The sequence below is a fragment of the Herpailurus yagouaroundi genome, unplaced genomic scaffold (genome assembly GCF_014898765.1).
Source record: "Herpailurus yagouaroundi ecotype Mexico unplaced genomic scaffold, PumYag 253, whole genome shotgun sequence".
NCBI classification, from domain to species: Eukaryota; Metazoa; Chordata; class Mammalia; order Carnivora; family Felidae; genus Herpailurus; species Herpailurus yagouaroundi.
The window spans coordinates 2,839,346-2,911,434 of record NW_024412470.1 but is presented as its reverse complement, the minus strand read 5'-3'; the positions used below and the strand labels follow the sequence as shown (position 1 = coordinate 2,911,434).

The 72,089-nt window shown below is 41.6% G+C and overlaps 1 long non-coding RNA gene across 1 annotated transcript; it reads left to right on the top strand.

Moving 5' to 3' along the window:
• Nucleotides 1-32,704: 32,704 nt before the first annotated feature.
• On the top strand, nt 32,705-40,974 carry LOC121020861 (uncharacterized). Its single transcript, XR_005786329.1, has 3 exons — nt 32,705-33,589; nt 35,083-35,195; nt 40,571-40,974. It is a non-coding gene; the product is annotated as an uncharacterized LOC121020861 (long non-coding RNA).
• The last annotated feature ends 31,115 nt before the right edge of the window (nt 40,975-72,089 follow it).

Here is a 72,089-nt window from a genome sequence, read left to right as displayed (position 1 = left end):
AACTTAAGATCCAATCCCTATTCTCGCAAAATGTGGGATGGACATCGGTGGTTTATGATTCACTGTAACTGGAAAGCCCAGCCATCCTGATTCACAGAGCCATATCCCTGGCATCAAGGGGGAAAAGCATAATTCCACAAAAGGAAGGGATTGTGTGGCTAACAGATACATCAAACACATACATGTACACCCCTTGAGCGGTAGAGTTGAATCTAATTTCAAATATAGCTGGATTGACTTGAAAGTACTCACAATGGCAGAGCAGTCTCTCCATGTCTTTGTTCTTCTTTCTGTTGCTGACTTTCTTCTTTCCCACTGCCTAAGAGCTTCTTCCATGGGGCCAAAAATGATTTCCCAAGTACCTCATTCTTCCGCATACCTGATTTAGCAACCCCAACAGAAAGAACAGTTCTCTCTCTCCATCTTATATTGATTCTAAGAAGGAACTTCGAACTTAATGTCTCAAGCACAGAAGCTCTGACCTAATCACTATGGATTGCCAGGGAGATGAAGCCCCATTACGTGATGATTTGGCCACATGCCCATCCCTGGCATCAAGTGGGAGAAGCATGGCTTCCCAAAAAGGGGGCAGGGGTGTGGATTTAAACACACACACACACACACACACACACACACACACACACGCACACACATGCACACACAAGCACACACACACACAGTGCACCTGGGTGATTCAGTCGGTGAAGCATCTGACTTCAGCTCAGGACATGATCTCAGTTTGTGGGTTTGAGCCCCGCATCGGGCTCTGTCCTGACAGCTCAGAGCCTGGAGCCTGCTTCAGATTTGTGTCTCCCTCACTGTCTGCCCCCCCCTTTCTTAAAAATAAGTAAACATTAAAAAATAATAAATAAACACACACACAGCATTTGTTCACTACAATTCGTCCTTTATATCTTTAAAATAATTATTATCCTCTCTCGGGTTTTTCTGGTAAGATTAAAAAGGAAATCAAACTGCTAGGAAGTATATTATTAATTTAAGGATCCTTTAGTATGAACTAGTGTATTAAATATTTTATCCTGGACAGGAGATGGGGAAACAGGACAGCACTGGGCACAGGTGACAGAAAACAATTAAGGCCAAGAATGGGAGCAGGAGGTGAGTAAGGCAGATTACAGTGGTGCCAAGGATAAACTTGACCTTTTTATGGTTTTGCCCCTAGCAAAGTTTCAACTAAGGGAAGTCAATTCAACCATCTTAGCAGTATAAGCAATGAGTGGCAAACTTTTTCTGCAGCAAAATAAACAAAAAGGTGTTGGGACGTGTAGATTAATAATCAAAAGGAAAAGGCCAAAACTGAATGGCTTAGGGGCTATGCATGTCCTGAACTTCTAAAATCCTATCCAGATGTGGAAACATCCCGATTCGTCAAAAACTGCATAACTAATTATTTTTTTACCTTCTCCTCAAGACTCCTTGAAAATCACCTTTAGAATCTAAGGGCAATTAATTTGTCCAGCAAATAAAGCATACAGTAGTGCCCGCTTTTAACTGGGTTCTCAAGGCCTCCTGCTTAGCAAGCAACTTACAAATGAATGGATGCCAAGTTTACAGGTGGTTCCTGGAATGATGGGCTCTCGGGGCAGCTTCTAAGCAGGCCTGCATTCAAGCTGCTCTTCCAAATTAGCTTTTATTTAAAAGCAAAAAACTACAAACCTTGAAGAAAAGATTCAGCAGCCTCTTCTAAACTCATAACCACAAAGTCAATAGAAGAGACACAGTGAAGGGAAAGAATAAGGAAACTACCTATGCCACTAGGGTGACTGCAACGGACGAGTGTGGGCAAATGTGGACAGTATACAGTAGAACACTGGACTTTGGAGGGAAGCAGGCCTAATTTAAACCTCACTTTCACTGAGTATTAGTTGTGCCCTCTTGAGCAATATACAGTAGTGCCCCCTTATCCGAGGGGGACACGTTCCAAGACCCCAGTGGATCCAAGAACTTAAGATATATGGTACCAAACCATATATACTATGTTTTTGCTTCTACATACATACCTATGCTAAGGTCTAATTTCTAAGTTGGGTACAGTAAGAAAGTAACACTAACTAATAATACAATAGAACAATTATAATAATATACTGTAATAAATGTTATCATAGATCTCAGCAACCTCAACATACAATTTTTCTTGTTCCCTTATGAAGTCAAGAACTTTCATCTTTCACTTAAAGGAAGCACTTTATGGACTTCTCTTTAGATCTTCAAATTGCCAGCGTGACTCCTTTTGCACTTTGGGGCCATAATTAAGTCAAATAAAGGGTACTTGAACACAAGCACTGTGATAGTGTGCTAATCAATCTGATAACTCCAAGACGCCTACTAAGGGGCTACTGGGTATAGGTAGTCTATATTACGAGGCTATGCTAGACAGAGGGATGATTCACATCCTGGAAGAGACAGAGTGGGATTGCGTAAGGTTTCATCACACTACTCAGAACAGCAAGCAATTTAAAACCAATGTATTGTTTATTTCTGGAATTTTCCATTTAATATATTTGGACCACAGTTGACCTCGAATAACTGAAACCATAGAGAAGGGGCAACTGCTGTACTTAATTTTTTCTCAGTCTTAATTGGTAAATGGGGCTAAAACCTTCCTCATAAGATTTGCAAGATAAGAAATTAAATTTGATAACATGTAAAACAGTTCCTGACATGCAGTAGATACTCATGAAAAGGACATGTACCATTACTGATAAAATTGTCCCCAAGGTCTCCCTGGGACTTTGGTGGGCTGTAGGGCAAGCCAGAAACTGGGGGGAAACCATCATCACATATAGTCCAACAAGCAGAGACCCAAAAAGCAGGTTTATAATTCCTTATTAATGAATGCCAGGCCCAAACCAGTTCGAGTAAATGGGCTTTTCTTGTGAATTTCATTCACCACCATCGCCTCCTCACAACCAGCAGCTTTTCTGTTGGCCTCTGTCTGTGCTTTAAGAAAGCCAACTTCAGTGTGTGTGTTGTACTGACAAGACTTATCTCCCTCCCCACAAAAGCATTATCTAGATATTATAAATAACAAACTACTTGCAGTCTAACAGAGTGGCAAGGAAGCATTTAAAACTAGTTACTGGTGCTATTTACGTTGAAGAGGACTTAAAACCTTATTTTTTTAATGCATTCAGAATTGTGGGCTTACAGCTCAGACAATCTTTCATTTCTGTTCCATAAGCCTATTGCCTAGGCCTAATATTTTCAGGGCAGGAAAAAAAACCCACAGAAAACAAACAAACAAACAAACAAACTCCCCCTCCCCCCCCACACACACACAAGCAGTCACCTACAATTAAGCAATCATCATCTTTTAATTTTGCCAACTCTGGGGTTCTAATCCATTTATCTCTGGGTTTTTTTTCCCACTACCCTCCAAAACCTTTCTTAAAAAGTATTTGATTGAATATGCGAAAGCTAACAGGGCCTCTGGCACCCACAGTTTCAATAGTGTAATTATGTGAGGTGTAGATGTTAACTAGATTAGTGAAGAAAGGTCATTAAACTTACTGGTTTCATCTCCTCAATGTTTTAGAATCCAAGAAAACAATGCATAGGCAAATCAGCTTCTCCCCACCCCCATCCCCAAGTACAAGGTCAGTTTGACACTCTGAATGGTTAAATCATCCTTGGCAAAGAGTCTGAACTTGGCAGAAGCTCCATAATGAGAAATCCAGATGACTGGTATCATTTGTAATGTGAGTGCCCAGAACTTAATCCAGCGCTAGTTTGTTTTTGTAAGGAATAGCAATGACTTAAAAGAAGTCATTAGGGATGTTTAAGATTTTAACTACTTGACACTAGCTGTGGTCTTCACCTTTGATGGCAGCTTTTTAGCATGAAATAAGCAGTGTATGCCTTCTCAAGTCAGTTCACTTCTAATCCTCAGCACAGAAAGGATTCCATCAGCTTCTTGCTCTCGTTGGGAAAACTGCAGAACTTTCCCTAAAGTGTAGGCTGACATTCATTGAGGAAAGCAGAAAAGCAAACAATTGAGGCTCACTCTACTCTTACCTCTTTGGATTTTCAACAACCACTGAAATGAAGCTGCAGAAATATTACCATTTTTCAAAAGACTAAACACCTGATTGAAATTTCAGTCTCCCAAGCAAGTTGTCTGCTGGGTCAATATACACGAAAATTAATATTGTCAGAGCTCTCCTAACCAGCCTTTATGTAATAACTCACTGTGTGACCCCGTTCCAGGGATAAAGCTTGAGCTTTTTTACAACATCCTATACTCATTTGCATCAACACTTGCCATTTGGGGGGAAAGGGGACAGTCAAACCAGCATTTTTTTTTCTGACATGATCATTATATGAAAATTGTCTGGTGAATTCAAAGAAAATAGTGCCCTGGGGTGCCTGGGTGGCTCAGTCCGTTAAGTATCCAACTCTTGATTTCAGCTCAGGTCGTGATCTCACTGGTCCTGAGTTTCAGCCCCATGTTGGGCCCTGCACTGATAGTGCAGAGTCGGCTTGGAATTCTCTCTCTCTCTCTCTCTCTCTCTCTCTCTGCCCCTCCCCTGCTTGCTTTCTCTCTCTCCCTCGAAAATAAATAAATATGGGGCACCTGAGTGGCTCAGGGTTAAGCGTCCAACTTCAGCTCAGGTCACGATCTCGCAGTCCGTGAGTTCAAGCCCCTCGGCGGGCTCTGGGATGATGGCTCAGATCCTGGAGCCTGTTTCCGATTCTGTGTCTCCCTCTCTCTCTGCCCCTCCCCCGTTCATGCTCTGTCTCTCTCTGTCTCAAAAATAAATAAAACGTTAAAAAAAATGTTAAAAAAATAAATAAATAAATAAACTTTAAAAAAATCTTATCAAAGAAAATGGTGCCCTCAATAATTTCAAGTGGACCCAATTTTCTTAAATGCCTTTTTAAAAAAAAATTTTTTAAGTAGGCTGCACACCCAATATGGGACTTGAACTCACCACCCTGAGATCGAGAGTTGCATGCTCTACCCACTGATCCAGTCATGCACCCCTCAAGTAGACCCAATTTTAATTAAATTTCTTCACTGTCTTTACTTTCCAAACTTTCTCAACAAGAAACAGAGAAATATAAAATTATACAAAGTGATAAATTTTGTAGCATATTAAGAATCTTTCATAAATAGAATATGACTTTGCTTTTTATTTTCTTTTGGGTACCAAACAGAGTTTCGAAAGACCAAGGAATCCTGGTCTTAATCTGGCCACTGTAAGGGAAGATCAAACTTTTCCTCTATCCTGTTGGATTCAGTCCCTGAGGCCTATGAATTAAACTCGCAAGAGACAGATGAACAGGAAAAAAGACATATCTTTCTTTATTAATGTTAATATTTGCACATGTCTTAACTTCACAGAAAAGATGGGAAAACCCACAGAAGTGATTAGACTTAGAAGTTTGCATACCATTCTAATAAAGGGGCAACAAGTGGAGAAGTGACCAGACAAAAGAAAGCAGGCCTGTGGGGTTCCAGCGGCAGTAAATTGTGAAAAGGTAAATGTATGGGGAGACTCATGAAAAATAAGAGTTCTTTTAGTGACATTTATTTGTGCAGATTCATTTCGGTGCTGACTTTCCATCTTCATGGCCATAAAACTCCTCTGGAAAGGGGATTCATGGCAGTTCTCACTTCTCATGAGTTTCTGCTTTTAGTCAGATAAGGGAAACTCCAAGAAGCCTTTTTTATAGATCAGATGCTCAGTTGCCTTTAGTTCAAAATAATCCATATGCCAAAGTGACACATTTCAGGGTGGCATATCTTGAGAGCCTTCACTGCTAATTCCCTCAGAGGTATTTGTTAGTCAAGCCATTTCTCTGGGACTCAGTTTCTGCACAAGTGAAGTAAAGTTTGCACTAGATTTCTAAATTTCGTTCACTCTCTGAGATCCCATGGTTCTTTTATTTCTGTACACTCATTGTGGGTTTCATTTGCGAAGGCTGCATACTTAAGTTACAAGCTATGTAACTTACAGTCACTTGTCTCAAAAAAAAAAAAGAAAAGAAAAGAGAAAGAAAAAAAGACATCTGACACCAAATAGCGTGGAATACTTTCCCTAAATTTACTTGTGTATTCAAGAATGTATTGGGCACATGATATTGATAAAGGCTGTGAGGTAGATAAGAAAAATGCAGTCAGTTTGGGAGAAGAGACAACTTCATATGTTTTTTCATGGCAGTGATTTAGGAAGGGTAAATAGAACACTGCCTGAAAACAAATGAAAAGATCCGAGGGTTTCTCAGGATCTAACATGTTGATTCTAGTTACCCTGATATGCTGCTTTGTCCCACTGTATGCTGACCTTCTGGGGAGGGTGGTGAGTTAAACTGAGTCACACTTTCTTTCCACACCCAAGAACCGCATCCTATGATCAATTCCTGCACAATACCTCAGCTAGTTTGATCTTGAACTACCTAATAATCGCAAATGGACCCAAGAGAGTCCCTTCAAAGAATGGGTCTGTGGTGACTCTCCAGTCTCTTGTAGGCAAGATTATGGGAGAGAAAATTGCAAGACTTAGCTTCAGGAGAGATATACAAATCTAAAAAGCAGAGACGTGGGTACTTGGTGGATTACTTTGGTTTTCCTAATCAGGGGCAATGAGTTTGTAAGATGAGGACCAGTATGATTCTTCAACCAAAATTTCAACTGAATCGAGGATGCTCTTTCATGAAAGAGCAAGGAAACTTATTTTCAAAGTCCTGGCAACCCATCAGAGAGGGAAAATTAGCTGTAATGTCCTGTTGTACAGGCATTCCCGGCTCTATTTATACTCCACAATGACAGAAAACGCATCTGTCTAGTGTTGGAAAGACACTAGAAAACTTAATTATCTGAATCCCCTCTCCGGTGGTTGAAGAAGGGCGTATCCTCCAATTACTACTCCCTGAACTCCAACCAAGACCTGGTCAGAAGGCAGTAGGTCTGTTCAGGGAGCCAACAGGAAGCTCTCCCCGACTTGAGCCAGTTGGATAGGGATGAAGCTTGCTTCAGCTGGAAGTCATTTGTACTTTTCCTCAGACTAATCAAAATCGGTGGCTTATGAGAGCACACCGAAGGTGATCTTACTCTGATCTGCTGTAGGTGCAGAAGCCCAGCTGCTCAAATATTTAAGGGAAGTACCTGGAGTTGTCTGCTTTGCTTTGATGGAGAACAGGGTCAAAAAAGAAAGAACTGCCCACAGAACGGAAAAATGAGAATTTGAGGTGTGGTACATTTACAAAAGGTCATCAGTGCTTTCCAAAATTCCACTAGGAAATGTGGGTAAGGATGGGTGGGGGCTCTAACCACATCCGAAAATTTCCTTTGGGCTACCTAGTCAAACAGGTCTCACCCAAGTTGTGTCTACACAGCAAATAAATTCAGAGGAAGGGGAAAAGAGCGGATTCATTCAGACAACAGTTATCCAAGCACAAACAGTAATGCTGGATCATGAAAAGTCTAGAAATTACCAGATATTCAAAATAAGTATTCATTTGACAAAACACATTTCTGAAAGGAGGGGGCCTGTTTTGCTAAATGTCTCTCAGGGAGGGGTATTCTTGCTAGTTTTTATAATTTTCCAGAAGTTGGAAGTTTGCTGACTAGGGATGATCCATCCCTGGAAATTCTCTCTCTAGTGGTTCTGTTTACCAGTCCAACACCCAAGAAATTCTATACTCTCTCATGCCAACTCAATACAATGTTTTTGCTACTTTAGTAATTTTTTTTTAATTACAGGGTTTCAGGGTTGTGCGAGGTATATGTGTTAGGTAAAATATACCTGCCGTCGATGAATTCGAGTTACTCACTAATCGTGAAGAATTCCGTAACAGGCACAGAGGACGACAGCGGTAAAAGAAGGTAGCCAGGAAAATTATCTGGAAGAAACGAAGCTTTGCCTCTGTTGTCTTTAAAACAAAGTGCTCCAAATATTCCTCCGCGCTGCTCATTGAAAAAGAAAAAATCAGTGTAAGCCAGTCTTTGTCAGGCTTTTGAGTATATTCAGTCAGGCCATGACAGACCCCCCTCTGACCTGTGCCTGTGCCTCCCGGGGTCTGTCCACTCACGCGTGTTCCAGGCCAGCTTGCGTCCCGGCAGAGAAGCCGGAGTCCCTCACGCAGCACAGCTTAAACAGTGCAGCGTCCACCTAAGAGTTCAGCAAGAAGGGATCGCCTTAGTCAACAGTCAGGACTGCTGCCGTGACTAGAAGGAACGAGAGGACAGGATGAGGAGCAAGGTGGAAGAGGAAGAGAGGGAGACACAGGAAAAGAAGAGGAGGAAGAGGGAGAGGAAGACGGTGGTGACAGGGGAAAAAGGAGGGAAGGAAGGAGGAGAAAGGACAAGAAAAATTATGGAGGAGGAGGACAGGGGAGAGAAGAGAGAGGAAGGGGCTAAAGGTGGAGGAAGAGAAAAAGTTGGACTGGCCGGGAGGGAAGAGGGAGAAGAATCCAGAATTAAACACACACACACACACACACACACACACACACACACACACAACTCTGGATGAAACCCTGCTTTGTCTTTATATGCTTGTTTGTTTTAACCTTGGTGATACACAAGCAGGAAAAAAAAGAAAAAGGGTATTCCTTCAGGGGAAAAAAAATAGAAAATAGTTTCTGTCTTCTGAAACGTGAGTGAATTTACCTTCAGGACAGCTAATTCTATTACTTTCTATGGGAAAGCTGGGCTACTTCGTGCACGGGGAAAACAGACACATTGGGGGCAAAACCCAAGTACCTGGAAGGGACCTGGATCCAGAAGTTTCAGCCCAGGAAGCCTGTTATCTTTTGTGATGCAAACTGACTGCTGTTTTGGTAGAGATTTCTTCCCAGATCCTGTTTGTTCTTAAGGAGAAACTCCTTCCTTCCCCATGTAACATACGAACATATAGATTACTTGCTGCCTATATTTTAAGTCCAGTTTTTGTGATCTTGGATGTGCTTGTGTTACTGTGTAGCAAATATTAAGTACCACTATGCTGTAGTTGTAGATTTGTGTTTATGGGGCCATGACGTTAGGGCCGCACCGGTAATCCTAATAATTCTAATACCGCTTTCTTCCCCGTAACATGAATGAGGGCTCATTTCCGGGATACTTTTGAGCCTGGTCTTACATGATGTCCTGCTTTTATTGGCCTATTCAGCTGTGGGTATGTAAAAGTTTAAAATGTCATGAAAATATATACGGGGTTTGTATTATTTTTTGGCTTTTGACCTTCTAATAACCGTCTCAGGCCTCATTACCCTGTTGTTTCGGAGAACACAGACAAGGATGCTAATGGGAAGCTTACACACACGTTAGTTCAGTTTTTTTCACAAGACCGGCCTCTTTGAGCAACGTTACGCTCAAAAGCATTTGGTTGAACTTTCAAGTCTCAACACATTGGTTTGTCTTGTCTGTGTGCCACTAAAAATGTATCAAAAACAAACGTGGTCCAAACAAGTGGTCCATTTTCCCCCATTCCTCTCAGAAGACCAATTTTTTTGTTACTGAATGTTTCATTTTTTTAAATTAACTACGCAGGCTTTTGCGACACATGGACCTGGTTGGCGTGTACTGGGGGCAAGAGCAGAGTCTGGTGGAAATGCTCTTGTGCAACGATACATAGTTGCGTGTGTTTATGTGTGAATGCCTGTTTACGTATACATGAAATGTATAAAACACTGAGGCACAAACTAATTCTTGGCCCCTATGATGTAGAGCAATTTTCCAGCTGAAAACTTTCCAATTCCTTGGTTTCATTTGTCTATTCCCTTCAAGCCAGAACTTACTCTCTGCAGGGGATCATAATTCATGATCTGTGATTTGTGTCTCAAGAATTCCTTGGGCACTTCACCGAAATAATTTTGTTTGACCTTGATACCACTCAAGGCTTAAAAGTGAAAATGGAGTTGAATTTATTAATTTTCAATGAATGAAATGCCAGAGAGCAACTTAGTTTGCTAAGGCAGGAGTTCTCTTTCCATGCATGGAGAAGTGAGAATCCCCTCTACCGGTCTCTTATTTGAACATATTCTTTTCCTTGAATAAATGGACCACAAGCTGGCTTCCCCAGTTAGCTGTACCTCACTGTGGGGTAACAGCCAGCAGTAAAATTTAGTGCACAAGTATATACTATTCCAGGAAAACCCACTCTTAACACTGCAGAAGTTAAGACCATTCTCAGAGGAAAGTATAAATTCTTAATTCCTACAACCCTGTGCCCTTTCCCTCTTCAGCAGACCTACAATTAAGGTATGGGGAAATTAGATGATAGATAGATAGATAGATAGATACAGAGATGTGGCATTTAGAGATATGGGCATATAGAGATATGAATATCTATATCAAGAATGGATTTATAAACCACTAATGATATATAAATATATATCTCCCACTCCTCCAGCATTCTACTGTCTTGAGTATGCTGTAAGGATGCCCCAAGACTTTTCCCTGCTTCTTTTTTCTTCTTCTTCTTTGTTTATTTATTTTGAGAAGGGGTGGGCAGAGAGAATAGGAGGGAATCCCAAGCAGGCTCCACACTATCAGCCTGGAGCTTGATGCGGGGCTCGAACCCACGAACTGTGAGATCATGACCTGAGCCGAAATCAAGAGTCAGACGCTCAACTGACTGAGCCACCCAGGCGCCCCCTTTTCTCTTCTTATTCTGCACATTTTCCTTGGGCATTCTCATGGCTCCAGCCACCACCTACAGGCTAATGGATCCCCAAATTTCTAAGTATTGTCCATATGTCTATAAATGACCTCATTACCTCCTTCCCTCTAGGAATGCCACTATCACCACCTCTCACAAACTCACTCAAGAATTTCTCAGGCTCTTCAAGGGAATCGTTTTGTCTGATCTTGAGGCTATTAAATATTGAAATATTATCACACAGCCTCTCATTAATATTATCATGAAAATAATGAAATATCATCACACAGCCTCTCATTAATATTATCAGCATTAGAAAACTCAGGACCATCCTAGGTCCTACCTCTACTTGCCGCTTACATCACATGTGTTTCCAAATCCTGTTGATTTAATGTCTCTCACATCTGGCTTCTTTTTTCATTGCACTTCTTACTCTCAGAATTAAGCCTTGATCGCCCACATGAAGAGTTACTCAGGGACTAGGGAGGCAGGATATTGTATGTGGTGCCGAAGTAGCTGAGTCAAGGTTTGAATCCTAACTTGGCTGCTTACTAACTGGGTAACTTAATCTATCTACACCTATACCTTCTTCTAGGGTTATTTTGAACATATTAGTTCAGTGCTGATGCTCTTGGGGTTTTGCCTTTTTTACACAGTGAGCCTTCAATAAATGATCACACCTTGGGGTTGTTGGAGGGGGGGTGGGCTAAATGGGTCGGGGGCATTAAGGAATCTACTCCTAAAACCATTGTTGAACTAGATGTAATTAACTTGGATGTAAATTTAAAAAATAAAATTAAAAAAAAAATAATAAATAAATGAGCGCTCCTTACTAGAAGGTTGCCCTATCTTGGGTACCCACCAGATACCAGGAATACCTCCTCTGTTATAACAACTCAAAAGGTCTCCAGACATTGCTAATATCCCCTAGGTGAACAAAAGTCACCCCCGGATAAGAACCACTGTCCTGACGACAAAGTCCAAACTGTTTTCTTGACTCACAAGGCTGTTCACAAGCTGAAGCAAGGTTCTCTCTTCTCTGCTTCCTGCCACCCCATCCCATGCTTCTATGCGCTAGTCGCATCCTGCCTTTCTGGCAAAGCCAGGTCCTTGCCCAGAGCTTTGCCTCCCCTTGAACACGGTGTCCCTCTGCTGTGATGCCCTCCTCCAACCTCCCCCCAACAACCTTTTCCTTTCCATCGTACATCCAGCTCCAATGTCCCCTCTTTCCTGGGTCACCTGATCACAGACCCTTTCACACGACAGTTACTGCTTTTATTTTATACTTTTTTTATCTTGCTTAGTACATTCTGTGTTTGTCCATCTGCCTACTCTACTTACCCTTAGTGTAAATTAACTTCTAGAAAACACATATCGTAATCTATTTATCTCTGTCCCTCCATAGTTGATAATATGGCATCTAACCCATCATAGGTATTTCGATAAGTATTTTCGAACAAATTGGACTGCCCTATGTTCCTCCTATTTACTGAGCCCCCTCTAAGTGGTAAGTAGTATATACTTTAAATTTCCCTTTACCTACTCAAATATTCTCATCTTAATTGTCATTTGGTTAGACCCTTTTGTGACAGTCAAACTAACAACCTAATCCACTCTTGGGCAGTATGTGTTAATGACATGGGGCATTCCCCATCCCAGAAGCCGGTTGCCAGGGCAAGGGACTGTGGGTAAGCACACAAACTCCACAGGCAGCTTTCCTGGGTTCAGATCAGTCTTGGTTTTGTTTTGTCTTAATTGGTAAAACGAGGGTGTTGATGGTATTAACTTCAGAGTGTGATTTTGAAATTAAATGAGGTAATGAATCTAAAGCACAAATAAATATTGCATAAAAATTGGCTCTGATTGCTAGATTTATACGTCTATGTAAGAACCTATTGAAATAACGCCTTTATTGCTGTGCTAAGACACGTAGGGAAGTCTGGTGACAGGCAGGGATTTTAGAATGTATAAAATCATGCCATGTAAGCAATCTCATGTTTTAGTCCTTAGGGCAATCATATGTCTACCATATAACAAATGCCAAAAAAAAAAAAAAGATGTCTTCTTCCTCCCACAACTTCTTCATTGATCTTTAAAGTAAATTATATTAATTTAAATTAAAATCAAATTATACATAATTTAATATTATTTAAATTTAAATTATAATAAATTTAAATATTAATTTAAATTAAATTATATATAAAATATATGTGTGCCCAAGTATGTGTATATAGGTGTTGTTTTTTAAGGACTACCCTTACTCAAACATGCTATACACATCTTTCCCTTCACCTAAATGTTAGGAAGAAATTGGCCTCTGGCAGTAGTTACTAGGCAAGTTCAAGTGCCAGTCATCCCAGTGTGGAGAGCTGTGCTCCCTATGTGTTCTGCAAGAGGAGTGGGTGTCTGTATCGACTCAGCTCTACAAGCAACTCATTCGACGTGAACCTACAAACTCTGAGGGGAATATGGAGGTAGGGTATATACGGGTAGAAAAGTGTCAGACTGACTTATACGTGTCCTATTTCTACCATGTCTGGCCTTCTTCAAGGAGGAAAAAGTCCTATTAACAGACATATTTGGTGTACAACTTATTCCAATGCACAGCCTCTTCTGAATCTATTGTGTATTGTCCCTGAAAGTATTGTCCCCTGCAACGTCTTCACTCCATACATGTCCTTTATCTCATCCATCTTGGGAGCCCTTGAGTCTTTGCATAGACAACCAAAAAAGTAGTTTGGATGGGCTTCAGTACATCTAGAACCTTCAGCGGTCTCAGTGGCTGCATTAGAAAATCACGTGATCGATACCAGTAAATGACATCATTTGACAGCTGTCAGAAGCACAACGGTCCAAGCGGGATTGCTGAACCGGGATTCTCCACTGTGAGCCTGATTCGGTTTATAAATATCTGTATCACCATGTGCATGTTACTTCTCTTCTCTGGACCAACCTCATCATTTTTCAAGTGGGAATAATAACATACGGGGAGGTTGTTTTAACAGTCAAACAAGATACCGTATGTAAAGACTCTTGCTGTTTTAAAGGTTTACATATTAGCGTTGAATGTTAAAATATTGAAGCTTAAATGTCAAAAATTTTATACGACCTTATTTTCATACTGCAGAAGTTTCGAGACCATGACCTCACTTCTTGACATAGCACATTTGCCATATGTAGAGTGCCTCTGTGGGACAGAGACTATGCCACCCTCTGGAGTCACAAAGAAGAAAGACACACATTGCCTGGAGGAGCTTAGAGTTGGTAAAAGACGTGCACAACAGTGCATTGGGCTGTAGTAGGAACTATAATACAGACCATGTAGAACGAGCAACAGAAACACCAAAGAAGGAGGACTGAGCGCCCCGAGTTAAGCCATCCTCAGCAGTACATGTTAACGTGTGTGCTTAGAACTCCAGAAAGCCAAGTTTTATCAACTTGTATGCTGTCTTCATGGAGCTGGATGAGAATATACAGACGTGGAGGTCAGTGTTGTGGTGGGAAGCATTCAGAAGCTACTAATGGCCAATATTGATCGCAGCAGGGTTCATAGAGCAGCTTTTTAAAAACATTTACCCCTCTAAAATCAAATTGGGTAAGTTTATCTAGACTTCAAAGATTTCAGGTTTTACATTTATTTACCGAACATTTACTATGTTCCAGGCACGGAACTGGATGTTTTTACTGCATTATCACATTTAAAAGCTAAATAAAGATGGAGGTAGCTTTAATTTAATCCCATTATAAGCTTCTGCTCTCCATCATGAGGCCATTGCTATATCCTGGCTCACAGCCCATACTCACACTACTTTGCTGGAATTCTGTTGAAGAAGAAATCTGTTCTAACCAAAATATTCTAAATAATTTAGCTGCCAGCCTGGGAATAAAAATAATATCTCTTTGGTAATGGATTTTTTTTTTAAGGAACTGGCCTTGAATACCTACATAATATCACTTTTCTTAATAAACATTTACATGCTCTTCAAAGTTTTCTGGTAATTTGTTCAGCAAATGTGTAAATAAAGGAAGGGGATTTGTTGATGTATCGCTAGCTTGGGGTGGCCGCAACAAAGCATCACAAACTGGGTGGCTTAACAGCAGACATTTATTGTCTCACAGGCTGGAAGTCAGAGATCAAAGCGACCGCAGGGCTGGTTCCTTCTGAGGACTGTGAGAGAGAATCTGTCTCCTGCCTCTCTCTAGCCTTTGGGTGGTTTGCTGGCAGTCTTTGGTTTTCCTTGGCTTATAAAATCATTGCCCTAGCCCCTGCCTTCATCTTCAGATGGCGTTCTACGTGTGTACGTGTCTGTCTACATATTTCCATTTTTTAAAATAAAGACACCCACCATATTGGATTCCAATCCACCCTAACGATTTCATCTTCCCTGGATTACCTCTGTACAAAACAAACCCTACTTCCAAATGAGGCCACATTCTGAGCTACTGGGAATTAGGACTTTGGCATATAAATTTTAGAGGGACACAATTGAACATGTGAGAGGTGGTAAAACACCTCTCTAAATACTGATCCTGGAGAGGATTATACAATTAATTCACGATAGAGGTATATTAAAGAGCTAGAGGGTGCTTCATAGAAAGATCTGAGGTATTACTGATTGCAAACTCCCTGAAGGAAACGTAAATCATTGCTAACAACTTCTTGAACTTCAATTTACTGATTTCATGAAGGTTAGTGATAATCATTCAACGACTTTTGCATTTCACCACTGATTACTAACAGCAAGAGGTAGTCAGTGGTAGGAACAGTATCTGTGCGGTCACAGCGGTTGTGCGGGGGGGGGGGGGCAAACACACATGCATGTGCATGCGTATGTGACAAAATAAACTTTGAAAGTGCTTTCAACCCTTCAAACTTTGAAAGTTAACTTTTTAAAGAATACATATTACCTTCAAATGAGGCTTTGCCAGATGGGTCAACCCAGTATTTATTTTTCATTAACACCTTTCTTGTATGATTTTGAGGAAGTCTTTTGCAAATGTATTATGTGCCCCAAATAAGATTTAACTAGCATTTATAAATGTATTTCACTGTCATTTCACATTTATTATCTTATTTGATGCTAGAACTAGGAGGGCCATAGAGTACTGAAATCTCTACTTAACTGAAGAAAAAAGAAGGCCCAAGGAAAATGAATAACATATCTACCATCACACAGAATCTGTTGAGGAAGAAACTAGGTTGAGAAGCCAGGTTTCTTGCCACTTAAAGCAAACAAAATACAGCCAAAAACTTCCCGGGAGATACAAATGTACCCAAACACATGTTTTGTCACATTGTGAAACCGCACAATTCGTAACGCTAAAGTTGTTGAGTTACCCATTTGGTTTTACCTTTACCTCTTCCTTACTCTGATCTGGGTAATCAGGAGTTAGAAGCAACCTGACCAGAAATGGTGCCAAAGATGCTGATGAAAGGAATTTCTCCTACAGCAGCATGAATTGGTTTCACAATAATGCAGCTCCATGAGATTTAGTGGATTTTGCTTTCTTACGGATTAAAAAGCCTTTCTTATATGAAGCTAATTCCCAGGATATAAATAACCCATCAGAGATCAGGTTGTAAATGTCCATAGCCAAAGTCAGGGGTTGTAACCACCCGAGAAGAAGGAACTCTAGAAATCGGGTGGCATTTGTGGAACGGAAGTCACGAATCTATGATCTATGCCTCTCTTGGCCATAAGTGACGTGAGCGTTTCGTTCATAGTCATGCGGTCTCAATGAGTGAAGCGCTCTCCACAGACTTTGCAAGTGCATGTTCTGCACCCAATCCTAACCTCTCTTCTGGGTTCTTATTCGCCTACTGGACATTATACTCACTGAACCATCTTGTCATTTTGTTCACGGGCTGTATCAAAAGCTAAATTCACAATCTTCCATCAAAACCAACTTCAACTCGTAACCGCATTTCTGGCAGGTGTTCTTGGCACACCCTGGCTCAGAAATCCAGTCATTTTTAAACTGCCCTCAAGCCACCCCCAAGTACTAAAAATTATTTCTTTAAGTGTTTCTTTCTTTCCACTGCTCTGGACAGGACCTTAGTTTAGGCTTTAGTGCTTAATTCCTACAAGAGAATAATGACCTCCTACCTGCCTCCCATGTGGGTTTGGGCCTATAGAAATAAGTCTTGGCTTGCTTAGGACCCATCCAAAAATGTACCTCCTCCAACCCCTATAAACTCATCCCCATGAAGAGCAGGACACATTCAGTTCTCTGTGACTCATTAAGCCCACAGATCTGCTTTCTCTTACATGGAAAGATGGGGTGGCCGTCTCATCAGGCACCTTTTCCGTCAGCCTCCGCCAGCTCCCTTAGAAGTTGTTGATCCTGTCATGAGCTTTTCAGATGGTTAGAGCGCATGAGTCTTAACCGACGTCACAGAATAGCCACCTTCTGCCTGTTTCCAAATAACATCACCTCAAATTGTTAACAAAATCTCAACTCCTCAAAACTATATTGACAGACTATTTTGTTATTCTAGACTATGGTGGTTTAAAACAAAAGATTTCTCTGGCTATTTCTACTTATGCAATCAATACCTTTTTGTAGAGACTTGGAAAATAAAGAAAAACAAAGAGAAAGGTTTTTTAAATCATCCTACTATAACCACTTAAAACACTATGAAATTGTTCTCTTTCCCCCACCAGTACATTTTAATTTTTTTACGTTACTTCATCTTCATTCTTGTCCAATGTCATTAAACTATCTATACAGTCTTCAAGTATATAAAATGTATTGTAACTTAATCAATTACTTCAATTATTAGATATCTGGTTTGTTTATAAAATTTTGCCATTGGTTAAAAAATCCTTGATGGATATCCTTATGAATTTTGTGCACACTTCTGAGAATACCTACTCATCACAACCTCACTAGCACAGAAAGTGACATCTACTTCTCAAATATCTTAACAGGTATTCAACTACCAAAGTGGATGCTTTCATATTAATGAAAGACTGTATTTCTTTTCTGCATTGTAAGATTATATAAATTGCCCTTTTGATATGGCTGTTACTTCTTTCTTACTGAGGTATAAAGGCTCCTTACAGATTAAAGATGTTATATTGTGATGGAATTTTAAGCTTCAAAATGCTCATGGGATTTAGCAATCAGAAGTCATTTATGACTCTACAAAAGTAATCTCAGTGGAGAGGCTGATATGGGATCCACTTTGCCAAAATTGAAATATGAAGGAAAATAAGGAATTAGAAATCTGGTATTGAAGTAAAGAGAGAAAAGAAAGAGAATATTATGTAGAGACAGAAACAGGATGTAATGTAAGGAATTGTTTGTGTATGTTTGTTAGTTTGCATTACTGGGTATGGGAAGAAGATAGAATGATCAAATCATGAAATGAGATTCCAAAAGAATAAGAAGTATATGAGATTGAGAATCCAGATAGAGAAAAACAGATTTGGGAAGGATGAGAGAGACTCTTTCTCAAGAGTTAAAGGTGCCTGAAAATGCAGACATCTGGAACTGTGGAAAGACCAATGAAGGAGACCAGTTTACCATTTTCATCTCTAGGATATTTGTCTCCTTTTCGCTAGCGGAGACACTGATAAAAAAGAAAAATGACATGAGAAATGGCAAAACAATGTCTTCACTTGAGCAGCATAAAATCACTTTTCCTCCAGAGAGATGGATAGAAGATTTGTTTTTATAAATTCTTTCAAAGTCATAAGGGCTTTGACTCTAAGGTAGAGACTCAAAATTAGTTGAAAGAGGCATTAGAAATATGCCTAAGGAGGTAATCAGAGAAAAGACAAAGCTGATTAAAATAGGACTTTTAAAGAGAGGCTTTTTAAATTATTATTTTGAAAGAGGATAGAGGGTAGAAAGGTGTACCTACATCTCCTCCTTAGCATTTTCTACAGAAAAAGCAATTAAAACCACAAGGTGTAAAACTTCATTTTCCAATAGGGTGACAGAATCTACCAAAAAAAAAAAAAAAATACCTAAGAGAAAACAATTTCACCGAGTCCCAGACAGGGGAAAAAAATGTAGTTCTTCAAGTAACATAGCAGCGCTATGAATCCATGTTCTATCACTGCTATAACAAATCATCACAAACTTGGTGACTTCAAACAACTGAAGCTCATTATCTTACAGTTCTAGAGGTCAGGAGTCCAACACAGGTCTCACTGGACTGAACTCAAAGTGTTGGTGAGGTGGTGTTCTTTCTGGAGGCTCTGTAGAGGAATCCATTGCCTTGCGTTTTCCAAAAGCCAGGGCCACCTGCATTCCTTGACTTGTGGCCCCCTCCCTCTTCAAGGGGAGCAATATAGCATCTTCAACTCTCTTACTCTCCTGTCTCTCTCACTTATACCCTCATGAGTATATTGGGCCCACCTAAATAATCCAAAATAATCTCCCTGTCTCAAGATCCTTCAGTTATTCATACCTACCAAGTCCTTGTGCCATGTAGCACATTCACAGGTTCTGGGGATTAGGACGTCGACATCTTCGGAGAGCCATTATTCACCTACCACAGTAGACTATGTAGTGTCATTGGTAACTAAAATGCTCTTTGAAATCCTCATTTGGTGATAAGCCAAAGCTAGGCAAGGATCTCCTTCTCTGGTTTAAGAACACACACAAAAGTAAAATGGTATTTGATGTATAATTTACATGCTGAACTTTCTTTATCCACAGGGCCTGTATGCTGAGCTAGGGAACAGCAAAGACAGGGGAGCACTTTGCAGCAGGATTGAGTTTGAAACCCTTGAAGAAAGGATTTAAGGAGGCCCTGAATTCAAAATTGTGTCCAGCCCTGAAGTTTGAAACTGCTAAACCAAATTTGTCTCATCATCAGCCCTGACTCAGTATGAGGTTTCAGTGTTTCTGCCTTGTTTCTAGATCACTTCCTTATGATTACTTTTAGATTACTTTTACCTCTTCTCAACTTACCTTTGATGTTTACCATCTTGCCCCATTCACTTTCCCCCATCTTGAACTTGCGCTTTTGTGTAGGGGACTGATATGGTCCTTCTTACCTCAGTCCCCTAGTTGAGTTTTCCCCAGGCCTTAGAAAGTTGTCCATCTCTGACCTTCTCTGGGTACTGAGCTAGTGAAGCTCTTCCCTAAAGTTTGCCCATCTGCCCACCGTTCCTTCCAAGTTTACCACGGCCTCTAAGAGAGGTAATTAGAAAGTCCTGGAGTTCTAAGTTTTAGTTGAAAATTGATTCACATTTTCCTAATGATAGTAATCAGTTTAGGAGAATTCCAGATACAAAATCAACTTCAACTAATCATTTGACAAAAGGCCCAGGGGAATGCTTTTATCACTATTCAAAAAAAAAAAAAAGTTTATTTATTTTGAGAGAGAGAGAGAGAAAGTGCGAGTTGGGGGAAGGGGTTGGAAAGGGAGAGAGAGAGAATCCCAGGCAGGGTCCACATTGCCAGCAAGTATTTTGTGAGTTCAAAATAAAAGTAAATTCCTTTTGGGAATAATAATCAAGATAGATACGTGGATATTTCTAGCAAGTGTTCCTAGAAGGAAACTAAGACTATCCATCACTAGGCTAAGGACTCAGATTAGCAGCCATGTTCTATTTGGTTTACGTTGCCAACTGCTCCCACTGGTAGGTGTTGGTTAAATATGAAGAAAGGAAAGAGGAAAGCCTGAAGGGCGAAAATCTTGAGGACATGGGGCATACTTCTATTCAAGGAATAGGATTATCACTTTGGGATGGGGTTAGGGATGGGGACATGGTTATAGACCTCGAAGGAAGTGATGGATATGTGTTCATGGGGAAGAATGTCCAGTTGGAGAGAAAAGGCCAAAATTACAAAGGCAAAAATTAAAGAATCTCAAGGAGCTTGTTGTGAGATCAGCTTTGCTGGAACAAAGAAACAGTCCAAAGCTCCAGGAGGTGCCAACTCTTGAGAAACGATGGATCCTGTGCTGGGGGGTTTAGGCTGACCCCCTATAGGTCCTGATCTGCAGGCTGGTACATTGAAAACACAGAGAGAGAGAGAGAGAGAGAGAGAGAGAGAGAGACCAAGTGTAATGAACTTCAGTCCCAGGAGTGTCGGTGCCATTGTTTGGAGGAAGGGAAGTTTGTGTGTGTCAGGAAGAGGAGACGATTTGTTACCTCATGGGCTTCGAGGTGCATCATGGTATGCATCATGATAGAGATCAGAGTCTGAGCGGTGTCCCCTTTGCACAAAGGACTGGTCCCTTATCTGAGATCCATCCACACGACCACATGGCCTGTCCTGCCAGATGGAGGACATTTTTCACATAATGCACTTGGCAGCGAAAGCAAATCTATTTTAAGCTGACTGTTCATTTTTCATGATGTGCATTACAAAAGCCCTGGTATAGCCCAATTCATTTATAAGTGGACTTAAAACACTTTAAAATACAATGAAGCTATTTGGCTAAATGCGGACTCCCGGGAGTTGGGTTCCTGTAAGGGGGAGTGAGATTTAGTCTCTCTGTACCTATCTTAAAAATGTATAAAACAGGCAGGATTCAGGTTGAAGTATAACAGACTTAGTGGGGTCCTAACCCACGGAATGGAAAGACCACACAACAGAAGGATTGGAACTTATTAGTGGGGATGGATGAACCACTCTGTGGTTTAGGCTGAAACGCCTGGGATTGCTTTTCAAATGTTTTAAATTTGATAATATATATACATATATAGACACACACACATATATTAAAAAAGCAAATGCGTTTGCCAAAATCTTTCCCCTGTCTTCATTCTTCAGCCCATATGGATTTTAAATGTTTGTAATCCATGCATCTCTGATGTGTTCGCACAAGGCCCTTGGAGGACTGGCTCATAAAAGATTGCCCCCTGAGGAAATTTCTGTACAAACCTTTTCTCTAAGAGTTGCCATGTTTTGCTCAAGCCTGGACCCTAACCCTTTGCCCCACTTTTCTCTGAGCAAGCAAAAAAGTGTGGACGTTCAATCCATAATTCACTCCTAATTCTCTAAGCTGTGTGACTCTTTAGATTTCTCTTTTTCTCACTCAAGAAGAGGGGTGGGCCAGGAGAGTGGGGACCTGAAGGCTCTCTGGTCCCCTGGCTCCAATCTGGATGCTGATGCGCCCATCCAGTTGGCCTTCAGTGACTTCCAGCTTTGCTGACTGGCTTTTAACTTGCTCCTAATGCAAAAGTTCCTTCTTTTGTTTGATTTTTTCTTTTTTCTTTTTTTTAATGTTTATTTATTTTGGAGAGAGAGACAGACAGAGAGACAGAGTGTGAACAGGGGAGGGACAGAAGGAGGGGAAGATACAGAATCCGAAGCAGGACCCAGGTTCTGAGCTGTCAGCACAGAGCCCGATGCAGGGCTTGAACTCACAAACCGCGAGATCATGACCTGAGCCGAAGTCAGACACTTAATTGACTGAGCCATCCAGGTACCCCAAAACTTCCTTCTTTTGAATGTAGGAAATTAATTTCTGAAGGAACCAGAATAAGTAAGGTAGGTTCTAGTTAAGGGCAGCACTTAGCTCTGGCAAATGGGAGGGTCAGTAAAAAGAAAAAAGGCTAACCAGCAGCCCTCAAAGTTTCTGGAAACTTACCCTTCGAACCCCTCCCTTTCCACTCAGCATGCTTGGAGTGTGAACACCAATGAAGAAATGCCAAAGGAAGAAGGTGGGAAATAAAAATGAGCCCTTCAAGGTCCTTTACCCGGCTTTACCAAAGAACCCTACAGAGAAACACAGAATTGAGAACTCCCACTGCCATGCATGCCTCTAAGTGACAGCAAGTGCAATGCAGGAAGTTAGGATATCAGATAGGTTTGGGTTCAAATCCATTTATTTCTTCCCTGCTAGCCAAAAGACTTAGGATTTTAGCTAAGGATGCTTAAAAAAAAAAAAGAAACAAAACAACAACAACAAAAAACGTGAGATGAAAGATTGACACACAGAAGCCGGCTGCAGTTGAAGAGGTTGATCTAACATCTCCCTGGGGGAAGCAGTGGACGCCACGGAAGCATCCTAAGGCTGCGGGGCTGGGACTGGTCGCGACACATGTTCCTCCAGGCTTCCTCGCCAGCCTAGCGGAACCAGGCTGCCATATTTATTTAGGGCAGACTTGAAGTTCAAAGAGCAGCATGCAAGAGAGGAAAAGGCAGAAGCGGGAGCAGGTGACTCTGGCATTTCTCCACCAGGGCAGAGAAAACAGTGGGTGAGGGCTGGCGTAACCAATATGACACATGAGTCCTCCTTGGCCAAGGGTCCTTCCTTCCCTGCCGTCTTCTCCAGTTGCCCTCAGCAGCGTGGGAGACTGGAGCCTGGGGAGAGGGGGAGGAGAGGATCCATCAGGAAGACGGAGAGCAGATGCCTTGTCCCCCGGCCCCCCGGCCCCCGCCCCGGCCCCCCCCCCCGGCTCGGCAAGGCAATGGTTTCATCTGCCTTTCGTGGATTCAGTGGACTATAAAACGGCAAGAAAGCACATGGAAGGACCCAGAGAAGTGGTTTTGAATCTGTGCCGGAGAGTGGCCTCTATGCATTCCTCTCTGTAGGCTCAGGAAAGAGGGATGAGGCAGGGCAGGGGCCAGAAGGAAAGTTCTTGGAGGGTCTTGCCCCCCCACCACCGCCCACACACACAACCTTGTTGAAACCAAAGAAGTTCTGCTTTTATCAGTTTTAGGGTTCTACTAAGGTTGTATGTGAAGAAAGGCAGCTGCTAATAATGACAATAATGTTTTAGCTCTGGGACTTGTGTCGGGGTCCCTGGCAAGGGTAAGTGAGGAGGGGGCTCACACCCACTGGGGCCCCTGGCGGGGAGTGACTGCTTCTGGAAGGCCACAGCCAGCCTGCAGCAGCGGCAGGAGGCGGGGCCCAGCCGAGCCTGAGAGGCGGCGGCACAGACAGCAAGGGCAGTGGAAAGATTTCTGTCTGTCTGCAAAGAGTTGAGGGTGAGCCTCCCAGAGGGCAAGGGAAAGAACCCAATTACTCACCACCCTCCGCTCCTGTGACTGATTTCTGCCTTCATTTTTGATATTTAATTGATTATAAACTAACCAGAAATCCCAAAGGAGCCCCCAGCCTCCGCTGAGGTAGCCGTTCAGCTAGGGCACAGTCAGAATCTGAGGATTTTGTGGCTGAAATGTATAGCGAATGACCCGGGTCTGGCCGTCTGTGTGACACACAACAGCATACATTGCATGACTCATGGAAGTCAGGGATGGAAAAGACCTATTAGGTCATTTTTTCCATCTTGCAGCCATTGCAGGTTTACTCTCTGCCAAGGTGGGATTATATTCAAATATTTGGTCCAGTCTCGTTTAAACCAATTCAAGTAATAGGGCTCCCACAAGCTCCCCTGGGATCTTAATTCCACAGGATCATTGATCTCAATCTTCGGAAAATGTTCCTGATGTTCACTTTAAATTTTCCTTTGCTCAATTTCATCCCATTAATCCTGCTTATTACCCCTCAGGCCACCCTAAATAATATCCCTTGTTCTTTCATGTTGACATTCCTCCAGCACTGGTAGGGAGGAGACCGGGGAATACAAAAATGTCTTCTTGGCTTGGCTTACAGTCCTAACTATAAAATGAAGAATAGAAATGTTCTGAATAATAGCTTAAGATATTGAGGCGACTGTGTGTATCAGATGAGAAAGGGTTTTCCAGATTGCCCAGGAATAGTTGAGACAATCAATGGCAGGTGTTTCTGAGTTACAACTTTACATTCTGAATATTCTGAGTCAGAGAGTAGCAAAGATGAAATGTCACATAATCCGCCATACTGCCACCTAACATGGATAATGGGCTATGTCCTCATAGCCTTTGGGGGAGATAATTCTATATAATCCTCTGATTATTTTTCCCCAGAGGGCAGGGATCACTTCAAATAGCCATAAACCACATTAGTTAAACTCTCAATGAGTAATGTCCCTTTCCAGGGCACAAGGCAGAGCAGACTTGGGGGCCAGTAAAGGCAGCCACCACCAGACCGTGAGGCCCCCAGAGTGGGAGCCAGAGCAGGCTATCCCGCATACTCCTCCAAGTGTTTTCCAGGTTCTGGGGTGCTTACTAAAATTCAAATTGTTGGGGGTCCCTCTTGGACCGAGTGTGATTCAGAATTGGTGGCCAAAGCCGAGAAACCGACATTTTTAATAAGCTTCATAACATTTGAAAAGCTGAGACCGTGGGGTGACTCTAATCCATCACCATTTGGGAACACCTTGGACTAGAGTCCAAAGAGAAGGGTTTGGCTGGGAATAGGACCGATCAGGAGCCAGAGACGAAGTAGGCTCAAGACCGAGAGCAGGAAAAGGCCAGTGAGCAGTCGTTGGTGGGTGCAAAGGTACAGCGTCCATAGCCTGCACTTACTGGTTGTCAGAGCACAGTGCGTGGATGTGCAGGTAGAGTAAATAGGTAAAAGGTCTGGCTGGACGTTGGTCCATGCGAGCAAGGGCTGAGCTCAGATTGGCAACTTTTTAACTTGTTCCTTGCCAGCTGCACACATTACTCATGTAAGGGAAACCTGACGGCGAAGAGAAGGAGGAAGGAGAAAAATGCCAGATTTCAAATTTGTCAGCCTGCACACACACGTGTGATGTCAAGGAGTCTCACGCCTGACTCTGGCCTCTGGTTTCCCGTGAAGTAGTTTTAGCACACAAACTAGTGTTTCAGCCAAGAACGTGGACGTGAGTGTTCACCTGTTTATTTTGATACAAATAAAAAGTGGAAAGAAACCAAATGTCCAAGAAGTAAGTGGAGACCACAAATTACGGTGTATTCCGACAATGGAATTCTACTCCGCGTGGAAAAGAGATGGATTATTGATACCTGCCACGACAGAGACGAAGCTCAAAAATACTATGCTGTGAAAAAGTCAGACATAAAAGAGTACATGCTCTAGGATTCCACTTATACAAAGTTCTAGAAGAGGAAAATCTAATCTTAAATTAGGATCTAAATAGGATTGATGGCTGCTTCGGGACAGGGACCCTCGTTGTTAACAGAGAATACGCAAGAGGAAACTTTGTGAAGACACGAAAATACTCAATATCCTGATTGGGTTGGCGGTTACACTCGGGTGTAAGCGTCAATACGCATCAAACTGTTCAGTTTAGAGGGCTGCATTTAATTCTACCTAAATTCTACCCGAATAAAGATGATTAAAAAGAAAAACCCAATTACATTTCAGATTTTTTTCCCTAAGCTAAATTTGCCTTCTGTCAAAAATGTGTCTTTTTTTAATTCTCCCCTAGCCTGCTAATGACCAAGACCTTATTAATAATTCAACAAATATTTCTTCAGCATCTATATTCCAGGTTCTATTCTAGGCACTGGATCAATTTACTGAGCAAAACCTTCCTACCTGGTGCAGCTTACAATTAATTCCCAGGAAAGAGAAGATTCCAGAGTAGCCAGTCCCAGAAGATAGTATGTCTTTTCATTACAAGCTTATGATTTCGTTTTTTTGCAGATATCTTTATGTGGCATGATGTCGTGAGGCTCCTCTGTGTGAAAGGTATAGATTTATCACAATAAGATACTGATTATAAACAATTGTGATGGAAGCTCAAGAGGAATTCTTTTTTTATTTTAAATTTTTTTAACGTTTCTTATTGAGAGACAGAGAGACACAGAGCGTGAGCAGGGGAGGGGTAGAGGGAGGGGGAGACACAGAATTGGAAGCAGGCTCCAGACTCTGAGCTGTCAGCACTGAGCCCGATGCGGGGCTTGAACTCACGAACCGTGAGCCAAAGTAGGTCACCCAAACAACTGAGCCACCCAGGCACCCTTCGAGAGGAGTTCTTAACATCTCATTTTCCCAGTGTGACTGAGCCAGACTGATTTAAAATGGAAGTGATCCCGCCACCTTTCTCTGTGATCTTGTACAAGCCCCCAGCTCCTCACTCCCGGAGACACTCTAGGTGCTCAAAGAGATGATATTGTTCTGTAATAAATCTCCCTCTATTCAAGTAGGGTGTTGTGACAATTGAGAAAGGGGTTTCTGATCCTTCTAGTAACCTTCACATCCTCGAAGTGTCCACAGTTTGAATGGCACAAGTCTTGTTTGCTGTTCCCAGTCAGAGCTTCGGTGTTCCTGGTGCCAAAGGGACCCTCTCCGTTCTCACGAACACCCTTGTGCCCAATGCCAGACTGCAGCTCTCCCTTGCTTTTCAGCTTAGTCGTCCACCCTAGGCCCTCTGCCCAGAGTCCCTTCCCACTGCCTTATGTCTTCCCTGGAAAACACACCCTCTAGTTAATACACTTAGCAAAAGCTGTCTTCTATGCCCCTTGTTGGACGTGTCTGGATGTCTTTTGTTCCTTGACCAGGTCCTGGGGGGGGGGGGCGGGGCGGGAGGAGGGGTACTCTGTGTCAGGTCTAACCACCTAGACATTTACCTCGGAAGTGTCTACTTGTAGAGCCATGTAGCTGTGAGTATCTCTCGGAGGTATGTATCTTTTTAGGCTGAACTGGGAAAGGCTCCTGCAAAACAAGGATTCCTGGGGAGCCTGGGTGGCTCAGTACGTTAAGCATTGGACTATTGATTTGGGCTCCGTCATGATCTCACGGTTCCGGAGATCAAGCCCTCTGTCTGGCTCTGCACTGTTAGTGCAGAGATATCTCTCTCTTTCTTATTATCTCTCTCTCTCTCTCTCTCTCTCTCTCAGCTGTGCTGACAGCTCAGAGCCTGGAACCTGCTTCAGATTCTGTGTCTCTCTCTCTCCCTGCCCCTTCCCCACTCACATTCCGTCTCTCTCTGTCTCTCAAAAATGAATAAATGTTTAAAAACATTAAAAACAAAACAAAATAAATAAATAAATAAACAAATAAATAAATAAATAAATAAACATTAAAAACAAAACAAAACAGGGATGCCTGGGTGGCTCAGTTGGTTAAGCATCCAACTTTGGCTCAGGTCATGATCTCACGGTTTGTGGGTTCGAGCCCCACATACGGCTCTGTGCTGACAGCTCAGAGCCTGGAGCCTGCTTTGGATTCTATGTCTCTGTCTCTCTGCCCCTCCCTCATTTGCATTTTCTGTCTCTCTCTCTCTCTCCTCTCTATCTTTCACTCTCTCTCTCAAAAATAAACATTTAAAAAATTTTTTTCAAACAAACAAACCAACAAGCAAACAAAAAACACAAAGAAGTGTTCCTATCTCTCAGAGCCTTTCCAATACATGGTTATAGGACAGGATGGGATAAAAACAAAGAGGGGCGCCTGGGTGGCGCAGTCGGTTAAGCGTCTGACTTTAGCCAGGTCACGATCTCGCGGTCCGTGAGTTCGAGCCCCGCGTCAGGCTCTGGGCTGATGGCTCAGAACCTGGAGCCTGTTTCCGATTCTGTGTCTCCCTCTCTCTCTGCCCCTCCCCCGTTCATGCTCTGTCTCTCTCTGTCCCAAAAATAAATAAACGTTGAAAAAAAAAATTTAAAAACAAAGGTGTGATGCTTACTGGAAATAAACAATGTCCAAGAAGGAAAAAAAAATATCAAGACGTATTGTTGGATTTTTGTCTTTTCTCTTATTCCCCGTCCTTCCACACACACACACACACACACACACACACACACACAACACAAACAAGATACAGAGTAGAGCAAATAGAGTAGAGTTAATGCACCATCTTGAACAGAACAAAAGAAACCATTTTTAAAATACAATTTGGTAACACAAGTTCGTCAGAGTCAGTGTTTATTTTTAGGCAGTGTTATGTTCCAGGAATTAGACTAGGTGCTTTCCCACACATCATCTTGTAACAATCCATTGAGGTAGGCATGACCTTCCTCGTCATAAAGATGAGGAAACTGAGACTCACAGAGAGTAAAAGACTTGCCCAGAGTCACCTAATTCAGTAAAGGATGCAACCAGACCCGAGAGTCTGCCCTTCTCTCTGACTCTTAGAGAGAAAAGATGGTTATGGTCTTTTAGGGAACAAAAGCATTTTATATTTAATAGCACATTAGTTTTTAGCCTCTGCTTACAGAATACCAAAACCCAGCGTGTGCGTTTGTTGAAGAGGAAACACCAAATCTAGCACGCTGAGGAGGTAGGGCTCTCAAGGTAGGGGTATCATTTATCACAAGTGGAGTTATCAATCCCTTGTGAGTATGCCCTCCACCTCCCCTCTGCTTCAGTTACTTGGCTCAAGCCCCACCCTCTGACAAATAGTAGTTAGAAACCTTCCTTGAGTAGGTCATCTGTGCCCCAAAGGGCTAAATCTTCATTGAAACTTCTCACTGGTGGTCGGAACGTGGGAGACGGGGGTATACAGGCGAAACACGGTTCAACTTTCAGTCGTGACTTCTTCAGTGAGGGTGGGGACTCATGGGTGCTTGGATTGACTTCCCAGACCCAGAGGAACACCAGGACCTGTGTAGAGAAGCCCCTTCCCACCAGAAAAGTTTCTCATCAACCTAGAGACGGCCTGTGCCTAGGGAGGTAGTGCTTAAAGCACACCAGTGATTTCATAATGTTTTTATTTCTCTGGGAACACAACCTACTAATAATATGTCAGTTATTGTTTTGTTTGGTTTTGTCCGTCAGACATTTGAATTTCAATCATATTTTTTAGGAACGACTTGTTTCAAGCCCTTTATGGCTGTCTCCATAAAGAATGCTTAGTAGTAATTGATCCATCATAGATGTATTCCTGAAGACTTTTCTGGAAATCAGATTCGGAGGAATCAGAATCATAACGCTTAAACATTAAAGGGGTATACTATGAAGGGAACCATCAGTTACTGTACTAATCAAACAAAAACTTTTCTTCAAGGAAGAAAGTTGTATCACACCTAATTCATCTCATTTGCTCATACAAATTTCTTTTAGATCCTAAACCACCTTAACGTGAGGATGTCACAGATGATGAGTTGGTACCAAAGCGAAACCTATACTAAAATTCCTTTGGGGGGCCTTGGTCACGGCCCGTTGTGAAGAAATAGCATGGCTGACTCTGCTTTGGCTAACAACACAGAGACAGAAAACATGCCCGAGACCGGAGCTGAACATTCATTCACATGGGATAGGAGAAGGTACAAGTGTTGAACACATATACTAAGACCTGCCAACATTTTTCACTTACAAGTTTCTGAAAGGATGGGATTTCATCCTGGACTGGCTAAAGAGGAAAAGGCTAAGCCAAATTTTTTTCTCTGATGTAAATATGTGGCTTCCAGGAATTCCAACAGGAGCCGCCCCTATGACTCCAAGGTCAAAATCCACAACTCAGGGGATTTCTGTTCACGCAAAGCCAGCTGAGAGAGGGTGTTTTCTAGGGGGCCAAGTCCACTTCCTGGAAGCTGTTAAGTTTTGGAAGTAAATACACCTACAGACAATATTGGGGATACTGAGACTCTCAAGAAGACAAGTCAAGCTTCCCAATGTCAATTTTCAGTCAATTATATCATTTGAAATGGATCCAAAAGGTGCATTTTCTCCTCACCACTTTCTGCTAAAACATCTAAAGATTCCAGAAGGTTCAAGAATTTCGGCCATGAATGAAGATTATTCCAGCCTCCGTCTTCTCTGGACTGTAACCTGAAAGACAATTCCTTGTCCCATGCCCCAACTGCCTACATCTTACATATGCCTGCAGGATGTTGATTTCACTCTGATTAGTTAAGCAAATATGGCGGTTACCTATTCAGTTTGACGCTATCATCTACAAATGGCTTGCATTAAGATCCAAATCAGCCATCTGAAATCTGAAACATGCTCTCCTATAGAGCCTTTTCTTGTATGCCAGATCCAGCCAAAAATGACAAAAAAAGGTAACTGTGAGTGCTATTTCTGCTCAGATTTTCCTCTTCTCTGGAAAATTCAGAGAATTGGAGGCACCACCCCTTATTGACCCAATGCAGAAAATTGTGACTGTCAGTGATGGAGTGAACTTACTGACTGTCTGACTTGGGATTAAAACATTAATGTGTGGTGGGCAAGATAGGTCCAAATTTAATAGCTGCAATTTGTGAAAAGAAAGAGCCATCGGGGAGGGGAAAGGCAGAGGTCTAGGCATCTGAGCAGCGTTTGAACTTTTTCCTTTAACACAGATCTCTGCTTTTCTAAAAACCCAACTCTCTCAAATTAGTTGGGTCATTGTTCCTCGGGAGTTTTATTTCTCTACAGGGAGAATTTCCAACACACAGCATTACTTCTTTTCATCCCTAATTGTGATGCCTCCTGCTAATTGAGAGCTGGGCCTTGTGGTTTCCAGAACACTAATTTGTGATGGTAAAACCTTTACCCATCATAAATTATTTCATTGTTCAACAAGGATGTAAAATAATTAATTGGCTCTTTGGCAGATAAGTTCAGCATTTGCAGGATCTGTTTTATAAGAAATTTTATTGATGAAAATGTGTCTAAAGCTTTAGCAATGCACTTGGCTTTAGCATTTGGCAGCAAAGAGACAAAATCTTAAAGCCAAAAACCTCCCTAGGGCATGAAGCAAAGTACAACTTTGCATCTATATTCCTGCTGTAGGTCATTGGGGGTCTCCTTTTACAGACAATTGGCAAAAGACTTCAGTGGCTGTTTTATGATCCGTTTTGATTTTGTATATGAGCAAATCTCACATTTCGGCCATGAGACATACCCATGTTTTACCGCATTGCCTTTAAACGATTTTTCAAGAAGTTGCATTAACTCTTAAAATTGACAAGAATAAATAGAGGCACCGTAAATTTTTAAAGTTGAAGTCATAGGCATCACACGCTAACTTACTTATTGTTAGGCTGTTGGGAATGGGGAGGGGGGTGTTTGGGTTATGTTTTTTTAAGACACAGAAATGTCTAAAATTCATCATCAGCGAATATGCTTGGCTGTCCTGACATTATGATTTTTAGGAAACTAAATGGGGTCTATATGACACCGATGCAATCAGCTCAGTCCAACAAATGTCTCAGAAGAAAATCCCTGAAACTGATTGTTTAGTGATGAATGGACGAAAGAACCAGCCTGATATTTAAGTTGATACCAGATGAATGGCTTCCTCATTTGTAAGCCTATCTGTATCTTGTACAGAGCTGGTTCAAAGGCACCATGGAAATGCTAGTTGACTGAATTTGTGCTTTCAATAAGCACTCCATTCTATTTCAAATGGAACATCAAGAGAGGCAAAAGTGATACAGACAGTAGTTGCTCCTTGAATGGGGGCCATTTGCTGTACCAACGTGTGTTTATAATAAACACTTCCAGATTAACATGTCTGTTCCCACATTCAACTGTACTCTTCAAAATTAGCCTAATTGGGGGGGAAAATGCTGGGGAAAAGTAACACATTCAAAAACTGCAAACAAGGAGGTTACACATTTGTGTGAATAATTTCCATTGTATTGTAACTAAGACCAGAAGAACAACCAAGAAAAATGGACTATCAAGCATAGTGTTGACATCTCTTTCTTGCTAACACAACAGAATTCTGAACACATTTCCATATAATCTCTTCTTTTCAAGAATTCATTATTTGGCTCCACAAAGTTTTCTTGAGACCAAAGCAATTTACTTAGACATTTTGAAAAGTGGTGACTCTTTTTAAAATTCTAAAGAAGTAAAACTCCACAAGGAAAAGTACCAGGGTGGGGTCAGGGAGCTGAGGTAGTCCTCTGGGAGGGGCAAAGGGAGCCCAGTGCTACCCTGGATGTAGCCTCCTCACGGCCCCGCTGGTGCTCAGGGCCCTCAGGTTGGACAGGGGCCCAGGGAGCACCTTGAGGTCCTGCAAGTGGGGAACTGCTGGTGTTCCAGGAGACAAGTCTCCTGTCTTCCATCTCCTTGGTGCTGGCTCCTGGGGTATTGTGGGCATAGTTGTGAGCAGTCATGTTCCTTGGTGGGGCTCTGAGCTGTAAATGGTGACCACAACCTCCAGAAGAAGCAGCAGGAGGAAGAGGAGGAGGAGAAAGAGGAAGAGAAAGACAATGGGGGGAAAAAGCTTTCAATGAATTACATGAGATGGCCTTCTCCAGAGAAACAGAACCAACAGGAGATGGCGGGGGGGGGGGCGGGGGGGGGGGGAGGAGGAGAGAGAGAGAGATGGAGAAATGGTATATATACACATGTCTGTCATCTATCTATCTGTCATCTATCTATCTATTATCTATCTATCTATCTATCCATCTATCTATCCATCTATCCATCTATCCATCTATCCATAAATAGATACTTATGTCAAGGAAAAGGATTTATTTTAAGGAATTGGCTTACGTGTTTATGCGGGCTGGGAAATCCAAAATCCACAAGGGCAGACAGAAAGCTGGAAATGTAGGCAAGATTTTGTCTTACAGTGTTGAGGCAGAATTTTTTTTTTCCTCACGGAAACCTGCCTTTGCTGTTACAGCCTCCATCTGATTGGATGAGGCCAACTCCATTATAGAGCACACTCTCTTTTGTTTAAGGTCAACTGACTGTAAATGTTCATCATATCTACAAAATACCTCCACAGCAACATCTAGACTGGCGTTTGACCAAACAGCTGAGCACCATCGCCTAGCCCGACCATCACAGAAGTCTCGCGTGGGCTTTATACAGGAACCCAGTGAGGAGGAAAGAATGTGAACAGAACACGGGAAATCTCCTGCCCTTCTTTTACCACCCTTCTTTTACCACCAAAGGGTGACAAGACCCAGAGAAGTTAGTCACCTCTACAGTAACCTTTCCAGACACCCTGGTTTGGGACATCAAAGGGAATGGATCTGAGTTATAATTATGGTTTCGCTCCAGCAAACACACCACCAAGTAGTGTGGGTTCAGGAAATCACTCTTATTTTCATCATTCTCAAAGAAAGGGGCTCTTTCTGGACTTGGTGGCACCGAGAGAATTCTCTGAGGAGCATTGACTGCTTCTGCCCAAGGCTTCCCCTGCTGCATCGGAGGGACAGGAACAGCAGTGCCATGGCTGTGCTGGGACCCACACACATTAATCATCTTAAGTGGAGCCAGTCATCTTTGTCACATCATTGGTCAATCAACTTCAAAATATCAGAATGAGGTGTTGGGTAGAGTTGATCCTATTTGGGTGAGTAAACTGACTTGACTTGTTCATTTAGGAAAAAAGTTTGAAATGTGCTCAGTCTTAGTCATGGGCTGCTTAAGTGTTTTTCTTTCAAACTACTCCTCACAGAGGACAACCTCTTTCCAAAAATGCAGGAGACAAGTGGGCACAGTGACACCAGTCCCCGAATAAATTGCTGCACTGCTTTTTCTGTGAGTAAAATATTATAAATTCAAATGACCTCTTCAGAGCATTTAAGGTACAGGAAGTGAGTCATAGAAAGAACCCCCTACGGTCTCTGAATTCTGGCAAAAAAAAAAAAAAAACCAAAATGAAACAAAACAAAACAAAACAGCCTTAATTAGTGAGAAGGTAAATTTGAAAAATCTGAGTTAATATTATTTTGAAAAGAAATACCATTTATGACTTTAAAGTTCTTTCAAGTATAATAACTTCAAAGTATTTTTTAATCCAGCTCTTTTGTGAATGTGTTTTTTTTTTATTATGTGAGAATAAGATGAAAACATGCTCATGGAGAGGAAAGCTGTTATGGCAAAGCAATATATTATAATTAAGTACTTCATGTTCTGTTAATGTTTGCTGGTTATCAGAAGGATGAATAGGAAATTTCTACGAAAGCAAATATAAACATTTTAAACGGATGTTTGTTGTGTTGTGTTGTATTCTCTTTCCTCTGTGTCTGTTAGATTATACTTCATAATTTAAAATTAAGTTAACATTTGAAATTTGTTTTCTTCATGAGGAAAATAGTTCAGTATTCCAGAGCTCTGGGAATTTATCCTCAACGGGTACTTGATAGACTTTTTTAATTTAATGGGATAGAACCCATCCTGTAAACATCTCCTATCAGTGTGGGTTCTCCAGGACCAATAGAATGTGTGTATATGTAGAGAAAGGAATGTATCGTAAGGAATTCGCTCACGTGGTTATGGAGGCCGACAAGTCCCAAGTTTTGTAATTGATAAGCTGGAGACTCAGGAAAGCCATGGTTTAAGTTTTAGTCCAAGTGCAGGAAAAAGCTGCTGTCCCAACTCCCAAGAGGCTCAGACAGAGAGAGCGAATATTCTTGTACTCCAACTTCTGTTCTAGTCAGGCCTCCCATGGACTGGATAGGGTTCATCGGCCTCAGGGAGAGTAACCTGATTTCTTCAGTTTATCAATTCAAATGTAATCTCATCCAGAAACACCCGCATAGACACTCCAGAACAGTGTTTAATGAAACTTCTGAGGACCGGATAGTCCAGTCAAGTTGACACATAAAATTAGCCAGCACATCCCCCCAACCACCAGCGCACGCACACACACACACACACACACACACACACACACACAACCTGGCTAGAGATCTACTAAGAGGGCAAGTTGGAGGCTATGCTGGAGGCAAGTGGCCCTGCCCTATGGGGATCTTTCCTAAGAGGAGATGACTTACCAGAAAACAGGGGGGAAGATGAGGCCTTTGCTTCCTGCACAGTTTATATCCTCACTTGTACCCACAGACCCAGACGCGAGCAGGCCCTCTGATGACAATGTCACTGAGTCCTGTGGAGCTGGCGAGGAAGGATTTCTGCCCTCAGAACGGCAGCAAGCATATTCTAACCAAGCCTCAGAGGTGAGCACTACTCCAAGCCCCCAGACCTGACCAAATCTGGGGAATCCACATACTCCGGGAGGAATGTGTGGTGGGCAAAAGGACCCGTAGTTGGTCCATACAAACTGGAGAACCTGAACTGCATAAGCCCTGGGTTCTAACAGAGGTCAAAGGAGAGAAAAATAAAGAAGATTATTGTTAGACTTCCCAGCACTTTGGCAAGAGGCAGGCACCTTGAAGGATTTGTTTCAACTTAGAAAAAAATGGGTAGACATTTCAACACCTTGAATATTACGTTTCATTTCATGCTTCTTACAATTTTAATGTGTTTGCAAATAGTTGCTCTCTCCCACAATAAACTGGTTGCTAGGACAACCCTTTTCCCCTCTACTATTAACCTACCTACAGGCTTTATTTGAACTCTGCGTCCCATTCATTTTGTCTGTTCCAGATCCCAACACAAGATACAGAATTATATTTAGTTGTCTTGTCTCCTTAGTCTCCTTGGGGCTGGGTCTCTCCCCTAGGCTTTCCTTGTCTTTTATGATCTTGACACTTCTGAAAACTTGTTGTATAGAACGTCCCTCAGTTTCAGTTTGATATTTTCTCATGGTCAGAGTGACGTGATGCATTTTTGACAAAAATACCACACAGGTAATGTTTTGTGCTCTTCAGTGCATGCTATCTGGGGGTACATCACGTCCACATATCTTTTTTTTAATGTGTATGTTTGAGAGAGAAAGAGAGAGTTGGGGAGGGGCAGAGAGAGAGAGGGGAGAGCGAGAATCTCAAACAGATGCCACACTGTCAGCACAGAGCCCGACACAGGTCTTGAACTCACAAACCATGAGATCATGACCTGAGCCAAAGTCAAGAGTTGGACACTCAACCGAGCCACCCAAGCTCCCCTACGGGATGTTCACTTATCTTACTGGTCATGTTAAGCTTGATCGTTTGGTTGAGAAGGTGTCGGCCAGGTTTCTCAACTACACAGTCGCTACTTTTTCCTTTGTAATGAATAAATGTCTTGGGGAAGATATTGTGAACCTGTCCCTCCCGAAACATCTGCCCATTGATTCTAGGATTGGCTGATGGCTGTCGCCTGCAACAATTATTACTGCAGTGTTTACCTAACGGTGATTTCTATTTCCCTCATTTCTTCTGCATTTACTAATTGCAAGTTTTCTGTAGGAAGTCTTCTGTAAGGGATCTTTTCCCCATGCGTTTATTGATTCAGGTAGTTTATATCAGTATGGGTTTGTGGGTATTTATTTTACTTCGGGGGGGGGGCTACAATTTAATACTATTTATTTTGTTGCTCAGATATTGGTCTAGCTTTGGCCAATGGGATCGCCTTCAGTTAGCCCCTGTGTCTTTTTGACATGATCTCTCTCTCTCTTTTTTTTTTCTTTTCTTTCTTTCTTTCTTTCTTTCTTCCTTCCTTTTTTTTTTTTTTTTTTTTTTTTTTTTTTTTTAACACTTGCTTCCAATTCAGGCTTCATAGGATAATCCAAGCTCATCTCACATTTTCCTGTCCCAAACCTGGAACCAACCACTTCTCCAAGGAATCCTGGTTTCTTCTGTTGAGAGATGACATTTAGGAACTAAGAACTGGACACGCGTATTATCTTTTTAATGGAAAGTTACTCCTCAGCCTTTAAATATCATCTTGAGATATGAACCCCTAAAGCTGGTACCACACAGCTGATGCCATCTAGAACATTCACTACTATTTTGTAAAATGCCCCTTCTTCTCCCACTGCGTATTGTCCATTCATTCAATCAAAACTCTATGCCCCGGATACTGTTTGGGGCCCTGGGTAATAAAACAGTGAAAGAGATCGGTTCAGTCCCTGCCCTGTGAGGTTTACAGACAAGTAGAGGAGTTAGACTTTATAGAAGAAATTACAAAGCAATATGCTAAGTACTGAAATTGAAACAGCGTGAGGTATTTCAGATCACACGGAAGAAACACAGAAACACGGAAGATGTGGGGGGGGAGGGGGGCGGAGTTGAGCATGGGGCGGTAAAGGAAAGCTTCTCAGAATAAATCCTACCGAGGCCAGAAGTATGAAAAGGGCTTAGTGTCAGAGAGAGGGCACTGGGGTAGGAAGCAGAGAAAGAGAAAACATTTTAGACATGGGTAAAAGCCTGCACAAAACAGAACATATCTCAGCCTGAAAATTAAGGGAAGTGGCGAACAGAGAGTGTGGAGTATCGAAGGGATACAGCTAGAGGGCAAAGCAGGAGCCAAATCAAGGCGGGCTTTGTTAAACAGATTTAAGGGTCTGCATTTATTCTAATAGCCACTGAAAGCCACAGAAACCTTTTTAGCAGGAAAGTGGCATGATCAGATTTATACCGTAGACACATCACTCAGGCTAACCTGTGAAGCATGGATTTGAGAGGCACACGGCCAGCAACTGTTTTAGCAATTAGGTGACATGATGTAACTGAGAGAAGGGAGAGAAGTGAATGAATTCTAGTGATATTTAGGAGGTAAAGTCAGCAGAACAAGATGATTTATTGAACGGGGGAGATGAGAAGGAAGCAGAATTCACGGGAGACCACAGTCTAATTGTGTTGTTGAATGTCCCTCAATTTGCCTTTGTCTGGTTGTTTCCCCTTGGTTGGTTTCAAGTTATGCATTTTCGGCAGGAGTATGACATAAGAGATCTCTCTCCTTCTTCAGGAGGCACATGATTTCAATGGTCCCATTTTTAGCAATGTTAACTCTGCTCACCTAGTTAAGGCGGTGTTTGCCAAATCTCTCCGGTCTGAAGGTATCTTTTATAACATTCTCACTAATAAATAACCTGTGGGAAGATGCTCTGAGACTAAGTACCTGACTACCCAACAAACTTTCACTCAACAGCTTTAGTAGCCATTGATGATTGTTGCCAAAATCAGTTATTCTTGCCAGGCTTGCAAAACGGTGATTTTCGAATTCTCTCCTTTCCTCTTTATTAGTTATCCTACAGTTAATAGAATACAGATAAATGAACAAAAAAGTAAATAAAGCTTACTCTTCACTTTCTTTATTTGTATTTTTCAGTATCACCATGGATGCCTGATTATCTTATTCAATGTATTATAGTTCACTATTGTGGGCAATTTGGACGCCCGAATTTTTCCTGATTTAATTGGTGGAAGCCCCTTTAGGCTGGCTTCAGTGACCTTTTCATCTTTCTCACACAAAAAGATGCTTCAGACCAATGTTTACTTTCTTTGCTCCAGGCCTGGGACCGGCTATCCGACCCCCCTCCCCCACTAATTCCTGTTTCTTTTCAAAAAGAAACAAATTTACAAACCCAGATCCGAGCACTAGGTGTGCTTAGTCATTGTTGATTGCGAGATGACCAATTTCTTAGAAAAATTACTTTTGAGACTCTACTGGGGTCTAGGGAAAAGATGCACACTTCCAGAGAGAATTTGCATTGGTTTTTGTGAAGGGTCTAGAGACATTACCAATCAATAAGATTTCAGATCAAATTCACGGTGGGAGTATTTGGGGGCCACCCAACTAGTTGGAGTCAGGGCCTGTCTCTTCCCGTGATCCCTTTGTTTAGCTGTCTCCTGAAGGAGGCCTAAAGGAGACCAGCCCTTAGGCCTCGCTAATTGCTGTCTAATCACTCTGTTTGAGTAAGGGAAGCTTTGCTGCCAGTCTTTGAGATTTCATCTGAGCCCACGAAGGCTCTGCTCTGCTGTCTCCCTCCCTGATTGTCTGATGAACTAACTGACCTATGGTTTTGCACACGGCTCTTCATTAAGAGTGCCTAGAGTCTTGAACTTTCCAACACTGTTTTAAATAAAATGCCCCCGGGGCGCCTGGGTGGCGCAGTCGGTTAAGCGTCCGACTTCAGCCAGGTCACGATCTCGCGGTCCGGGAGTTCGAGCCCCGCGTCGGGCTCTGGGCTGATGGCTCAGAGCCTGGAGCATGTTTCTGATTCTGTGTCTCCCTCTCTCTCTGCCCCTCCCCCGTTCATGCTCTGTCTCTCTCTGTCCCAAAAAAATAAATAAACGTTAAAAAATAAATAAATAAATAAATAAATAAATAAAATGCCCCCAATTCCTTTGGGGAAAAGCTTCAGAGATCTCTGTACACTGCCTCTTTTGGCGAAATTTCTGAGCCATTGTTCTGGGCACTGGGTCGAAAGCTAGCCTCTGGTCTTGATAACCCTCTCCCCTGCCATGGACCCTGGCAATTCCAAGTGAGCTTGGCGGAGGGTTGTTGGGGCCCCAGTGTTCCCCATGTGCCACGTCTGAGTTACAGACTCAATCCAGTGAGAGGGGCTGGGTGGAGGAAGACAGCTCCCGACCTAAATTCCTGGTATATTTACCGCAAATTTCACACCTTCACCTCGGGTTGAAGCCAATGAGAAATGCTAGCAACTTGCTACTCTTCTTGGTAAGGTGCCATGCTTCTTGGTTGAGCACTGAGTGGAGTGGGAGTCATGTATTTTTGGCTCCTCTGCCCGGAGTGAAGCCTCCAGCAAGGTGAGCTGGGAAAGGAGAGAGAGAAGGTCAGGGCTCAACCACCAGACTCTCAACGTTCTTACTGAGATTAGATTTTCTTGAATAAATATTTCCTCATTTGCCCTATGTTTTTAGGCCAATTGCCAGAGACTTTAAATGGTTGGGTTTTTTTTTTTAATACGTGTCATTTTCTCCAGTTACACTTATTTCACTGGAGAGTGGGTCCGCAGGGCTCAGGCTGCTGTCCCAGCATCAGAACTCCCACTTTTCCTTTTAATTTTATACTGTTTGTTTGACATAGAATAGCCATACATTTTTATAGAGTCAGATCTATTCATGTTTTCTTGCCTTATTTGTTTTACTTCTTTTATGCTTGGAAATTCATCTTCACCCCGAAACTTGACATTAATAGTCACCTATTTTTATGTTTTCCTAATTTGACACCTAATTGTTAGTACATCAGAATTTATCTGAATATAAGATGCACGATTGCTATCAAAATTAACTTTTCTCCAAATAGAAAATATCCTAACACCGCTTGTTGACTATTCTGTTAGTCTTTCAATTTTTTTTCATTACCCTTTGTCATTTATTGAATTGTTACATAAAATGTTGGTCCATCTATATTTTTACAGACATCTCATTGCCTGAATACTTTTATTGTTATATTTTAAAATCTAAAGCCTTCATTATCGTGAATGTTCAACATTACCTTAGCTGTTTTCATGAATTTATTCTGCCACGTGAACTTAAGACTTATTTTGCTAACTCACAAAACTCTAATACAAGTTCGATCAGAATGAATAATCTGTTAATCAATTTGGAAAAGCCAACACTTTTGCTATATTAAGTTATTCCATATGAGACATGGAAACCAAAAACCTGCTTTTTGCTCCCTTTCCTGCTTCTATTGTCTCTAGGACCTGCACCGCAGCCCTACACATGCTTTAATGTATGTCCTCCTTTAAGGGACGAGGAGTTAATGATTTGTCTGGAGCCTTCCAGCACAACAGATAACATCTGAGGAATGACCAGGCAAAGCCATCAAGTGCATATTCCAGACCACTGGTGCTAGACATCTTGACGCCAAGATCCCCTGGGTCCGGGGAATAAGTGACTTATGATGGACACCTGGACCCTGTCCTTATTCTGACCAGTTCCTGGATGCCCAAGAGGACACGTGTATCAGGCCACAAACATCAATAAAAACCCGAGACCCCAAGCAAAAACAAGACTCCATTCTTTCCTTTCGGAGTCTCCCAGACACTGTGTCTGTCTGTCCCTGCACTGTCTCTATACCTTCAATAAACTCCTCTTTAACTTCTTGATGGCTCACCTTTGATTTCCATCCTGCACACAGCCAAGGACCCTCTTGGCTAGTCCTGTAGGACCTCTGTGGGACCTCAGACCTGGCCTGCTGGTATCCATAGAGGAGTGTAATATGCTTTTTCATTAATTTTTACCATCCCTTAAAGCTCTCAGAAAATTTGAAATTTTCTTCCTAAAAGTCCAGTATATGTATTGTTCAGGTTACTCTTAAGGGCTTTTTTTTTTTCATTGCTTTGTTTTGTTTTGTTTTTGACAGCACACATGACTAAGATTTTTCCAGTATGTTACATAATTATGTCTGTTATACAGGATACTACCAATATTTGTGACTGTATCACATCTGTCCACCTTATGAACTCTAATGAATTTAACAGCTTTCAATTTAATTATCTGGGGACATTAAGCAGCGAATTCAGATTATCAACAAATGAGGATTATTTTCTATCTTCCCCACTGCCTCCATCTTCAAGGACAAAGTATAGTTCCTTACCATCTCATTTGCAATGTTGAGTGCAGAATTGAGGTACTTTGCAGACAAATGGTATCCATTTATTTAAAATAGCCAAGAAATATTGAGTGGTTTTATTGTTCGAACTACACAGGCAGGCGACGTCTAGGGCCCCCAGCAATACTGCCTTCATGTGCAGATATAGACCCCAGAATGTCACAGAGCAAGTGCTTCAGGCATGGCTCCCTTCATGCAAATGAAGAAGGCAGATGGAAATCATTGTGATGAAAATCTAATTTTTCAAGAGCTTTGGTGTGCATTATCCACATTGTCCAAGCATTTGCCACAAAAATTTAAGGTCAAGCTGGCCTTCCCAAGACCCTTCCTGCTGCCAAAAACCCTGTGCATGTGCTCAGGGTATAGAACTCAATTTAATATCAGCCAGAGTCAAATGTAATTAGAAAGACAGACTAACTGGAAACAAAATATCGACTGTATTCCAGGATCAAGTATACCTATTTTAAATATCTAGTATTATAGAGCGATGGGCCTAATTCCAGGGTTAGTATAGTGCAATGACAATGTCTGTGCCTGACTAGTCCGGGAAACCAGGGTCAGAACTCCAGCTTTCTTTCACTAGCTGTGTGACCTCGGACGCTATACCCACGTTAGTAAAGGTTGGGTTTGATTCTAGCCCAAAATATCTATGGCATAAACTTAGCTTTATTTCTCTCTCCTCTAAAAGTCTGGACTTAGTTATTAAGGGAATAATATAGAGGCTCAGCCTCGCAGTGACCTCACAGATTGCACTGACGTTCCCAACCTGTGGGCGTGGCCCTCCTCTTCATGGTTCAAGATGGCACCTAGGGTCTCAGTCATCATATCTGCATTTCCAGTAGGGAAATAGGGAAACTTGGAGGACTCCATAAAAGTCTGCTTTTTGCTTCTTTTCCTGCGTCTATTCTCACTAGGACCTACAACCCCCTTTCACACATGCCTCATAATGCAACTATTGTAAGGGACAGGAGTCAATGATTTCATTAGAATAGATAACACTCAGAAGGACCAAGTGAGAGTGACCAGATGAAGCCATCATACACGTATTCCAGACTCCCAGCACTAGACATCTAGACGCCAACATCGCCTAGCTCCAAGAAATAAACCTGGACCCTCACCTTTGTTCTGACTGGTTCTGAATGCCTGAGAGGACCATACGGTCCTCAATAAAAACCCGGAACCTGAGCAAAGATGACGCTTTCTCTCCTTTCCTTCCTGAGTCTCTCAGGCACTCTGTCTGCACCTGCACTCACTCTATACCTTTAATAAACTCTGCTTTCACCTCCTGCTGGCTCCTGTTTGATTTCCATCCTGCGCTTGGCCTGGGACTCTCTTGGCTGGTCCTGAGGGATCCCTCCTGGGTCCTCAGACCTGGCCTGCCTGTATCAGGAGGATAGGCAGCACAAACAATAAAAAAAAAAAAAAAACAACAAAACAAAGAAAAAAGACAGGGTGAACATGACTATCTTTTAAGAAAGATTCCCTGAAGCAGCCACACAACACTTTTCATTTATAGCCCATGGACAGGAATGTAAGTACAAGACATCCCTCACCTGCAAGGGACATTGGGAAGAGTTGTCTCTATGTCAGGTGGCCAACTAAAACTCAGATTCCACTTGGAAATAAGGAATCTGTGGATATTTGTAGACAACTATTTGTGTTTGCCATTATATTTCACTCTTAGCTGTTTTAATTTCCTTGCCTGTAAAACGAGCATAGTAATAATAATCTCATAGACTTTGTAAGGATTCATGTAACAGAGGTCATAAGTGTAAGATGCTTAACCTAATATCCTACATAGGCAGCATTTGATAAATTTGGCTATAATTGCAAAAAAAACGCATCAGTAGTACATTCTTTATTGGTCTCTGCTACAAATACCATGTTTCCTATAATAGGTATAAGTTATCTGAGGAAGCACTGTGAATATCAAAACTTGACAGCCACGAGTCTTGGCCTGTGTGGCCCAAATGCAAAACTGCGTCGAGTAAGCAAGTTAAAATCTAGGCAAGTAGAGCCGTTGGCCTTTGTCACACAGATCTGACAAGTGAGTGGCAACCCGGATCCAGAACTCCGAGCCTCCTAACTCATATTCCAAACCTCTTTGTCATGGATCCGGTCCCTTGCCTTTCACTGTGGCAGACACTTGACTGCTGGCCACAGAACTGGAACACGGTGACGTATAAAATTTCCCCATTGAAACACTAAGTGCAACAAGGGGACAGAGCAATTGTGCACGTACAGTAAGCAACTTTAAGTGGTTGATTAAAACAGTTCCAACCATTACATTAAAACCTAAGAAGAGGCAGTAATTGACTTGAACAGGTCTGAGTTGTAAACTCTGTTGCTATCTCTCTAGGTTATATATTCAATCCCCACCTTATTTTAATACAGACTATAAGAATAAAGCCAGTGTCAAATGTGTGCGTATCCATTTGCCGATCGTACTGGAGGGGAAAAAATGTTCTGTTGTCCGAGAGAAAAAGGTTTTCAGATATAACCATTTTTATTGAACCGAAAGCATATGAGTAAGGCCTTGGAATTTGAGGTTCTGTAAGAAACGCAACCCTTGTGGGGAGAATCACAAGGCTAAATTCTCCTGAAAGAGGACCAAACTTCCTTTGCCATGCGGGCCACAGTTTGAATGAGAGTGTCAAGTTCTGATCTGATAGCAACTACTCACCCCTGGGACCCCTCCAGCAGGGAGGGTCAAGGGCTCTCAGAGCAGCCAGATAGGCTAAGTTCCCGGGGATGTTCAGGAGGGGCAGCATGAGGAAGGAGCCACCGAGAGAAAAGATCCTGCATCCTGATGATCCTAAGACTGAGGATGTGTTTACACATCTTCTGTCAGGTGGAAACTGCGTCCTAGTTTTTACCGTCTCGTTCTTTTTACCCACCTAGATCTCTCTTCCTCCCTCTGGCCGAATTGCATTTGAGATGCAATTTGATTTGCATTTTCTCTAGATTTTGTTGTCAAATGCAATCATAATAATAGTAGTAGCCGCAGTAGCTACCTTTTACTGAACGCTATTCTATTCCGGATATTCAGAGAGGTACTTTTTGTACATTAACGTATTCATTTAATCCTCAGAAGAACTCTATGCGATCAACCTTGTTATGATGTCCATTTAACAGATATGCAAAGCGAGGCACAGAAGAATAGATGAATTGTCTAATGTCAAACAGCAGGTCGGTGGCAGGATGGGGATTTAAATCTGGTTGATTCTAGATGATCTTAGCCACTACCTTGCGTTAACTTCCATATATCACTTATTTTTTTCTCCATTATACCAACTAAATATACTGTTCTCTTATCATAATGATTTTCACTTGCTGGTATTTTGCTCTGGTGTTAACAGCATATGTTCTTCCCGGTGCTGATGATCTCTTCATGATTTTTGATTCCAGGGAAAAGACTATAGGAGAACCTAGTGTTAGTACATTGTTTTGCACATAGCAGATATTCAAAGTATTTGGTTGAATACTTTGAAGCATCTGAAACACAGCATTTTCCCTTTGACTTTTCTGCCTAAGGAGTAATAGAATAGAAATCTGCCTCATTTGGGGCACCTGGGTGGCTCAGACGGTTAAGCATCCAACTCTTGGTTTCGGCTGAGGTCATGATCTCGTGGTTGGTGAGTTCCAGCCCCGCGTTGGGCTCTGCACTGACCGTGTGGAGCCTGCTTGGGATCTTTTCTCTTTTACTCGCTCTCTGCCCCTTCCCCACTTGCATGCTTTCTCTCTCTCTCTCAAAATAAATAAAGCAACTTTAACAAAATGACTGGAAAGAAAAAAGAAATCTGTGTCATTCATATGAGGACATTTGGGGAATTTTCTTTGGTTGACCTGCACTGCTTAGATTTCAGTGGCCCTAGAACTAATCTTCACATTTAACAGCTAATGCTTTGGTTACTTCTCTTTTTTCTCCAGATATCTTCAAGTGATGAAACAGTTTCTATCCAGGAAATCAGTTCTTTGTTAATTTTGCACCTCTGTTTACATACATATACATATAAAACTTATTTCTAAACGACGAATTGATCTGGTCAGATAGTAGCTTTAAAACATTAAGGATAAAGTGACTATAGAAGTGTATATTTTATTCCATTGTTTGTTATAAGACCAAAAAGAGATTTCACAGATGTATGTTTTGCCAGAATGTTGCCCCCGAGTATTCATGGATTCAGTGTCAAAAACCCAGCTCCCTTATTCCCTTCAGCTCAGGCCCAGAGGAAATAATCCAAAGTGATGTCAATTGGCTGTGAGCCAACGTGTGACCGAAGCCCATGCACACTCAGAGATGACCCAGACTTAGATCCATATGAGTCTCCTGTGATCTCTTGACTATGACCCTGTCCTGCCCTGTCAGCAGTGGTCAGCCCCTCGGGTCTGTCCTTGGTGCCGTTCGTCTCCTCTTTCGCGGAGCACTGCCCACAGGAACGTTCTTACTTCACCATCTGGGACTGCTGTCCACAAATGCTTCTGTATATATAGTAAGTGATCACAAGCAAAGGCACGGGTTTCAGTCCCATAGGCAGCCGAGCAGTGCTGACAAAACCTTAACGCTGCATTTCGTGGAGCTAACGCAAAAGAATATTTTTATCTGTTGCCTCCTTGTAGCCTTACAGGTGCCAAGTGCTGGACATCTGAAGACTTGCAGAGACTCCACAGCAAGCAAAGAAGGAAATCCAACTGTTGTAGAAGCACAGGACACAGCCTGCCTTGAACAGAGTTTTCCAAATCACAGAGCTCCAGAGAGACTTGCATGAGCCGCACGGCAAAAAGCCTAAGACACAGAAGCACACTAAACTAAATTAGCTCTGCTTTCGGTAACACCCCTTTCGATTAAAAATCATTACATACAATGGAAGTAGATGTTGCCTTAAAAAAAATGATCAGGTATAGCATGTAAGCTATTCAAAATTATTTCCATGTCCATGGTGCGCAATAAATGAAAGTGCTAAGTAAATAAATGTTTGGTGATGATGATTTTCTAGCAAACACGTATTTGTCCCACATAAACAGAAAACACGCATGTAAAGAATGGTTCCGGGGCGCCTGGGTGGCTCGATCCATTGAGTGTCTGACTCTTGTTTTCCGCTCAGGTCATGGTCTCGCAGTCATGAGACGACACTGGCCGTGGAGCCTGCTTAAGATTCTCCCTCTCCTGCTCCCTCTGCCCCTCTCCTGCTCACATGTGTGCACAGACGTGCCCATGCTCTGTCTCTCTCTCTCTCTCTCTCTCTCTCTCTCTCTCTGAAAAAAATAAAAAGAGAATTGTTCCATAATGCATTTAAAAATCCTTCCTGTGTCTTTAGCTCCAAGCATCAGTTCCTTGGCACCAATTAAAACTGGCCCAGAAAGCCATACCAACACAAGACCATTTTTCTCATGGAAGGGTGATCACCTTGATGGCTCTATCCCTGAAAACTAGTTATTTTTTTCAAATCAATAGAATTCCTGACGGAAAAACAAACATTTGCTCACGTTCTAAAGTTAGTCACCTAACCTGAGTGCTCTGTAACTACCCCTTGTACCAGCATGTGGTTTCCAGTGAAGGTTTTCAAAGCCATGTCTGAAGATACAGCATGGTCCACTGGGAAAGAAGAAACATAAATCAGACGCAAAGATGGAGGAAAGCAGCAAAAATAAAATCAAGTGGAGTAGAAAAGCGAAAACCAAAAGCAGAAAATCACAATGCTGTTGAATGGTTAGACTACATGTAAAATAAACGTAGTTTCTGGTTTACTCAAATAGTGATGACATACTTTTTCTTTTAGTGTTTATTTATTTATTTTGGGAGAGAGAGTGAGCAGGGGAGGGGCAGAGAGAGGCGGGGAGAGAGAATCCCAAGCAGGCTCCGCACTGCCAGTGCCGAGTCCAACGTGGGGCTCGATCCCACGACCCTGGGATCATGACCTGAGCCGAAATCAAGAGTTGGATGTTTAACCCACTAAGCCACCCAGGCGCCCCGTGATGACATACTTTTTAAAAATCTCCCTATTTTAAGAGAAAGCAACCACAGGGAGGAAAAATAGGCAAGATGACTCACTGAAAAGGAGGATGTAGTAAACAGAAGATAAAGAAAATGGGACAGTGAAATAGGTAGTTGATCAGAGTTGTAGTCAGGGCAGCAAAGCTCCATGAAAAGAGCTTTCCAATGGATACTGAAGCTTCCTGAGGAAACGGAAAGCCCCATACAACACCCACAAACTGTAGAGTAGATGAGACAAAGAGGGAAAAAGGAAAAGGCAAGGAAACAAATGCAGACTGTGGAGACAATGAATAACTTCCTGACTGAAAAGGCATATATAAGCATCAGTGAATTGGCTGATCTGTTAGGTGGTCAGTCAGCGAGGCACTGACCTGGCCGGGTCTAAGTGCAGAGCCGTCACCTGCTTCCCGTATGGTCAGCCGCTGGCAGTCAAGGCTAAACCCGCACTTGGGGAGAGGGCTTGTCGTTAATTATTGTATTTCTTTTATCTGCCCCGTTCACATTTAGGTATTAGTTTGTGCATTCTGTGCGACTACGCTTTTCTTTTTTTTTAAGCATTTTCGTTTGCAGGCAGTAAGAGATTTACTGTTGGCTGTATAACAATAAGCAGGCAAACCGAAAACAAGACAAAAGCAGATTTAGAGATGTCACGGGCACCGCAGTCCAACTGCAGTGGGTTTAAGAGAGAGTGGGGAAAGAGCAGTTGGAAACCATAGCATGGAGACATGTTTTGAGGAGTTTGCCTTGAACTGAGGAGAGGCCCGGGACTAAAGGAGATGAGGTTTTTATTTCTTAAGATGGAAGAAAAAGCATGTTCTCTGCTGCTGCACTGGTTTCTCCCCCTAAAGAGGGGGAAACGCTACAGGAAAGGAGGAGAAATGCTACGTCAGTGGCCTCAAGCAGGTCAGGGGGATAGAGGCCTAGGGAGGGATAGTGGGTATATGTGAGGATAGGAGCCTGCCAAAGGTCTCTTCTGATTATTCTTGTTTTCCCCCATGAAACAGTAAGTGAGGCGCAAGAGTGAGGAGTAGGGAAGGGGCACTGGCGATCTGAAGACAGAGAAGGCACAAAATTGTTATCGAGAAGAGTGCAAGAGGCAAAATAGAGCAGGGAAGTATAGTACGACTGCCAAATGGCGTTCCAGTTCGACCGAAGATTAACAGATTTAGCGTGAGCTGCGCCATTTTACTCAGGCCTACCTAACGGCGTTGTCAGTGCAAGTGTGCAAGAGGCAGAGCATTGTAATGAGCCAGACTTGAGGTTTTTACTGAGTGTGATGAAGAGAGAGTGGGGCGAGGAAGCTGGTCATGTATGCAAGAAAGTGATTGGCCTCAACTTCCGTGGAATCTAAGCTGGGGAAGGAGGAATGTATGAACATGAGCAGAATGAGGGACAATGAAAAAGGAGTAGAAAACAATGGGTTTGAGCGCATCCGTAAAGTTTGAGAATTGGGGATCGGAGGAAGCAGGCAGCAGACGTAAGAGGTGACCGTCTGAGAACCTGGTGCTGAAAATCGAGATGGGGGAAGTGTGGCCAGCTTCAGAGGGAGTGGCTGAGATAGGGACAACATTGTTAGAAGAGAGGTTAATAATCTCAAAAAAAAATAAAAAGCGTGTTGGAAGGATCATCTGTGTGGTGACTGAAATCCTGCAGAAGGAAGATAATGGTACCGTACGTTGGAGAGAGCGATAGTCATCTAAGACTTCACTACTCAAACGGTGGCCTGGAAGCAACCACATCACTGGGTTCTTGTTGGTCATTCAGAAGCTCAGGCTCCATCTCAGAAACCCAGGATCAGAATCCACAATTTAGCAATATCCTCCTAGACACGCATGTGTCCATGGAAGCTTGAGAAGCATTCAGTCAGGAACAAAACATCTTGGTGAAATGAGGAGAAACCTAGGTGTTGAATAACTGTTAACAAGGAGGACAGAGTGCGGTGGGGGGGGGGTCTGATGACAGACTCGGAGTTGTAAGATTTTAGGGAAGAGAAAGAGTGAGTGGTCTGGAAACCACAATGAGAAACAAAGAGGACAACCCCCCCACTTCCGGGATGAGTGGGAAGAATAGCCACCATTTGAAAGGATGCCCAGGGAGGCAGTGTCCCCAGGGAGAGCCTAGGTCTCATTGGAACAGAAAGATAAAAATTGGAAGAAAATGTTGAGTATGCTTGAAAACTCGGGAAAATACAGGGGTTGCCAAATTACGGGCAGTGGGTTGCAGAGGACACGGGAAAGGAGGCTCAGGGTTGAGGAGGTGCAGGAGATGGCCTTATGGCAGTTATTGTATAGAATTGGAGGGACACCTGGAGTCTGGGTCTTACCCTGGTGACTGACTGACATAAACAGACATGAAGGAGGAATGACTTGTTCCTGGCAGAATTCAGGCAGATAGTGAAGCCAAAACTGTCAGTGTGGTGGGGTAGAGAAATGTGGGTGCTCAGGGGGGGCCCTCTTCAATTCCAATTATGGAGGCTGGGAGGCAAAAACAAACAAACAAAAGGAACCAGTTCCACTTTTTTCAACAGAGGAATAAATAAATGCAGTTAGATGAATGCATACAATGAAACACTACAGTAACGTGAATTAAATTAACTGGGACTATGTGTTTTAACATGGCTTAAACCCAACATAATGTTCAGTGAAATATGTTTCGTAAAAGTTCTGATAGCAAACATTCAGCTTGATAACATTTATGTAAAAAGTGTAAAGACAGAAGAAATAGTGAATACTGCTAATGAATATATATGTATATATGCAAGGATATAATAAATATATGCTTAACAAGAAATCCTGATGATGACCCACCAATTTTAGGAAACTGGTTACCTCTGGAGGAGAAACAAAGAGAAAGGATAGAGATAGAATTTTAGTTATATTTGTAAGGCTTATTAAAGAATAAAAATAAGGGCGCCTGGGTGGCTCAGTCGGTTAAGTGTCGGACTTAGGCTCAGGTCATGATCTCGCGGTTCACAAGTTTGAGCCCCGTGTGGGGCTCTGTGCTGACAGCTCAGAGCCTGGAGCCTGCTTCAGATTCTGTGTTTCCGTCTCTCTCTGCCCCTCCCCTGCTCTCTCTCTCTCAAAGACAATAAAAAAAAAATAAAAATAAAATAATAAAAAAAAAATAGATCTGAAGCAAATATATAAAATATCAACACCTGTTCTGTCTTACTGCACACATGAGTTTCTGTATAATTACTTGAAATGCTTTTCATTTTAAAATAATACACTGAAATGATAGATAATGGAAGAGAGATTGTAACTCACTACAGAGCCTTGGGAGACAGGCACTGAGGTTCTTTAAAAATCAGGACCTGGCCATTTTATCCAGTTACCCCTTCTTTCTTTAGGGTGTAGCCACAAGAGCTATCTCAACCTACCTTTTCCTTCCCCCTGTCCCCTTTCTCCAGGGTAAATGCATCATATTTTCTTGTGCAGAACAATTTAGCTTTCACATCTGCCTCTCCTTCTAGACCCTTCCTGGGGTATATTATTTCACAGCTAAATGGTATTTTGCATTACCTACATAGTTTCTTCCCCAAAAAGGAATTCAATGCTCGTTGTTAAGTAACAAGGAGAAGGGAATCAATATATTATCACAAAAAATACCTGCAAAAGCCATATGTTCCATCGTTTGCAAACAAGCATACTGATGCAACTGCTTTTCTCTCAATAGGGTGTGAGTTTTGAGCTTATTTTCTGGTGATAATGATGATGATGATGGGTTTGAGATATATTTGAGAGAACTTCTGCTGGAGTGAGTCATGTCACGGGATTTAGGTTTTTTTCTCAAGGCAGCATAACACAGAGTCAGAAATCAGAAACCAAAAGCAACTGAATTCATCTGCCTGTACAGAGTACAGAGAAGAGTGTATGAGCTGAAAGGCCCACATTTGCTGAGAAAACTCACCTACTTTGTCTTCAAAAAGTGTCTTCGATTCATCAATCAACTGAAGTACAAATGTCAGTCGCTAAGATCAGTCAACATGTCACAGTGCAAACTTAGCCACTCCAGTAGACAAGATTTTTGTCTTCAGTATAACTCAATAATCAAATTTCATTTGTAAAACTGGTGAGTTTTATTTAAATAAATGCATGGACTATGGGAGCTAAAACAACAAATGTAATGTTGAACTGCATTCATAGTGTCCAATCAAGAGCAATGCTCTAGCAAAAGTGTTTCTTGATCTTTCCATTATCACCCCCTAAGGAGCCTTTTAGATATCTTTTCATAATTGTCATCTGTCCCATGAAACTTTAACTTGAGAGATGTGGTGTTTATCTCTCTATGTATTGTGTGCGTGCCTGGGCTTTATACATAAAAAGAGTATCATTTCCTCTCCAAGAACCAATTTGTGCCCCTTGGGGGTGATATCCCACTGCTGAGGATGCCTTCTGGATGTCAAGCCTGCTGTTATATTACATTAAACTTACAAAGTGATTTTAGACCCAATCCTTCTTTCTTTTCTTGTTTAATCCTCAGTGAAACATAAATATATTAACATATGTGAAGTTATAGAGCTTAATATTTACTCAAAATGAATACTGCAAGTAAACAGGATCAATGAACTATTTTTCACCCATCCTTCATTCAACACTAGCAATTTGATCATTACCTTAAAAGCAGAAAGTTTTTAATGACCAGCCATCTGCATATCAGCTTTCCTTTTGTTCCTTCTTTCGTTGACCACACTGGTTCTAAAACTTTAATGAACAGAAGAATTTCTGTACAGGATTATACACACAATATCCTATGTACTCTCTATTATGAGTTAGTTAAGGGCTTTCTCCAGGATAATTTTGACCATACTCAATTTTCCTCTTGCATGCTGATTTTAGAGCCTAACCATTGAATGATTCCACACAATTCCGTGCATTATTCAGACCCTAGCTGAATCTGTACTCAGTTCTGGGCACTTGTTTTTATTTTATTTTATTTTATTTTATTTTATTTTATTTTTTGAGAAAGAGACAGTGTGAGCAGGGGAGAGGTGCAGAGGGGGAGAGTGAGAGAGAGCAAGAGAGAGAGAGAGAGAGAGATGGAGAATCTTAATCAAGAATCAGACACTTAACTGACTGAACCATCCAGGCACTCCCTGGGCACTAGTTTTAAGACAGACAATAACAGACTAAATTATGCTTTACTAGAAGATCACAACTATGGCATGAGAAAGATGGTTACATTAACCAGAAGCAGTTAGCCTTAGGGGAACTTAGCTTAGGGGAACCCCAGTAACTATCTTCAAATATATGAGTAACTAGTGAGAAGGATTAAACATTAAAGCAAACTATGAGCTCAGACACTGATTAGAACCCTTTGACCTCAGGAAGATTACATAACCGATCCATGCCTTAATTCCCTCAACTAAAAAAAGATGGAGATTAATAGCATTTATTTTGTCAAATGACCATATTATCCATGAGGTTAAAGAGACGGTTAAGTGAGTTAATATATAGATATGAAGTGCTAAGAATAGTGGTTAATATGCACTACCCCAGTATCAGTTTTGGGAAATTAACAGTTCAAAGGTACAGATCACTAATTTCAAAAACTGCTTCTGCACAGCATGGTGAATGCCCCTTTGCTGGAAGCAATCAAGAAACTGGTTGAGTATCTGTCCGTGATACTGCAAAGCAGAACAGACCATAGGCTGGGGGGCTGGGCTAGGTGATCTCTCAGACTCTGTCAAGTCTGAAACTCAATGTGTATGCAGACCCACCATCTACCTAATTACCTCCAACCTTAAGCTCCTTGGATATTTGGTCTGAGGGAAGCCGTTTGCAAAATTGACCCATAAACAAAATCCCACACAGCAGTGGTCTGAAAATCTTCCCTATGTGGTTAGTGATGTGTCTTCGTGCCTGTTCAACCGCAACGCTGAGCACATTGGCTACCTGAACATTGGAGCCCACTGACCACCCCCTTGGTCCTTACACTGAAAATTCTTTGTTAGCCACCCAATGGCTGCCAGTTCCTGCTGAAAATATGTCTCGACCTTAGATGGACTGTGTTTTCCCCGATGCCAACAATGAACAGCCTTCACTACTAAGAAAGGCACTGTATATCTGAATTCTTCTTGTGATACCCAGTGCAAATGGTTTATTGAAAGCTACAAACCAAACAGCTTTATTTTTAAATGTATGCATAGCTCCAAATAGCTCGGGGCAGGCAATTATTTCCACTTAATTCGTAAAACTGACTTAACTAGTCATCAACAGGTCACACATGCATGGCCACAGGCATAAATTGTAAGTCCAGTTTGAAAAGTTTTAATCCAATAGTCTTCTCTTGATTTTTTTTTTCCTCTCCTACCTTTCTTTAGTACCTGACAACTCTTATTACCTCGTTATTAAAACTGTCGCTTTCCCTGACTCAGTGACTTGCAAATCTGTGGACTCAAAATCCTTTACACGCATTCAGCCTGTGTCGGTTTCCACCCCTCCCTACCCTCCTTCTCAGTGTGGTCCTTAGGGTTCCGTTCTTGACACTCTTCTGCCAGTGAACTCCTCTTTTTTTGCTGTCTTTAATTACCATCACTCTCAAGTTGTCCAACAAGGCTCCCGAGGGGATGGTAATGAAAGAAGATGGAGAAACGCTTTGATACAGCGTCGTGTTGATTTGGACACCATAAATGCAGTTCAAATTGCATTTGTTGTTGTAGCTGTCATATTGGATGCCTTCTGAATTTATATAAAATGTGTCAGTTTTGCAAAACAATTTTGACCATTGGGTTATGATGAAAAGATTTTTTTTAAAGCCTAACATGGTCGATTTTGCATTGTAACATGTCAGTCTAACTTAATGGCTAACATGTGTACTTCCACTGAGGACACTCTTAGCTCAGGTCTGCGGCTCAGGCACCAGCTAGAGGATTCTACTCAGATGATGCCTCTGTGCAAAGGCATCTACGACAACCCCAATCAAATGATGTTACCCCTGCTCACTCCCCACAACTTGACTACTTCTACTCAGATTCAAATACCCAACCGCCTTTGATTCATTTCCTCTCTTCATCTTAATACTTTCCCTGTAGCCCACCAGCCACGATGCACCCCTGACTTTCCCCATAAAATATCACACCCTAACCTTTCCGTTGCATTGGCATTTAAGTCTTCACAATCAAAGGTCTGGATCACAACAAAAGTTCATGTGTTCTCACTGCCCATGACCTCCTTCCTCTCAAATGCAGCACATTAGCCTCCTAAAAGACTGGCTTTCACCAATTCATTAATTCTTCATCCAAGAAACGTTTATTGAGTGCCAACCTATATACCAGGAAGACACTCCAGAGTGGTAACCCCATGAGACGTACCCAGTAAATCTTTGTGGAGAATTTGTAAAATTCTCATATTTATTTAGATTTAGTGAATATTCATTGAGCAACTTGACACTGGTGATTCTTCCTAGAGGGGGAGTGAGTCAAATGACCTGGGTTGCAAACTTTCTTAGCATAACAGTGCAGCAGATTGAAAATTGTTCCTCCGGGGCCACTGTGAGTGCCCCACACAACCGTATTAATGCTTCAATGTCCCCTTCCAGTTTGCCATGGTACAAAGGACAAAGTCAAGGGAACATGAGAGGAATAAAGACGTTCTTATTCTTGTTATTTATTTGCCTAGCCCATACCTCCACATGGGGTCAGGCTCACAAATGAAAGAAGTATGGAGTTGTTGTTTCTCAAGGCTCATCAAAAAAGCCTTTGACCAAAAATATCCCACCTTATTGGGCCAGTCTCATAGTAAAAAGTCACAAGTTAGTTTTTGGAATTACAACATCAAGTGTTCAGCCTAAAATGTTATTAGAGGAATGACATAGTAAATCATGATTGGCCTTTCATTCTTTACTACCAATTAAATTATGTTCAACAACACTTCAATTATTTTACAGTATCTCACACATCATTCCTGATGCTGTCAGTCTAGGTCAGGCCCCATCAGGGCTGACATGCAGGTTTGAGCACTGAACATCTTCGGGATGTACCATTGCCATAGACCATACAGCAGTCTGCACATCCCCAGCAGCCTTTCCTCTTACCTCACTCCCATCCAGTTAGAAAAAGAATTCACCCCTCTGGTGTAATCTGTATACAGAAGAGTATAAAGTATAAGGCCCTGCCTTTTCAAACAGAATTTTTGTAATATATAACATCGGTCCCCTCATCTCACATAGTTCCATTCACTGTTCCTGTTCACCTACTGGCCTTACATTGAACGTGGTAACACTTTTTTTTTTAATGTTTATTTATTTTTGAGAGAGAGAGAGAGAGAGAGAGAGAGAGAGAGAGAGACAGAGTGCAAGTGGAAGAGGGGCAGAGAGAGGGACAGAGAATCTGAAGCAGGCTCCAGGCTCTGATCTGTCAGCACAAAGCCTGATGTGGGGCTCAAACTCATGAACTGTGAGATCATGACCTGAGCCCAAGTCAGATGCTTAACCGACTGAGCCACCGAGGCACCCTGAACATGGAGACACTTGATCGTTCTTTCCCTCCAACCAAAATTGTCTTTCTCCTTCTCCTTGTCCAAGTCATGGCCATTCCCTAAGTCCTAGCCTACATTCATTTGGTTTTCCACAAAATCTTCCCAGAAGACTCCAGTTCAGTCTTCTCTCCCCTCTGAACTCTTTCAACAAATACAATCTGGCCCATTCACTTAGCACATGTTCTTTGAAGAATAAATTTTTTTAAGTTTATTTATTTTATTTTGAGAAAGAGAGAGAGAGCAGGGGAGGGGTAAAGGAGAAAAGGAGAGAGAGAATCCTAAGCAGGCTCCACACTGTTAGCACGGTGCCCAGTGTGGGGCTTGAACTGATGAACTATGTGATTACCACCTGAGACAAAATCAAGAGTCCGTCGCTTAACTAACTGGACCGCCACGGTGCCCCAAACAAATTTTTTAATGTACGTGTTTCCTTTTTAAGACGTTATAAATTTTTCACTGGCATGATCTATTATTATTTTTTATTTTTCATTAAAAAGCAGACATTGTTCATTTTGAGAAAATTCAGGACACTTTTGCACTTATGAGCATCATTCTGTGTATATATCGTGATTCAACAAATGATTTAACAAAACAGAGCAATACACACAATGGACACACTGACCAAGCCAATGGGACAGATATAAAGTCATAGAACATGGGTAGGGAGCATCCAGTTGAAGACTGGTGTGAAACAGAAGAGTTGACTAAAGAAACTTCGTGAACATGAGTCACTGCTAGGAGGACAATATCACTTAAGCTACCAAATTGGACATGCGGGATAGGTGGGGGAAGAATTTGTTGAAAAGATATTTGTCAATTACCTTCTATATATAGGTACTGTGTTAGGCTCTTGAGGTCATCGTCTCAAGGAACCCGTGACGATATATGTTCTAGAGTGTCGTGGGCTCTCGCAATCCAGGACACTTTTTTTGAGTTTAGCCAAACTGTATTCAATCCTTCGCAATCATCACTGAGAACATTAGAGACTTTTAAGCCAGTTTTTCTTGACGGTTTAGACTAAAAGTCGCAATGTAATAACATAAGGAATAAAAAGTAATGACTTCATTGCAATTCAGAAATTCTCTAATTTTTACAAAAGAAACCATCAATCTCCAAGGACAGATCTGAAGCTGCCAGGCAAGGAAAAACCTAGGCTCTAATCCCGGTTCAGACTCAAACTGGCTATGGGACGATGGGAACGGCACCCAATCTCTCTGAGCCACATTTCTGTCTCTATAAAATGTGGGTACTGGACTAAATGATCTCAAAGACCACTTCTACTTCTAACGTTCTATGATTCCGTAATTGCTGTGGGTTGGAATTTAATACAAGGCTGCTCCGCCTCGGATCCCACCTATTGGAAATGAGTGGGGAGCCAAAGGTCCTCCTTAAAGATGAGATTTCCCAAGAAGTCAAGGCAGAATGTATGCACCAAGGGCAGAACACTATTCTTTCTCTTCTATAATGTGCTTCACTCTTTTGACTTTGCAGAGAGAGCTTGAACAGCCAGAGGTAAGAATATGCCCGCACCTTCTCCTTTCTGCAACCTCTTGCAGTGGTCCCAAGGTACCCTTCTGGCTAGTATTTTGATGAGGACCACAAAGGGCTTTTAACGCTGGTAGTGTCCCGATAAGGTGTCTTCTCTGAGACCTCAGCAGCGAAGACACACATGGCTAGGCATATCTTCCGTAGCAGACGTGCTGGTGCCTAAGGGCTCACAAACGCCCATGTTTACAACTCTCTGGGATCTTTCGAACCGAAAGGAAGCACATAGTTGAACAGGGCTATAGGGAATGTCCCCACATAACTTTCCTGTATTTGAAAACGGCAATACAAAAATTGAAACTTCTGCTCTTGAATTGGCCACAGAATTGTGGGAAAAGTTTCAGATGAAAGGAAAATCAGTGAAGATTGGTCTTTTGGCTCTGCCTTTTCATAAAAGGCAAAAATGACTCTTCCCTTAATGAAGGATGGCTGGGGGAGGCTTAGAAGATTCACTGATTTGGTTTCATTTTAGTTGGCTTATCTAAACCAGATCCAAATGATCTAAGACTTTGGGGTTATAAAAAGGGACTGGAATTCTTAGGGCAGACATGCAAAATTTCCAAGGCTCCCTATTTCTTGTCATCCCTTCAACAATGTGGTGCCAGCAAAAACCAGCTAATAGAATCTCATGATCCAAAATTAATTTGGAAAAAAAAATAACCAGCCAGAATTTTTTAACCTAAAAAACAGGGTGGCAATTTAGGCTGGATTTGCATTTTCGGCAAAGGTTCATGTCAGTCTTGCTTTAACGTTTGTGGGCATACTCAAGTCTGATTTTATTTTTTGACCAATAAAAATAATTGTATATGTTTAAGGTGTTCAGGGTGATGCTGTGATATATATATATATACTTTGAGAAACGATTGCCACAATCAAACTAATAAACGTGGCCATCATCAGGTTTAGTTTTAACGAGGACAGTTTTGGAAGCCTGGCGGAGACCTTGAATGACTATTGGATACCAACAACGTTAAAAGAATGCTACGACCGCCGGAGGCTCGCCTGGTTTCAGTCTGAAAGTAGGTAGCTTCCTCCTTAATCATGTCCCTCTGGGGGAGGGAAGAGGAGAAACTGAAAAGGCTTTTTTTTTTTCTTTCACGTTTATTTATTTATCTTGAGAGAGACAGAGACAACACAAGCAGAGGAGTGGCAGAGAGAGAGAGAAAGAGAGAATCTCTGCTGCCAGCGCAGAGCCCGAGGCAGGGCTCGAACCCACGAAACTAGGAGATCATGACCTGAGCCGAAACCAAGAGTCAGATGCTCAACCAACTGAGCCACCAAGGCATCCCTGTTTCGTTATTTCTAAGTGAGAATACTTATTCTTCGAGACCTGAGTCTCCCTGAATTGACTTTCATAGTTGATAACAGTTCTCTCAGTATTTGTATCTTTATACTAATTGCTTCTGAATTCTGAGATAGTTTCCCAGTTTATTGTCTATTTCCTTCTTTACATTTTCTGTAACATTGAATTTTCATTTTAGTATTTTAAAACAGAATTTAATTGGATTATTGTTTTGGTTTTGAAAATTCTCATCTCAGCCTGCTTCAAATAGAAATAATGTTCTCACTGAGACCAAGATGTTCTGTAAATATTTCTTATACCTCATGAAATAAATCTTTTCATTTTTTCTGAGTAGCTAATGCTTTGGTTCTCTTATGCCACAAAAGATTCAAAGTCTCATGTTTGTTTTTCTGTTTCCTCATTCTTGAGTAAGGTAATGAACATGCCCTGATATGCTGGTTTAAAGCCCATGTTTAATATCCTTCTTATACATAGAAAGATATCCATGCCTGGTGTTGGAAAACAGTAATTTTGAAGGCATTATTCTCACCAAAGCCTACGTGCTAGCCATTTTCTCCACAATACTCTATTGCTGGAAAGCAATATTGTTTTTGTCCAGCAGCTTCTAAATAAATGCAAATTCTTTCACCAGGTCAGAGGTCTCTGTTCTTATCCTTCAAGCAATACAAGTAGAATCTATTTAATAGACCCTTCCGGAATCCCAAGAGTAAGTAGAAAAAGACAGCTAAGAGGAACACCCCTGAGTGTAGTGTCTATTTCTATAGAGAGAGTATTATGCTTCTCATTGGTCCCTGATGCCTTACTACAGAAAGGGTTTTCCATGAAGCTTGTAAACTTCAAGCTTAAACTCTCATTTGGGTGAGAGTTTTAGGGCTTGTGAAGGTCTCCAACAAAGTGTTTTATATAGTCAATTTTTTTCTTAATGTACAAAACTAAAGGGGTGCCTGGGTGGTTCAGTCGGTTAAGCATCCGACTCTTGATCTCGGATCAGGTCATGGTCTCACTGTTCGTGGGATTGAGCCCCACGCTGGGCAGTGCAAAGCCTGTTTGGGATTCTTTCTCTCTCTCTGCCCCTCCCTTACTCATGTGCTCTCTCTCTCACAAATAAATAAATACAATATTTTTTAAAACTTTCAAAACTTAGATATTCTATCTACTCCATCTTTTCCTTATTTCAGGAGACTGCAAGGTAGCCATTGGCATTTCTGAAATATCAAGACAAGAAATTAAGTTTGAGATCTATTTAGTTTGCTCGGTGGAATATATTTGTGTGGATCAGAGACATTTCCAAGCATGGTTAAATTCTTGCTTGTGATGCTAGTGTAGGAATGGCTTCCAAGGATACTCCTACTGGCCACATTAATGACCCATCCCAAGTTGTGATGGAAAGATGTAGGGCCACAATATAAACACATGCTATAGCCCCCACACAAGTACGTGGAGTAGTAGAGAAGAAATAAGGTCTAAAATGGATGGCATCCAAAATTATCTCTGGAAAAGTCTTCTAAATCTTACAGATCAAATTGAAAGAAACTTGATAAATGTTTTCCCAAATTTGGCAACCTTCTGAAAAGTTGCAACATTATGAATGAGTTGTTTGAAAAAAAATCATTATATTGTTAGCATTAAAGTGTGCACCTGAAACTAACATAACACTGTATGTTAATTATACTTCAGCAAAAAAAAATCGTCGATATTAAAAATAATTTTGGATCAACCGTAAAAGAGGTAGGATTGAATCATCTTTCTCTGTCTGGTGTAGAAAAAAAAGGTATTACAAAATCAATAAGTAAAGAGGCACTAAATAATTATGTAACCAAAAATTAATTGAAATGAGTAATTATTAATTAATTTTAATCATGTTCTTTTTTATTTTTTATTGCAATATTTTTCACAGTTTTAAAAAATATTTTAATTTGTGGTGATTTCTTTTCCCATTCTAAATAAATGTTAACTTTCACATCAAATTTCATCTTTGTAATTTTGTATTTCTTTAGGAGAATCCTTAATATTTTATAACTGTCAGACCCCACAAAATCTGGACTCATGTTTCTGATTCACTAGAAAGGAGTCTGTGTAACTCAACAGTCCTCTTTCCCTCGACCTACTCCTGCTGGTCAGTAACCTACTCAACTGTCCTTCTTGCCCTCCAGCCTCACCTTCCACCACTCCCCATTGCCACACGGGGACCGCAGCCAGTTGCTTCTTAGGCTGCTGTAATGTTGAACTATACCCAGCACACTTTCCTTTCTTGCCACCATGCCTGGAGCATTCTTTCCCTACTGTCTGAAAGTTCTCTCAACCTCGGCCACCTCACCTACACAGCTCGCCAAAGTCTGCTCAAGCATCATTCCCCTGATCCTTCTCAGATGTCTCCAAAAGAAGGTCATCACCCCCTCCTGTGAACTAACTTTGGACTTAGAATCCAAAGCTTTTAGTATTGCATACACTATTGTGATTATTTGAGTGCATGTCTTTCTTTCTCAGTAGACAATGGGGTCTTCAAAGTCACGAAATATGTTTTATGCATCTTTACCCAAAGCTCGGTTGATATTGTCAGGAAACAGTATATGTCACCCCCAAATATTATACATTGGCATAAGGATTGTTTTGAACTGAGGGCAATTAAGAAGCAGGAAATGTAGAAAGATCTCTCTTCCCTCCCTCTATTTGCCTAAAAGCCGGACCGAATTTCCCTTTGTGAAGATATTCCCCCTTCCCTCTCCAGAATCAGGAAGAGAACAACTCTCTCCACTGGAGACAAAGTCAGCACTGGGATAGGTCTGCAAGCAAACTTTAGTGAAATAACCCTTATCTTCCATTCGTTCCTCCTGTATATTTACCTTCCCACAATAAACCACCTCTAGAAGCCCAAACCCCTTTGTTAAAATGGCATCTAAGCCCCCAGGTCTAACCCACCTCTTTGGGTATTTAGCTCTTTTCTTTTAAGGGTTCTGTGCACATTAAAATATCAACATCAAATAAAACGTGTATGCCTCTTCTCCTGTTAATCTTCTTTTTCTCAGTTTAATTCACAAGCCGCAGTCACTTAAATTAAGAGGATACAGAAAACTTTTTCCTCCCTTTCAATATTAATTAAACTGCAGTGAATTATATAAATAAGGCCCAGTTGTAGTTTATGATATGTAAAATTAAGGTTAAGCACACAGCCTACGATCAAAGATGAGAACAAATCTAATAAGCTCAAACCTGAGTGTGAACCTAGTCTATGGCCTGAGCTAATTCATTTAAGTGGGCCAAGCAAGGACTACTAATTATGCATGTAATGGGATCGTCTTCTGGTCTAAAACCCAGTACTGTACCACCTTGAACACAGATTACATCACCACATCACTTGCTGTGACACTCAGGGAACTTGAAAACAAACTTCACATTACTTGTAACAGAGGCCACACTCCCGTTAGCTCAGAAACTGCTATTATCACAGGAAAGGTGGATTTTTTTTTTTGTAACCTGAAGTTAGTAACTTCCTCAAACTCTTTGAGATTTAGAGGAACCAACACACATTTTGCCATTGGGTCTTCCTGATTATTAACAATCTCTGTTTACTTTAAAAGAAAATGTACTCCATATGTTCCAGAATCATTTGTACTTAAATCGCCACATGGGAGACATAAATAAATATTACATGTACATATGCTTGAACATTTGTAGATGTGGAAGAGACTACTTTTATCTTTAAAATGAGGAGTTCTCATTTTGATGTCTAAGAGGGAAAAAAGAAGCTGTGGGTTCTCTCCCTGGCTTGGCTACTCATTCTATACGTAATCTCAGGCACTGGGATGGTGTCCTCCTCTTGAACTTGAGTCACTATAGCAAATCCTTCTGGGTTCAATTGAACCACATGCTAATTTAGGACAGAGTTCAAACCTCCTGGTCTCATGCCCTTTTGTCCCACTGACAACCAAGGGACCAAATCTTCTGCACCCTAATTCAAAGACAGAAATCATATATTTGGCCCCAAAGTTCAGTTGCCTGACCCTGCAACTAAGTCATCATTTTTGACTTCGAAGAAGGAATCTGCTCTGAGATTTATCCATCTCAAACTCTGGAACAGTTTGTTCAGTGATACAAGAATGATGTAGCCTCTTCCACCTTGATCTTTTTAAAATATAAATTGAGGGGAGAAAATGTTCTCTAAAAAGGCACCATTCAAATGAATTCCCATACCCCTTGTACAGCTTCTAGTACATTGTCATCATAACAAGAAGAAGAGAGAGAAGGAGGAGGAGGAAGAGGGGGAGGACAGCGAGGGAGGCAAAGGCAACTCACTAAGGCTGTGTGACATCCCAGCTCAAGGAGAGGCTAACACTTCAGCTTCCAGTAGCATGACTCTGATACACAAGCAACAGCACCAAGCTCCCAATGGCTGAGAATGCGTCGCAGGAGCCCCACTGCTCGTACACAACTACCAGGGCCACTGCCGTGGACTAGTCGTATTATCATTCAGCCCTATATCACTCAGCAGAGTATATATGGATCTGACCCTTTGCACCGTTTTGTCTTTCTCCCATATCATACCCTTATCTATTCATGTTGACCAAGCAAAAAGCTATTCTGGTCCTCTGTCTCTTTAGCTGCTGGTGGCTATAACCAGATTGAGTTTCAGGTTGATGAATTCTACTTGACATCTCTTAGACTTTTCAAAGATACCAAAAATTAACATATTAAGCATAAACCCTTGATACTTCCTCAATTTTTAGGCTTCCCTATGTTTTTCCTCCCAGGGAACGCGGCCACCATCCCCCCTCTTCGAGAGCAAAACCCAGCAACTCTGTAGACTCCCCTCTACCTCAGCACCCGTTCCCAATCCCCAGGCCCTGTTTCACATCTATACAATTCTCACATATTGGCTTTCCCTTAACATTTGCAGGGTGCAGGGCAAGAGCTCCACATACTCTATGTCTAAATATTTAAAAGCTATGAGTAAAGTAAGCAAGGTATCAGGTAACGTGGTTCTCTTCTCCTGCCTTGATACGCATATCTTCACGATGACTCAGAGAACAGGGTTCAAATGAAGAGTCGTCCATCTCTCTGGGGCCCTTATTTCGTGACTAAAGAAGAGCTGGTCTGGGTACCCTGTCATCCCCTCCCGCCTGCAAGGGACACTGTGGAGACACATGGGCATCCAGACTTTATGTCTGAGCCCTGTGAGCTCTCTTCACAAGCTCTGCACAGAGCTCCTCCTAGGCCACCCTGGGGCCCAGGACCATTCACTCTACATGTTCAGAGCACACTTGGGGAGACACGCTAGAAAAAGGTCAGCACAGACCCCGGAGGTGGACACAGGGCCACTTGGGCCATTTGGGCTGAATGAGTGGCTGAAGAGCCCCCGGTCCAGGTTTAAGTGTCCTGAAAGCAGAACAAGATGTTGACTTATACAAGCTTGAGAAGCCCAATATCTAACACAGGCCTGATTATATACTAGGTGTTTCATAAGGATTTGATTTAAAAAACACATGATTAGATTAATGAACTTTCATCTTTAACAGCAGCGCACAAACTGGCACGCTTTGACCCGTTGCCTTCACAATGCAATCCTGCTGGTAAAAAACAAAACACACTCAGTCCTGACGCCTGCCCTATTGTACGTTTTACAGAATGATTTACCTAGAAGCAAAGGCAGCCTGTTTGTCAAGTTTAAAGATGACATAAAACTGAAGGAATGTGGAAGAAACTAATGGAATATGTACCAGAAAAATGATTCACAATGATCTGCAACGATGACATAGAGTGATTATATAAAACCAAAAAGGGCTTCGTTTAAATGAAAGTGAAGGCTTCACTTCGGTGTAAATACTTAGTTTTGTTGCTCTATTTGTTACCCATAACCATCTCTATGATTTTATGTAAATATATGTGTGTACAGAGAGGCACAAACTTGTATACACTTTTAATTTTCAGAGAATAAGAATCACTTGGCACATAGTGTTGGGCAATCTACTTTTTTTCGGGTTAACACCACATCATTAAATATTATTCTGAAGTATAATTCTCCAATATCCCAGGAGATATTCCATAATTTATTGAACTATCATAAGACTGTTGTCAGTTCTGTTGTTTTGGACATTGTTGCCATGAACTTTCTTTTTTATTTTTTTAACATTTATTTATTTTTAAGAGAGCATGAGCCAGGGAGGGGCAGAGAGAGAGAGGGAGACACAGAATCCGAAGCAGGCTCCAGGCTCCAGGTTGTCAGCACGGAGCACAAAGCGGGGCTCGAACCCATGAACCGTGAGATCGTGACCTGAGCCAAAGTCGGACACTTAACCAACTGAGCCACCCAGGCGCCTCGCCATGAACATTCTTAAAAATAAATGTTTGCCCAAACCATTCGTTCTTCGCAATAACTTCTAAAATGTGATTGTCATCACCTACACTGCAAACTCGTTTTCCAAAAAGGCTCTAGCAACTTACTTTCCCACCAGTGCTTTCCCACCAGTGTGAGGATCCCTGTTTCCCAGTTCCTTTGCCAAAATTCTCAGTTCCATCTTTGAAAATCTTTGTCTCTGTATAGGTTACACGTGGTATCTCAACGGTTTTGACTTACTTTTTTTTCATTATTTGTGAGGCAGAATTCTTTCTCAGATTTTTATCAGCTTTTTGTATTTCCTCCGACAAAATGAAACTTAAAAACATACACTTCTACATTTGTTTCTCCAAAACTCAATAATGTAACCAGAGAATGGAGAAATTTGGCTTGATAGCAGATTGCATGAAAAGGAAAATTTTTTTTAAAAATGCAAAGGGAATATGATAGCTGCCTTTAAATATTTGAACAGTTAGCATATAGAAAAGGAATAATGTTTAGTTTATATTTTTTCCGAGAGGAAAAAGTAGGGCAAGCAGATGGAAAGTTACAGGTTGGCAGATTTTAGCTCATCTGAAGAAAGAACTTTTTCACTGTCTCCGCTATCCAAAGATGGAATGGATTGTCTCACATAGTGAGATTCCTGCCACTAATGGAGTTCAAGGGTATAAATAATCCACTGTTGGGAAGTTGGAGAAGGAAAGTCCTCCTGTATTGGGTTAACAAGAGACTTTGAATGTGTCTTCAAACTGCATGATTCCTTGCTCCTGTGAACCTGGGCTCACAGAAATTTCTTTAATAAATGTATTACTATCTACTACTTTTATTTTTGTAATTTTTTAAGTTTATTAATTTATCATTAGAGAGAGAGAGCATGCAAGTGGGGAAAGAGGAGAGAGAGAGAGAGAGAGAGAGAGAGAGAGAGAGACAGAATCCCCGCCAGGGTCCACATCACCAGGGCAGAGCCCTATATGGGGCTTGAACTAACAAACCTGAGCCAAAGTCAGACACTTAACCGACTGAGCCACCCAGATGCCCCTATCGACTACTTTTTATATTAACTACTGTGTACAAGAGAATGGAAATATCTTTAAAAGTACCATTTTTGGGGCGCCTGGGTGGCTCAGTCGGTTAAGCGTCCGACTTCGGCTCAGGTCACGATCTCACGGTCCGTGAGTTCGAGCCCCGCGTCGGGCTCTGGGCTGATGGCTCAGAGCCTGGAGCCTGCTTCCGATTCTGTGTCTCCCTCTCTCTCTGCCCCTCCCCCATTCATGCTCTGTCTCTCTCTGTCTCAAAAATAAATAAAAAACATTAAAAAAATTTGAAAAAAAAAGTACCATTTTTATATCATCTAATTAAAATATTGTGGCAGTTGGGTTTTGAGATTTGTGCTTTTTACTCTTATCTAGCACAAAAACTTACGCTCTTCTTTAGGTTTTTATCTGTTCAACTTCGAATATGTTTATATTATATTATAAACAAGATTCCTGGGGTTGTTAAACTTTAAAGTAAATTTTTAAAAACGTGAACAGTTTAATAATAGACTAACAGAAATTAAAGGCATTGTCTAGTTAGCGAGTCTGCTAGAATTTGGGAGCACTTTGCTGGCATTTAGTTGAAGCAACATATGCCCTTAAAAGTGATAAAACTAGAAACTCCTAGGTGGCTCAGTCAATTAAGCATCCAACTCTTAATTTCAGCTCAGGGCATAATCTCACAGGGTCATGAGTTTGAGCCCCGTGTCGGGCTCTACACAGACAGCATGGAGCCTGCTTGGGATTCTCTCTCTCTCCCTCTCTCTGCCCTTCCCCCACTCATTCTCTCTTTCTCTCTCTTTCGCAAGATATATAAATAAACATTAAAAAAGTAATAAAACTATTTTGCATTAAACTAATCTATACCTTTTCACTCAATTAGATGTGTCCCCAATAGTGAGTTCACAATTTCTAGTTTTGAGGGTTGGTTCCACTTGAAAGCTACAGGTGGTAAGATCAAATCATTAAACATTTTCATCTTTTATATAGTACATTCCCTCTCCTTTTTTCTCTTGGGTCACCTGGTAAAGTAACACCTGTACTTCTTTCCCTCCCTTTCAAGTTCTAAGGAAAGAAGACTGTTGGACACATCTCTGTCAAACCCAGAGGAGTATAATCATTCCACAAGAACAGGCCTCTTAGCTGCATTAAGCTGTAGAAATCAGCCTTTACATTTGGTTTATAAAAGCTGGCATCACATTGCAGAGCACAGGGATTCTGAATCAATTAGTCAGATCTAAAGCTTTAATTCATCGTAATACGGTAATGAGCTAGGCATGCTGTGGTATGCATTAGCGCCCGACTCTTTCCAATATTCCACTATGGATTTTTTTTTTTTTTTAAGCCCAGCTTGTTAAGTGATACCAGCCTACATTGTGTTATATGATCTTGCTGATACTGCAGATAAAACATAGCTGCTATTTATTTTGGTAATTTAATATGGTAGAAGGGCTTAGAAAATTGTACTGCTCACATGCTATTTCAGGGTAACAGTGACCCACCCCGGTCCGGAGAAATCGCGTTAAACTGGGTCCGGTGTTTTCCATTCTGTTTTGTAGCAACGTGTTTCTGGGCTATGTTTAACCCCAAGAAAGCTGAAAACGCTGGCTAGGTCAGGAAGAAAATCCCCATAGATTGGCTGTGATGTAGCATCAGAGCAGTCTCTATTTTCGTCATTTATGGTTTTCATACTCCCATTTCCAATTTAGGGTACTAATAGCTTCTTTTTGGAATGCTTACTTTCTAAAATTATGTGCGGGGGAAGAGACTATATCTGGCCTTCTTCACTTGGCTTATAATGGAAATGCACCCAAGCAGTATTAAGAAATTCCAGGTGCTAGAAAAATCTATATGCCATCCAGAAGAACCTTTCTTGGTTCTGTAGGGTCAATCTAATGAACATAATGAAGAGTTCAGGAGTAAAAACTGAGAAAGAGCCAGGCAAACCTGGCTGCTGGAAGTTTTCCCAAAATGCTATACTTTCTCTTTTCCATGCCTTTGGATATGCTATTCTATTTGCCAGGAATGTCAGTCAAAATCTCTTGGAGGTAGGTTGGGGTGTCGCATTGGTTCATATCTATGTAAAGAGAAGGGAGGTCATCTCATAATCACAGGGAGAATTTTCCAAATACTCGAGCCTCTTTCCTCTATACTTCCTGCCCCCACTGGGAACCCTGGTTTATAAAATACTAAGTAACTACTGACTGATTTGATGTTTTGGCACATGTTTTAAAGTTTATTTATTTATTTTGAGAGAGAGAGAGAGAGAGAGAGAGAGAAAATGAGCGGGGGAGGGGCAGAGAGAGAGAGAGAGAGAGGGAAAGAGAGAATTCCAAGCAGTTCCGTGCTATCAACGCAGAGCCCGATGTAGGGCTCGAACTCATGAGCTATGAAATCATGACCTGAGCCAAAATCAAGAGTTGGACACTCACCCGCCTGAGCTACCCAGGTGCCTCTGTTTTTGCACATTTAATAGAAAGAAAGATGAGTGAAATAATATTTTCAGTCACTCAATCTAACCCTTCACTTCTTTTTTTTTTCCCATCTACTCTTCTCTTGTGATATTTTTGAAAGAAAGCTATATGTCAGGACCTCTGCTGAGTGCTGGAAATGGAGAAATGAATGAGACTTCATTACTGTGAAGCTCATGAAGATCTAGTTAGGGAAACAAGAACAATATAAATAATTCACTTAGTGGGCAAAAATATAGGCAAGACATTTCATTGGCGTGGAGATCCAAATAGGAGGGAGAAATGCAAAGAGATGGGCATTTGTTAATATCCTTTGGTTGGTATTTTGAACACAAAACTTGTGTAATTTCTCAGAGTCCCTCTGCCACTTCCTTCGTTCTTTCTTAGTCCATGTTCCATGTGTGCCAAGCTCCCTCCTCCCTTCTTAACCTGATTGAAATGCCATGTTATGGAGCACGGGGTCTGGCTTCCTGAGAGGCTGCAAAGAGACAGATGCTGCAACTTAGAACTTGAGGACAATTAACACCCAGAGGTGGAATCTTGACTGATGCGAAATAAGAGACCAGAGGGAACTCAGCACATAATTTGTCTCCCTGTTGCCTTCTGCAGGGATGACTCTGAGGCGTGATTCTCCTTGCACACCTACCAGAAATTTCTTCCCCGTGAAGTGAAGGAACACACTATCGACTTACCTATTACGTGTCTTTTCAACTCATTGTGAAGCAATGGCCAATGAAGTAACCCATCACATCACACTATTTCCCATCTTTCCTTGTCTCGAGGTGCCTTTTCCTTCAATCCTACTATCTTAGGCTTGCACCTCTGAAACAAATTGTTGACATTTTAATCCTTGCCTCAGGCTCTGCTTCCTAAAAGATCTAGAATATGAGAGCTGGATTTGTGACTATCTGATACCACATAGCCCTGAACATTTTCTGGGGCAGCTGAATCCCAGGAAGCCCTAATGGGGTCTTCACGATGAAGAGACTATTGCTGGTGACCCAGAGTAGCTGGCCTTGTTCTGTCCTGTCCACCCTCACTGCCCTAACTCCCACTGTCTTGTGAAGATAAAAACTTTTTTTTTTTAGTGTTAAGAGACATGGAACGCTTCCACAAATTTAAGTCTCATGTCCAACTGGAAATTTGTTTCTATATGTGCAGTTTGTCAGAGAAAAAGCGTTGTTTTTGTATGAATACAGAATGTGATTTATGCAAGTATTAACAGAAAAACATGATAAAATAATGTCTTTATAATGTATTTATATATTTAAAATTTTTTAATGCTAATTTAATTTTGAGAGAGAGGGAGAGAGAGAGAGATACAGCATGAACAGAGGAGGGGCAGACAGAGAGGGAGACATAGAATCTGAAGCAGGCTTCAAGATCCAAGCTGTCAGCAGAGAGCCCGACACGGGGCTTAAACCCATGACCTGAGCTGAAGTCAGAAGCTTAACTGACTGAGCCACCCAGGTGCCCCTAGAAGAATTTTTTAAAGAAAAAAAAAAAAAACTGGATTAAGTCCTCTTTGAAATCTTGTTTGCGCATCTTGGCTATTGTACTACGTGTCTGTTGACACATGATTGGAGTAAAAAAAAGTGGTTTGTATATGCAGCAGAATAGTATTCTGCCCTGAGAAAGCAGTACGTCTTGCTACTTGGAACGACGTGGATGGACCTTTTGAGCACATTATGCCTATTGAGATGTCAGATAGAGAAAGACAAGCACTTTATGGTATCACTTGTATGTGGAATTATAATAAACCACACATAAAAACAGACAATAAAAGGGTGGTTACCAGGGAAAAGGGAATGGGAAAATGAGACAGATGGTTAAGGGTACAAACTGACCAGTAGTAAACAGAGATTCATAATGCAAAATACAGTAAATGTGGACAACAAAATGGTGTCATAATCATGAAATTTGTTGAGACTAAAACTTAATTATTCCGACTGCTGAAAAGAAAGGATAATTGTGAAACCTGACAGACTTACTAATTATTACTACAATGACAATCATTTTACAATATATAAATGCATCCAAATAACATGTCGTATGCTGTAAGTTTACTCAAGGCTACGTCACATGTTTCTGTTAAAAAAAGACATAGACTAACAGTAAGATGTTATTCTCTAGACTGAAAACAAAATTATTTCAGTACTGACAAACTATTTTCTAGTAGTTGTAGGACCTCAGATGAGGATACGTTTACCCACTTTATGGTCAGTGGAACTGTCCTCTTGATGGTGTCTTCATGGACAAACGTAGCTCCGTGTATTGCAAAGAAGCCGTCGTTGGCTGTCTTGTCTTCCACAGCTGATCCTCTTCCTGGGTAGATTCCAGGGTTCTGTACAACAAACAACCTGAACGTTAGTTTCAAAGTAGGAAGAGACAAATTCTTGCACATTCATCATCAAGTGGCCACGAGGAGCACTTCTCTTCCAAATCTAACTTTCTGCTTCCTGAACTAATGCCATACGTTTCATATTCCTTCAGTTCTCCATCCTTCCCTATAAATGATGTGGGCCACTTCTTTCCTATTGGTTTTCTTCTCACCCTTTACTTCTGGTAGTAGCAAAGTTCTCTGAACCACTTCTCTGCCTTTCTTCCCCACTTCTTGCCAAACTGTGCATAATTTGTATGACTTTTCAAATCATTCCCTTGTGTTGCAAGTTACAAACTTGTGTTTGCACACTTAACCTTTATCTCAGTATCTTTCCTGACACCTGTCTGAAATCTTCTAAGAAGCACAAACTGATTAGTTAGACAAGCCAGTGTTCTAAACTTGCAGCGAATACCCATAGTTCAAAGGCAACAAACTTCCAAAGAAAATAAAATATTCACATACAGCCACCACCCTGCTAGAAGAGCAGCTCCATGAGGGATATTTGATTGTTTGGTTCACTGTTTTATCCTCAGAACCTAGAGCCTGTGCAGCGCAATAAACATTTGTCAAGTGAGTCAATTAACAAATAAATGTGCAAAGTCCTATTTAAGATTCATGCAACCCCAATCAGGATCGTGTCTAAATCCAAACAAACCCTAAAAGTTCATTGCAAATGCTACCGTTCTAAGAAGACTGTCCTGAACCCCACTCCATCGCTAAAGTATCTTCTATCCTTTGAATTGCCATAATGTTTTATCTGCCCATCTCTTGTGACCTTGATCCCTTTCTCCCCAGAAGCATACTTACACTTGCACTTAGATCTTTGAGTTCTCAATACCTGGCCAACCTCCATGTTGTTGAATAAGTAGTGTGTGTGTGTGTGTGTGTGTGTGTGTGCGCGCGCATGCATGTTATGAAACCATTTCAAACTATTACCTTTGGAAATGCCATAATTATCTCAATCAAAATAATAGGTATAGATAACGGGAAATGAATCCCGATAATGCTCTGTCTAAACAACAGAACAAAGTTTTCTTCATATGCTCAGCAAGAGCGTACTAAGTCA